Raw genomic sequence first — 72,089 nt, forward strand, 5'->3', positions numbered from 1 at the left:
CAAGATTTCATAATATGACTCTTGTACACTCAGTGCCCCAATATGGAGACAGTGAAAGGGCCAAACCCTCACCATTGCTTTTAGTATCTTCTCATGCCCTCCCACGAAGGCATCAATGAACAAGGGAACAAAGAGGTCTCTTGGGAGTTCTTCCAAGGCATGGATAGCCGCAGGCTCATTACTTAGCAGACTTTTTGCAGCAAGCTCTAGCAGTGTGGCTACGGCCTTTTGGTCCATCTTTGTGAAGGTGCTTCAGGGTGAGGAATATTTAGAAATCTTGAGAAGATATCTATAGTCTTATCTGCCTCCAAGATTAGATATGAACGAGATGGTTATTGAATAAATATATAGTGAATCAGACAGCCAACTCAGGTGACCTCTACTAAAGAAACAGAACAAAAACAGACTTCTATGTGTGTCTAAGTACATATGTGCATGCATACACACACACACACACACACACACACATATATATATATTTGCATAAGATAAAAGGCCATTAGAAATCAGAGGTAAGTTAGCAGAACACAATGTTAACCACCCAGCTGCCTTCTTCCCAATATTTCCTGCCCAAAGGATATAAACCAGTAAGAAGGAAAATGTAAATGTGAATAAAAGCCATATCCTTATCATTACTTTAAAATGGAAAATTCCAGAGGTACCTGGGTGGCTCAGTCAGCTAAGTGTCTGACTCTTGATTTTGGCTCAGGTCATGATCTCAGGGTTGTGAGATTGAGCCCTGCATTAGGCTCTACAATGCTCATGGAGCCTGCTTAAGATGCTCCCTCTTCCTCTTCCTCTGCCCTTGCCCCACTTGTGCTCACTTTCTCTCTCTCTCTCTCTCTTTCTAAAAAAATAAAATGGAAAGTGCAAAACTTCAAAATAATTTTAAGTTAAAAAAAAAAACTCATAAAATCCCAGCATACAATCTGTTACACTCCCATCATTAGGCTTCGTGGCAAGCAAAGACAGAACAAGAAAAGCTTCAAAAGATACAGAAGAAGAAAGATGGTGAGGAGCTTAAAGCTGATCTAAAACTATAAAAGAATGACAAAGCACAAAACAAGACTGAAAAAGATACCCTGGAAGATGAGAGCAGGGAACCAAGGGAAGGGACTCCAAAATATGAGCATGTAAAGGAGAAGGAATATTTAAAGGTTCAGTCTTTGAAAGACATAACTTCTAGAAAAGGCAAAAAGGAAGGGAGAAGCACCCTTTAGCAACTAGGTATGACAAGGGAAATAAACAAAAGAGGAAGAGGAAGGATCTTGCCACACAGTCCAATCACCAAAGAACCACAAAACCAGTGCATTCATAACTCCCTCCATTACCAAAATAAACATACAAAATAAGTAAAGGATCTGGACTTTGCTACAATGACAGAAAAAGACATCATTAAACTAAGACTCTTGTGAGTTTTTCAACATACAGGAACTTAGGAAATTCCCCACCCCTCAGTCTTTCCTGAGGAATCTACTAGAGCAGAGCTCTGCAAATTGTAGCCAGATTATGCCAAATATAGTCCACTGCCTGATTTTGTAACTAAAGTTTTATTGGAACAAAGTTGTGATCAACCATTTATGTATTACTTATGGATGTATTTGCACTACAATGGCAAAGCTGTTAAAACAGAGACACTATGGCCCACAAGCTTAAAATATTTACCAAGTGTCGCTTTACAGAAAGTCTTTACAGAAAGTAATCTTCGAAAAGATGAACTGAGAATGTGAGCTTACATGTGATGACAGGGAAAATGTCACCAAAATATCTGATTTTAACATCTAACACTAAAATCAAGATAGGGGAAAAGAAGAAAGGCTAATGTACAAATGCTTCATGTTGTGAAAAGAAAAACAGAAATCATGTGACTAAAAATGAGCATAAGGAGAGAAATAGAAGAGAATAGGGTAATTTTTTCCATAATGCAGCAGGTGGGTATTAAATGATACCAGTGGGGGGATGAAGAATGGACAAGATAGTAAACTGTTAAGAAAACAGGTGGTTAAGGATATTTTTTAAAAGTATTAAACATGACAAAGAATATGTCTTGATGATAAAAGCCAAGATGCACAATAAAGATATAACACTTAGGAACATTTATTTACCAAGTAACACAGCAACCACTGTTATAAAGCAAAAGGGAAAGGAGACAGATTTTAAAAAACAGTAATAATAGGGGATTTAAGAAACCAGTCTCAGTACAAGAAAGATCAAGTGGTATAAGAAAAGAATGCAGATGTAGAAAATATAAACAACATAATCAATAAGGTAAACCACATAGTGCACACACACACACACACACACAGAGAGAGAGAGAGACAAGGAATACAGAATACATTTTCTTCAAATCTTTCTATTAAAAATTGATAATTATTTCAGAGAAACAACATCATTAACTTCCGTAAAGTAGAATTATTACAATCTAATCACAATACAACAAAAGTTAAGCTTACTAACAAAACAGAAAGCAGAAAGAGCTTTCTACCTGTAAAAGCTTTTATAAGCTTCTATTTAAAAATCCTTAAGTTAAAAGGAGATACAAATCTTGGTAGAAGGAAGATGGGAGTGGAGTAGGAAGACTCTATGCTTGCCTCATCCCATGAACACAACTAGATAACTATCAAATCATCCTGAATACACCAGAAATCGACCAGAATATTGACATAACAAATGTTACAACTAAATGGAGAGTAAAGGTCACATCAAAGAAGACAAAAAGTATGAAGATGGTGTTTAAGGAGAAATGGATCATGGGTCCTGCAGAGTGCAGGGAGACATGGCACAGAGAAGGGCAAGAGACAGAGGAGCACACAGGGGAACAGAAAAGGAAAATGTTTCCCCAAAGTCATGGACTTGGAAAATGAGAGGCTCTGAATTATGAGTTCTTACAACCAGAGGGGCTTAAAGCCTAGAGTTTTAAAGGTCAGTGAGCTTGGCTGGGATAAAGCCTGTAGGACACTGTGCTACTCGGGAGAGAAGGAATGCAAACCCAGGGGCAGACAATGTAGAAATAGCAATCCAAAGAGCATCTGAGGCACACAGTGGGGAGATAATTTACTCTTCTCAGAGTGCAATTTTGAGAGGCAGCATTCACAGAGACACTTCTCTGGAATAAAGGAGCTGACCATTTCCCTCCCCTGCTGCTCAGCATAAACACAGAGCCACTTATCAGAAGCAGTGTACTGCTGACACTGGCTGCCTAACTTGCTAACACCAAGCCCCACCTCCCTGCACTCCCATGGAACTATCTATCCATCCCAGTCATACTTGTCTCAGTCCCACTGTGGAAGGCTCCTACCCCAGAAGACCAGCACAAACCACTGCCTAAACCACATCTCCTGACCAAAATGTTCTGCAGGCTTCAGCTCTGGTAGAAGAGGTGTCCAGTCTCATTTCATAAGCAGACCAGAGGATATCTAATTAAAACTTGCCCCATTCAAGGCCAGGGACCAAACACTTCCCACAGAAAGCAAGGAGAGACTCTGTAGATGATAAGCCTGAAGAACAGAGCAGCCAAAACACAACAGTAGAGCACATGCAGCACACACCAGAGACTACCTAAAGCACCAGGCCCTGGGCACTACATGACTGCATAGGGCCATTACTTTTAGGAGCAGGAGACATAACTAGCCTTTCTAACACAAAAAAGAAGGTAGAGACTTAGGCAAAATGCAAAGATGGAGGATTTCATCCCCAATGAAGAACAAGATATAGTCATGGCTAGATATCCAAGCAAAACAGGTACAAGTAATATGTTAAATGAATAATTTAAAGCAACAATTATAAGGATATTCAATGGGATTGAGAAAAGAATGAAAAACTTCAGGGAAGTCCTTACTGCATAGATAAAAGCGTTAAAAAACAATCAGAGATGAAAAACAAAATAACAGAGTTAAAACTCACTTGATGCGATTAACAAAAGAATGGAAGAAACAGAAGAACGAATAAGCAATATAAAAGATAAAATAATGGAAAACAGTGAAGCTGAAAAAAGAGAAAGAATTATGAAACATAAGAACAGACTTAGAGAACTCAGTGACTCAATCAAAAGTAATAATTTTTGTATTATAGGAGTCCCAGAGGAAGAAAGAGAAAAGGAGGCAGAAGTATTATTTGAGGAAATAATAGCTGAAAACAGCCTTAATCTGGGGAAGGAAACAGGCTTCCAGATCCAGAAAGCACAGAGAACTCCCATCAAGATCATGAAAGCAAGCCAACACCAAGACATATTATAATTAAAATTTCAAAATACAGTGATAAAGAAAAAAAATCTTAAAAGCAACATGAAAAAGGCCTTAACTTACAAGGGAAAACTTATAAGGCTAGCTGGAGATTTTACAAAAGAAATCTGGCAAGCCAGAAGAGAGAGGCACAATATATTCAATGTGATAAACAGCAAAAATCTGTGGCCAAGAACATTCTACCCAGCAAGGCTATCATTCAGAATAGAAAGAGAGATAAAGAGTTTCCCAGACAAAAATTAAAGGAGTTCGTGGCCACTAAACCAGCCCTGCAAGAAATATTAAAGGTGACACTTTGAGTGGAAAAGAGAGTCCAAAATTGACAAAGACGAGAAAGGATCAGAGAAAATGTCCAGAAACAATGACAAAATAAGTAATAAAATGGTACTTAATACATATCTATCAATAACTACTTTGAATGTAAATGGAACAACCACTCCAATGAAAAGACAGAGGATGTTAGAATGGATTAAAAAAAATGAGGCATCTATATGCTGCCTACAAGAGACTCATTTTATACCTAAAGACACCTGCAGATTGAAAATGAGGGAATGGAGAAATATTTGTCATGCAAATGGACATCAAAAGAAAGCTTGAGCAGCAATAGTTACGTTGGATAAACCAGACTTTAAAACAACGACAGTAACAAGAAATACAAAGGAGAAAATCTAACAAGAAGATAAACAATTGTAAATATTTGTGCACATGGAAGCACCCAAATATATAAAACAATTAATAATAAACATAAAGGAACTAATCAATAATAATACAATAATAGTGGGGGACTTTAACACCCCATTTACATCAAAGGATAGATCACCTAAACAGAAAATCAACAAGAAAACAATGGCTTTGAATGACACTCTGGATCAAATGGATTCAAAAGAGATATTCAGAACATCCCATCCTAAAACAGCAAAAATTTCAAGTACATATGGAAGATTCTCTAGAATAGATCACATATTAATTCACAAAATGGGCCTGAACAAATACAAAAATTTTGAAGTCATACTATGCACCTCTTCTGACCACAATACTATGAAATTTGAAGTCAACTACAAAAAAAAAAAAAAACCTGGAAAGACCACAAATGCATGGAGGTTAAACAACATGCCACTAAGCAATGAATGGGTCAACCAGGAAATAAAAGAAGAAATTAAAAAATACATGGAAACAAACAAAAATGAAAACACAACAGTCCAAAATCTTTGGCATGCAGCAAAGGTGGTCCTAAGAAGGAAGTTTAGTGCAACACAAGCCTACCTCAAGAAGAAAGAAAAATCTCAAATAAAAAACCTAATCTAGGGGCGCCTGGGTGGCTCAGTGGGTTAAAGCCTCTGCCTTCGGCTCAGGTCATGATCCCAGGGTTCTGGGATCGAGCCCCGCGTCAGGCTCTTTGCTCAGTGGGGAGCCTGCTTCCTCCAATCTCTCTCTCTGCCTGCCTCTCTGCCTACTTGTAATCTCTGTCTGTCACATAAATAAATAAAAATCTTTAAAAAAAAAAAACCTAATCTAATACTTAAAGGAGCTGGAAAATGCACAACAGATGAAACCCAAGCCAGAAGAAGGAAATAATAATGATTAGAACAGAAATAAATGAAATGTAATCTAAAAAAAACAATAGAACAGATCAATGAAAGTAGGAGCTGGTTCTTCGAAAAAATTAATGCAATTGATAAACTTTAGCTAGATTTTTCACAAAGAGAATGAACCCAAATAAACAAAAATCACAACTGAAGAGGAGAAATGACAACCAATACCAAAGAAATATAATTATAAGATAATATTATGGAAAAACTGTATGCCAACAAAATGGACAACCTAAAAATGGATAAAGTCCTAGAAACATATAAATTACTAAAACTGAAACAGGAAGAAACACAAAACTTGAACAGACTGATAACCAGCAAAGAAACTGAACCAGTAACAAAAAACTCCCTATGAACAAAATTTTGTCCAGGAACACATGGTGAATTCTATCAAACATTTAAAGAAGAGTTAATATTATTCACCTCAAATGATCCCCCCCCCAAAATAAAACCCACAGAAAAAGAAGGAAAGCTTCCAGAATCATTCTATGATGTTAGCATTCCCCTGATACCAAAATCAAATAAACACTCCACAAAAAAGAAAACTACAGGTCAATATCCCTGATGGCAAAAAAGCAAAAAGTCTCAACAAGATACTAGCAAACAAAATTCAGCAGTATATTAAAAATAATTCACCATGATCAAGTCAGATTTATTCCTGCTTGTAAGTGTGGTTTAATATTTACAAATCAGTCAATGTAATACATCACATTAATAAAGAAAAGAACCATATTATCATTTCAATAGATGTAGGAAAAGTATTTGACAAATTACAACATCCATTCATGATAAAAATTATTAATAAAGTAGGTTTAGAGGGAAAATACCTCAACATTATAAAGGCCATATATAGGAAAAACCCACAACTAATATCACCCTAAATGAGGAAAAACTGAGAGCTTTTCCTGTATGGTCAGGAACAAGGCAGGGATGTCCACTCTCACCACTTTTATTTAACATAGTACTGAAAGTCATAGCCACACCAGACTACAAAAAGAAATAAAAGGCATCCAAATTGGCAACTAAAACTTCTAATATTTCCACATGACATGATACTATATATACAAAACCTGAAAGATTCCACCCAAAAACTCCTTGAACGGATAAATGAATTCAGGAAAAATACAGGATACAAAATCAACATACAGAAATTTGTTCCATTTCTATATACTAAAAATGAAGCAGCAGAAAGAGAAATTAAGGAATCAATCCCATTGAAAATTGTACCAAAACCCATGAGATACCTAGGAATAAACCTAACCAAAGAGGTTAGGACCTGTACTCAGAAAGTATAAAACACTAATGAAAGAAATTAAAGATGACAAAAAGAAATGGAAAGACCTTTTATGCTTATGGATTAAAAGAACAAATATTGTTAAAATGTCTATATTACCAAAGCATTCTACACATTTAATACAATTACTGAATACCAACAACTTTTTTTCGCAGAGCTAGAATAAATAATCCTAAAATTTGTATGGAACAAAAGACCCTAAATAGCCAAAGCAATCCTAACAGGAAAAAAAAAAAAAGCTGGTATTATCACATCATATCACATCACCATCATTATATTAGAAAGCTATAGTGATCAAAACAGTATGGTACTGGCAAAAAAGAGATGCATAGGTTAATGGGACAGAATCTAAAATCCAGAAGTAAATCCATAACCATATGATCAATAAATCTTCAACAAAGTAGAAAATATGCAAAGGAAAAAAGACAGTCTCTTCAACAAATGGTGTTGGGAAAGCTGGACAGCATCATGCAAAAGAATGAAAATGAACCACTTTCTTATACCATACACAAAAATAAATTCAAAATGGATTAAAGAACTAAATGTGAGACCTGAAACCATAAAATTCATAGAGGAGATCTTAGGCAATAACTTCTTTGACATCGGCCAAAGCAACTTCTTTCTAGATATATCTCCTGAGGCAAGGGAAACAAAAGCAAAAATAAACTCTTGGAAATTCATCAAAACAACTGAGTAAACAAACAAACAAAAACGAGGGAAGAAATAATAAGTATTAAAGCAGAAATGAATGAAATGCAAAATTTAAAAAATCAAAATTCTGCTTTTTAAGACAGAGAAACCACTAGCTGGCTTGATGAAGGAAGAGAGGGCACAAACATACAAAATAATAAATAACAAAAGAAAAATAACCATTGAAACAGAAAAAGAAAATACACTATTTGTAAACCTCTATGCAAATATATTTGAAATTCTACATGAAACAGATAATTTCCTAGAGAAATAGAAATGGCCAAAATTCTGACTTTAGTGTTACAAAGGTTAAATTAGGCAATTTTCATAGAAGTAGAGAAATTTACTAAGAAATTACCCCTAGGGGGTACCTGGGTGGCTTGGTCAGTAAGCAACCAACTTGATTTCCACTCAGGTCATGATCTCAGGGTCATTAGACCAAGTCCTGCTTAAAATTCTCTCTCCCTCTCCCTCTGTCACTCCCTCCTAAACCCTCCCCCCCAAAAAGAAAGAAAGAAAGAAAGAAAGAAAGAAAGAAAGAAAGAAATTATTCAAGAGCATTTAAAAGGAATGAACATTCCTTACCACCTTTTATGAAGCAAGTATGACATTGACAATTAACATGTAGATACAAAAATAATACAATATTAGCAAACATCCAACAATACATTTAGAAACCAATAAACTGTTACAAAGTGGGATTTATTTCATTAATACAAGGTTGGTTCTATATTAGGAATTTCATTTATATCATTCACCATAGTAATATAGTTAAGGACAAATACCATGTGATTATCATCATATATACTAAACAAACCTGTGGGGAAATTCAACACCCATTCATGTTTTTAAAAGGGGGGGAAAAAACCTCAAGAAAATAGGAATCAGGTAATTTTTTCTTAACATGATAAAAGATCTTCAATGAATTCTTTTTTTTTTTAAAGATTTTATTTACTTATTTGACAGACAAGTATGCAGAGAGGCAGGCAGAGACAGAGAGAGGAGGAAGCAGGCTCCCCCTGAGCGGAGAGCCCGATGTGGGGCTCGATCCCAGGACCCTGGGACCACGACCTGAGCCGAAGGCAGAGGCTTTAACTCACTGAGCCACCCAGGTGCCCCTCTTCAATGAATTCTTAATGCTAATATTTTATTTAATGTGGTACCACTAGAGGTTTTCCATTAAGGTCAAGAACAAGGAAAGTATGCCCACCACTTCATTCCTATTCAATCTTGTACTACATATATTAGCTGACTAGAGAAATCAATTATATTAAGAACAGATAACAAAGGTATTATGCTAACTCCAGATAATTATGCTAATACAGATAACAAGAGTATATTATGCTTATGAATTAAGTCAATCAGAGAAAGACAATTATCATTGTCTTTCATATGGTTTCACTCATATGTGGAATATAAGGAATAGGGCAGAGAACAATAGGGGAAGGGAGGGAAAACTGAGTGGGAAGAAACCAAAAAGGGAGACAAACCATGAGAGACTCTTGATTCCAGGGAAACAGACTGAGGGTGGTGGAAAGGGAGGTGGGTGGGTAGGAGGATGGGGTCACTGGGGGATGGGCATTAAGGTGGTCACATGATGTGATGAGTACTGCATGTTATATGCAACTGATGAATCACTGAACATTACATCAAGAACTAATGATGTACTATGTGTTTGCTAATTGAATTTAAATTTTAAAAAATTTTAAAAGAACGGATAACAAGAAGTAAAGCCATTCAAATATGCAGATAATATAGCACACCTATAAAAACAAAAAGTCCTATAGAAACAAGATAAGTTAATGTAAGCAATAAAGAAATCAATAAGATAGCAGGATGTAAAGTTAACATACAAAAATTAGTAGTCTTTATACATACAAACATACACACGTGCACATGCAATCCAGCTGGAGGACACATTTTTAGAAAACATCTTATATGCAATAGCAACAAAAAAGATTAAATGCATAGGAATAAACTTAATAGGAACATCTATATAAGGACATCTTTAAGTGTTTATTTAAATTTCAGTTAGTTAAAATGCAGTGTAATATTAGCTTCATGTGTACAATATAGTGATTTAACACTTCCATACATCTTATGCTAATCACAAGTGCACTCTTTATTGCCCATTATCTATTTAACCCATCCCCCAACAAACCTATCTTATGATAACTATCAGTTTGTACTCTATAGTTAAGAGTCTATTTCTTGGTTAGTCTGTCTGTCTATCTCTCTCTCTCTCTCTCTCTTTTTATATAAAGCACTCCTGAAGGATACAGGGAAACTTGAATAAATGAAAATATGTTCACTGTCTTTGGATAAAATAACTCAACATTAAAAAAATTCAATTCTCCCTGTTAATGTATAAATGTAATAGAATCTCAAAAATACCAGCAAACACTTTTATTGCAGTTAAACAAGTTGATAATAAAATTCATATATTTAAAAAATGCAAGAATAACTAGGATATAAGTGAAAGAGAAAAACCTATGAGAGGGGGTAATGATACCAGCCATTAAAGCATACTATAAAACCTGTGTAATGACAATGTTGTGGTACTGGCACATAAACAGATGACAGCCCCATAAAATAGAATAGAAAACCCCCCAAAATGCCCAGGAACATGTGGAGATTTTAGAATATGATAAAAGGGCATGTAAAATCACTGAGGCAAAGATGGACATTTAATAAATGGTGTTAGAACAACTGAGACATTTGGGAAAAATAAAAGATCCATATCACACATCATATACAAAAACAAGTGATAAAATCAGCCAGGATGTGGGAGGAGCCCTACTTCAAATACAAACAACAGATTAATCTAACTATATTACAAATGAATATCTTAACCTCACTGAGGAGATGAGGAAGGAAGAACATAGCTAAACTAAGAAACTTGGGAAAACAGTATTTTGATTGAATCCCCTGAAGCTAAAGACAAAAAGAACTGTTCATAAATACATATTAGCAAATATATTTCTTTTTTTTTAAGATTTTTATTTATTTGACAGAGATCACAAGTATGCAAAGAGGCAGGCAGAGAGAGAGGGGAAAGCAGGCTCCCTGCCAAGCAGAGAGCCCAATGCGGGGCTCGATCCCAGGGCCTGAGCCGAAGGCAGAGGATTTAACCCATTGAGCCACCCAGGCACCCCTAGCAGATCTATTTCTAACAGGTGTATTGTTTAACATTTCTTCAATTACTTTTTAAAAAAAGATTTCATTTATTCATTTGAGAGACAGAGAGAGCTAAAGCAGAGTGAGCAGCAGGAAGAGGGAGAAGCAGTCTCCCCACTGAGCAGGGAGCCCAATGTGGTACTCGATCCCAGGACCCTGGGATCATGACTTGAGCTGAAGGCAGATGCCTAACCAACTGAGCCGCCCAGGTGGCCCTCCCCAGCTACTTTATACCTACACCAGGAATGAACAAATGAGTAAATATTGTAGATAATGAGAGCTAGGTCAGAGAAAGTAGTTATAAATAAAGCTAGAATGGATTGAAATCAGAATTATCAGTCTGAGCTCCTGAATTTTAATATCTATACATATAGGTAGGTACAGAAATGAATACAGCTATATCTGTAAGTAAGGGCATATACATACCATATATTTCCTACCTTTGTTGATGGAGAGGACCTAGCAACAATGAAACCCTAGTAGCAATGAACACACTTTGAGGTATTGGTTTCCAAATGTCATTCTACAGGAAAGAAAATGGGGATCCTTAAAGAAAGAGCTTGATTCCAGGACTGTGGTGAGAAAAAAAAAACACAAGATGAATATGAACATTTTATTATGCCAGTAAAGAAAGAAGTACACAAAAAAGGATAGGGTCATTTTGAAGGAACACAGAACCAACCAAATATAGTTCCCAATGAGTAAAGCTGGAATGATTTGAAGAATAAAATAATCATATAATTTGATTATAACTCATGTGCAACATAGTGACTCATGAGTCAATATTGATATAAATTATTTGAATCAATATTTTGAAATATGTTATAATTTCTATAAATAATTTAAAACATAAAAATAAATGGAGGAGAAAAAAATGGCTTTTCAGGAGAATTCCAATAAATGTAGTAGGAGTGAGGAAAATAGAAAGTCACCATTGGGTAGTAACTGTTGTAAGCAAGATCCTTAGATTCTAAAAGTAATGAGTAAAAGCCTCAGAAGAAACAGTAACTTTATATTCAAAGTATTTCTTACACAGTATTCCTACACTATATTTCCCATTACAAATGGGAAAAACATCATTACAATAGAGCAACATAACTGCCATCACCTTAATCAAGTGATCAAGATAAATATGATTAGTAATACCACATATGGACATCATGTACCCCATGACATGATGCACAGAAAGGGAACAAAATTGCATGTGCAGTACAGTGTATAACACCTAAAGTTAAGTCTCAATCATACGTATGCCTTGACATCTGGGGGAAACCCAGAGGGCCTCAAATGACCTAAACAATGCTCCCTTCCCTATTGTGCTCCCACAAATAAGGCCCCCTTGACAAAGAACCCTCCTTATCATGGAAACTAGGTACAATACCTGCTTATCCCTGATAATGGGCATAGTTCTGCACCAGAATTATTCAAACAAACCAATCATAACTTTCCATGTAAACCAAGGGTCACTTCATCCTCTTGTAACTACAAAACTGCCCCCTCCAGTTCCAACTACAAAACTGCCCCCTCCAGCTCCAATTGTTCACCCTCTTCCAGAGCATAACCTGTAAGGCTCTACTTGGCATGTAGTGTCTTCTTCCCCAAGACGATGAGTAAATGTTACTAATAACCTGCTATGAATTCATCTGTTCAGTGTCCAGCATCATGTGCTCAGCCAGTCCCATAACAATAGAGTGGAAAAATCTCTCCATTATTAATGGGGTGGAGGAAAAGAGAATAAAACAGGTATTCTTGCCAAAAATGTGTAACTTCAATCTAATCATAAGAAAACATCAGACCAATCCAAATTGACAGATATTCATAAAATACTTTACCAGTATCTTCAAAATGTCAGGGCTGTGAAAGACCCAGAAAGACTAATAAACTGTCAGCCTCAAGGAGACTAAGGTGAAATGGCAACCAAATGAAGTGTGGTATCTTGAATGGGATCCTGGAATAGAAAAAGGACATTATCCATCAACAGATGAATGGATAAAGAAGATGTGGTATATATATATATATCTATATAGATATATATCTATATAGATATATAGATATATATCTCTCTATATATATCTATACACACACACACACACACACACACAATGGAATGTTATGCAGCCATCAAAAAAGAAATCGTGCCATTTGCAACGATGTGGATGGAACTAGAGGCTATTATGCTATGCTAAGTAAGTCAATCAGAGAAAGACAATTATGATATGATCTCACTGATATGATGAATTTGACAAACAAGACAGAGGATCATAAGGGAAGGGAGAGAAAAATGAAACAAGACTGAAACCAGAGGGAGACAAAACATAAGAGACTCTTAGTCTCAGGAAAAACACTGAGGGTTGCTGGAGGGGTGGAGGTGGGAGGGATGGGGTGGCTGGGTGATGGACACTGGGGAGGGTATGTGCTATGGTGAGTGCTGTGAATTGTGTAAGACTGATGAATCACAGACCTGTACCCCTGAAACAAATAATACATTATATATTAATAAAAACAAAAAAATTTAAATAAAAAATAATAAAATGGGAATGGACTAAAAAAAAGAAAAGGACATTAGTGGGACAATTGGTAAAATGCAAATAAAGTATGTATATTTGTTAATAGTACTGCATTAGTGTTAATTTCATAGTTTTATAATTTTTCTAAGGTTATATAAGACACTAACATTAGGGAAATCTGGGTGAAAACTTTCTATGCTATTTTTTGCAACCTTTCTGTAAGTCTAAAACTATTTCAAAATTAAAAAGAGATAAAATCAAGTGTTAAAAGAAGAGTTATTCTGTAAACAACACTGTTCAACAACAGTCTAATCAATTGAAATATGGTTAGGAGGATAATTAAAAAGATGGACAAATGCTCATATCACATCATCCACTAAAAATGAATTTAAAAAAATGAATTCAAACTGCTTTAGGGAGTCCATTATAAGAAATGAAACTGCAGTCATCTCCAAGATGTAAATGAATATTTATTTGTTCTTTAGATGAGAAAAGCATTTTTAAGTATAAAAGAAATGAAATGCAATAGACAGAAATATATATAATTCACTATTTGCAATTTAAAGTCTGGGATATCAAAACTAACTGCAAGCAAAATTAAGATGCAAAGGAGAATTATAATTTTTTTGAAGAAGAGAAAAAAAAGAGAAAGGCTGTTAGGAGGTTTTAAAGAGAGAACATGGTATGATTAGCCATACAGTTAAAATGAATCATACCTTAGGATGGGGTATGCACAAGAGGGTGGAGGGGAAAGTAGACCTCTGAGTAATCCAACTGGATTGTCTTTGCCCTTTTTCTTTTATTAATCCCTAAACATTGACCCTGGATAAATTAGGCCACTATAGGTGTAATTTATAGAAAGGATACTGCTGAAATTTCCCTAATTGGAAGAAGAGTTGGAAAAAACTTGGGTGCAATCCAGGACCTCAGCAACAGGAGCCTTTACTTTCTCCCAGGAACTTGCTAAAAACAAGAGACAGGTTTCCTAATTCTCGGCGTCTTAATGGTTCCTTTCCAAAGTCAAACTGGCTGGGAGAGGACTTCCATTGGCAGAATTTAGGCCACGTGATCCCCGTGATTCAATCAGTTTTGTACTGGAAGGCGGGACCAGACTTCTGACCCGCCCCGAGAAATGGAGTTCAGTTCCCCTCCACAAAAGTGAGAGTTATGATTATGTGTTCAGTCCACCTGTTTGAATCTGCGTGGGTGGAAAGCAAGACACAATGTGTCTGCACCTGGTCAGAGTTTCTACCAGGCCAGATCTCAAACCTAGAGAACCAATGTCCAGATTTATTGGCAATACGGCAGTGGGTGTTAATTTAAAAATTAACACTTGATGACAAAAAGCTATCAGATATTAGCGTCCCCGGTATTCTGATACATTAAACAAGTCAAGTTCCCACCAAAGATGGGGAAAATGTGTTCTGACCCCTACGCAGTGAAGCCATTATCGCATTTACATTGACACATGACAAAAGCAGCACAAAAGAGAAAACTTCCACCCAATAAAAGTCCTATCAATTACAAGAATAGTTAATATTTTTTAAGTTTCTCTCACCCCACACTCCTAATTCCACTTTTTCCCTTTTTGTTTCTTTTTCTTTTCCACATTATTTACCACGTTTTGGAATACAATATATTTTATTCATATGCTCTTTTTTTTAATCACCCATCTCCTGCGGTGGAACAATATAAATTCCAGGAGAGCATAAATCTTTGTTTATTGTTCATTAATGTATCCTAAGTGCCTATAGTAGTTCCTAGATCAATGGATAGTTGAATATTTGTTGAATGTATAAGTAACATTTTCTCCAGCCACATTAGCCTCTTTTTCCTTCCTCTAACACTAACTCACTAGGCATGCTTCCATGCCTTTCTATGTGCTTTCCTGTAACAACCTGCCTTCAGATATCCCTATAACCACCTCCTTACTTAATTCATATTTCAGGTCACCTTATAAGACAAATCTTACTTCATGACACTGAGCATGTAATCATAGTTTCGTGTTTGCTTGTTTTTGCTTTGCTTTAGTTTTTTGCTTTTTCTGCTCTTTTTTTTTTTAGATTTTATTTATTTATTTGACAGGCAGAGATCACAAGTAGGTAGAGAGGCAGGCAGAGAGAGAGGGGAAGCAGGCTCCCTGCTGAGCAGAGAGCCCAATGTGGGGCTTGATCCAGGGACCCTGAGATCATGACCTGAGCCGAAGGCAGAGACTTTAACCCACTGAGCCACCCAGGCACCCCTCTGCTCTTTTTTAAAAACAATTCTTTTATCCTAATGGCAAGTAAAGAAGTAGATGGGCCATGATTGTTTTAATTTTTGCAGAACAATGTCATCTTTTTTTTTTAAATATTTTTTATTTATTTGACAGACAGAGATCACAAGTAGGCAGAGAGGCAGGCAGAGAGAGAGGGGGAAGCAGGCTCCCCGCTGAGCAGAGAGCCCGATGTGGGGCTCGATCCCAGGACCCTGAGACCATGACCTGAGCTGAAGGCAGAGGCCCAACCCACTGAGCCACCCAGGCACCCCAATGTCATCTTTCAATATAGGGGATAATGGCATGAGATATCTTAAGATCGGATCCCTGGTCTTATGGTTTTAGTACCTAGCAGCTTCATGACATTGGACAGATATATTAACTCTTCCAAGATTTCATTATTCATCCTTAAAATGAAAATAGCAACAGATGTGACCTCCTAAGGCTGTTGGGGGTGGGGTGTTGGTGTTCATTCAAATAACACTTAATAATTAGCATTGATTGTAAGTTATCAGAACTGAGGGTCAGGAAATCTGGGGTTCTTCCCAGTCTCTATTTCTTAAAGCTATTTTGTGATTTCCAAGAAGTCACATCTTAAGCCACACTGTGCTTTAGATTGTACTTCTGTCAAAAGGAATAATCCCTGTCAATATTATTTACCATAAGTGGTTTAAGATATAAATTTTTAATTCATCATGAACATCATTAACTTTTTTAAAGGGGGATGGACAGTTGAAATGCTTAGGGTGTCCAGAAAAAAAATCCTAGAAAAACACAGAAATAATGAGAAAACGTGTTATTCCTCCCTTAAAGGGCAGGACATTTTTCCAGCCTAATGTCAAATATTGCACAGAGAATCCTGAACAGAAAACAATTGAGAAGTCAGATTGGAGTCCCACTTGTACTGAGGAGAAACCCCCCAGGGTCTTAGTGCAGAACAGAACAGTAGATACTTTTCAAGAGCAGAATTTTAAGGTAATTTTTAAAAAAATTTTTCTCATATCACCTAAACAATGTTTGAAAACATCCCCCTCATATTTTTAATTTGCAAAGGATATAATTTCTGGTATATTGCATATTTTATATGTGCTTTAAAATCCTCTTTCTAAATCTTGGTGCCACAAACATAGTTCAGTCAATTAATGGAAAATGTTCAGTATGTTACTCAATTGGAAAATTAGTCTGATCAGGATTTACTCTTTATAAGAAAAACTATGATTTAATTTTTCAGTTTCAGTAAATGTATAAATGACTATGTATGGTATTTTTCTTCTGAATCCTAAATCTAATACTGGTAGGTCTATAGTAAGATAGCTAAATACAGGAAACCCACTTTGCCGCCTCAAAACTATGATTCAGATCTATGCAATTTCAATAAGCAATATACTAGATATTTTTTCCCCTGGATGAGTGCAGCATAGATTCAGGAAGAATTAGATAAATGTCTTCCTTTTGTAAAAAAAAAAAATTTAAGATATTTTTAAGATTTTATTCTGAGATGATTGTAGATTCACATGCAGCTGTAAAAAATAATGCTTAGAAATCCAAGGTACACTTTATCCGATTTTTCCCAGTGATAATATATTACAAAATTATAGTATACTATCAGAACCAGGATACTGACATTGATAATACCCACTGATCTCATTTAGGTTGTTTCAGTTTTACTTCAGTGTGTGTGTGTGTGTGTGTACTTACTTCTATGCAGCTTTATCACGTGTAGGTCCATGTTTCCACCACAGCAGACAAAATTCTAAACAAGTCCAACATCACAACAATCTCCCTAGTATTACCATTTTGCAATTACACCTATCTTCCTTCTAGAATGACTCTCCATACCAAACCACTGGAAACTACTAAACTGTCTTCATTTCTAAATTTTTGTCATTTCAAAAATCTTATATAAATGGAATCATAAAATACATAAGTTTTAGAATTGGCTTTTTTTAAAAACCCATAATTCCCTGGAGATCTATCAAAGTTTTTGCAGGTGTCAAGAATTTATTACTTTTTGGGCAGCAGGTGGCTCAGTCATTAAAGTGTCTGCCTTGGGTCATGATCTCAGGGTCCTGGGATTGGGCCCCGCATTGGGCTCCCTGCTTGGCAGGAAGCCTGCTTCTCCCTCTCCCACTCCCCCTGCTTATGTTCCCTTTTTCACTATGTCTTTCTGTGTCAAGTAAATAAATAGATATCTTTTTTTTTAAAGACTTTATTTATTTATTTGACAGAGAGAGATCACAAGTAGACGGAGAGGCAGGCAGAGAGAGAGAGAGAGGGAAGCAGGCTTCTTGCTGAGCAGAGAGCCCGATGTGGGACTCGATCCCAGGACCCTGAGATCATGACCTGAGCCGAAGGCAGCGGCTTAACCCACTGAGCCACCCAGGCGCCCAAATAAATAGATATCTTTTAAAAAAGAGTTTACTTTTTAATTTTGAGTAGTGATCCATGATGTGGATATACCACAGTTTGTTTCATACATTCAAGGATTCATCATTGGGTTTTTCCAGTCATTGACTTACAAGTAAGCTTGCTGTGAACAATTGTGTAGATGTTTCTGTGTGAAATTAAACTTTTTATTCTCTGGCCTAAAAGCCCACAAGTGAGATTTCTGGCTTGTATGTTAAATTCATATTTAGTTTTAAGGAAAGTGCCATATTGTCTTATAAAGTGGCTAAACCTATTTTACATCCCCTCCAGAAATGTATAAGCAATCTAGCTTCCCTCCATATCCTTTCCAGGATTTGGTATTACCATTTTTTTTTATTCTAGTTGTTCTAATATGTGTGTAGCAATATTCTCACTGAAGTCTTAATTTGCATTTCTAATGATTAATGATGACTAATGATGTTGAAGATATTTTACTGTGCTTATTTGCCATCTGTATATCCCCTTTGGTGAAATTTTTGCTGTCTTTTGCGCTTTTTCTTCTTGGATTCCTTGGTTGTTGATTGTTGAGCTCTATGAGTTATTTTTATTTTCTAGATAGTACTTTTTTGTTGGATACATGGCTTTCAAATTTTTCTCCTGTCTGTAGCTTGTATTTTCATTCCTTCATAGCATCTCCCACAAAGAAAAGTTTTTGATTTAGATGAGGTCTAATTTATTGATTTTTTAAAATGGATTGTGCTTTTGATTGTCAAATCAGAGAACTTTGCCTAGGTCTAGATCCATTTTCCCCAGTGATATTTTCTGAAATTATTATAATTTTACACTTTACATTTAAGTCTGTGACATATTAAGTTAATTGTTAGTTCTATGTTCTGTTCTACTGATATATGTGTCTATACCTCTTCTAATGCCAAATTATCTTAATTGCTGTAACTATATAGTAAGATTAACATCACATGAAATGATTCTTTTTACTTTCTTATTCCTTATCAATTATGTTTTAGCTATTCTAGTGTTTTGTATTTCCATATAAATTTTATCTTTTTATTTTTAGATTTTATTTATTCATTTGACAGAGAGAGATAGAGCAAGAGAGGCAACAGCAGTAGGGGGAGTGGGAGACAGAGAACCAGGCTTCCTGCCAAGGTGGGAGTCTGATGCAGGGCTCCATTCCAGGATCCTGGGATCAGGACCTGAGCCTAAGGCAGACGCTTAACGACTGAGCCACCCAGGCACCCTTTCCGTATAAAGTTTAGAATAAGATTCTCTACATCTGTATTGTATGGGTGGAGGTTCCTTTGATTTGTCCGGCATACCTGACCACCCCAACATGCACATATACAAACAAGCTAAAGAATATTGTTTGTGAGATTTGTGTTGCATAAGTGACTTCAGGAGCCTAACTAGTTGACATTAGCTGACCTCCAGGTAAGAACTGGCCCTTTTGGTCTGGAGGCCAAGAGTTATAAATCTCACCTTACACCCCCTCCTGCTCCAGGCTGGGCTGCACAGCCCCTGCCCCGCCACTGGAAAGGAATCCGGGAAGGGAGGCATGCACACATAACCAGGCTGCTTGAATACATTAAGACATGATAACATAGGAATGTAGCTCACTCCAAACTGCATGTAGGCAAACAAATGTTTAACTTCAGACCCCATCATTTGCCCTATAAATACATGGGGATGGTCAAATAGAAGTCTTACCTGAGGGGAAGATGCTCTGCCCAGGCCTCTCAATTGGGATTCCAACTGGCTGCCTTCACTGGGCTTCCCCAGCTAGGAAGATTGGATGTTGTAAGTGCCCGCTCCAGAGGAGAAACTGATAAACTTTTCCTCCAGTTTAGAGACTGGTGCCCTGGCTTTGATAACAAGGTTCAAGACTGAAAGCCTGTGAAACCTTCAAAATGTAAAAGGAACATTGCGTTTCTTTTGTTTAATGAATGCCATTCCTGAGTGAACAGGAGAGAATGAAAAGACTCTTTGAATATTGCAGAAACCTCCTATGCTAATGATTAAAGCTACGAAGTATCCATTCTCAATCACCTTTTTGCAATAATATTTTTTTTCCTGCGAATATGGAATATGTCATTGTGTCTGAATTTGCATTTGACCTTAGGTTCTGGAGCTGAAGCTGCAAGCTCTTGGTGTGTCTGTAAATAAAGTCTTTCCTCCTAAGTATGTGAGGGCATATGTTTTTTATGTTTGGAAAGTTTAATAAATTTGATAATTTTCTTAAAATTAGTTCAAACCCTAGTCTTCTTGAATTATTGATTCTAAAAAATGCTTAAATACAATAATTCCCAGAGGAAAGAAAAACTGCTACTTTAAAAATTTAAGCAGATTTTGGAGCGCCTGGGTGGCTCAGTGGGTTAAAGCCTCTGCTTTCAGCTCAGGTCATGATCCCAGGGTCCTGGGATCAATCCCCTATGGACTCTGAAAAACAATCTGAGGGTTTTGAAGGGGCGGGGGGGGGGGTGGTGGGAGGTTGAGGGAACCAGGTGGTGGGTATTAAGGAGGGCACGGATTGCAAGGAGCACTGGGTGTGGTGCAAAAACAATGAATACTGTTACGCTGAAAAGAAATAAAGAATTAAAAAAAAAAAAGACCCTGGGATTGAGCCCCGCATTGTGCTCTCTGCTCAGCAGGGAGCCTGCTTCCCTCTCTCTGACCGCCTCTCTGCCTACTTGTGATCTCTGTCAAATAAATAAATAAAAATCTTTAAAAAAATAAAAATAAAAAAATAAAAAATTTAAGCAGATTTTAAAAATCTGCTACTTTAAAAATGTGCCGGCCTTTCAGGAAGACAGACAAAAAGAAAACCAATTTCTCAAAGAAACTAGATCTTAGAATCATTTTTAGTAATAATCCATATTTACATGAACTCTTAAGCAAATAAGACTAGTTTGATAACCAGTCTGCTTATATACAGATACATTTCTTCATTCTGATTATAATATGGAATTTAATAAAAGTACGTATTTTGTTTTCTGGAAGAGTTGGTTTTGTTTTCTCATGCAGAATTTAATTTATCTAAACTTCCTAAATACCTATACTGGTTTCTTGTTTTTTTTTTAAAGATTTTATTTATTTATTTGACAGACAGAGATCACAAGTAGGCAGAGAGGCAGGCAGAGAGAGAACTGGAAGCAGGCTCCCTGCTGAGCAGAGAGCCCAACGCAGGGCTTGATCCCAGGACCCTGGGATCATGACCCAAGCAGAAGGCAGAGGCCTTAACCCACTGAGCCACCCAGGCGCCCCTATACTGGTTTTATTAAATATACAAGTTAATATCACAACCACATAATCCTATATAGTAAAGCTATCTCTCAAAAGTGAAGGCAACATAAAAGCATTTCCAGATAAAGAAAACTGAGGAAATTTATTTTTAGCAGGCCATTCTTATAAGAAATACTGGAAGAATTTCTTCAGGATCAAAGCAAGTGACACCAAATAGTAATTCAAATGCAAACAAAAAATAGAGACTAGTATGCTAAGCAAAATAAGTCAGTCAAAGAAAGACAAACCATTTCACTCATATGTGGAATTTTAAGAAACAAAATAAATGAGCACAGGGAAAAATATAAGACAGAGAGGCAAACCGAGAAACAGACTCTAGACTATAGCTACCATAGGGAAGGTGTGTGAGGGAATGGGTTAAATAGGTAATGGGCAATAAGGAGTGCATTTGTGATAAGGATAAGGTGTTGTATGGAAATATTGAATCACTGTATCATATACCTGAAACTAATATTACGCTGTATATTAACTAACTGAAATTTAAATGAAAACTTAAAGAATAATGGTAAAGATAATAGTGTAATTATAAAAGACAATATAAATTCATATTTTTCTCCTTTCTCTTTGACTGAAAAGCAATTGTATTAAATAATATGTATATATGACTGGACCTATAACATATAAAAATGTAATATACTTGTGATATGTTACCAATAATAATTCAAAAGTGTTGGGTGGAAACAAAGCTGTACTGGGCTAAAGAAATGACTACAGATGGTGAAGTATTAATGATAATAAATAATAATTATAATAATTAATATTATGTAATATTAATAGATGTAGTATGTACAATAATAATATGACAAAAAGGGGAGGAGAAAGGGAATAGAGCTATATAGGAGTAATGTTTCTATATATCACTGGAATTTAGCTAATACAAATATGCATCTGATAAGATATAATGTATATGGTAAGCCCTACAGCAACAACTATATAGAGAGAGTAAAAAAAATAGAGAAGCATTAATACTTCACTAGAAAATAGTCACTTGATGCAAAAGAAAGGAGTAATGAAGGAATAAAAGAACCAAAAAAAAAACCCATGAGACATAAAAAATAAAAAATATAAATAATTTAGTCTTTATAGTTACATGCAATATAACCACATTAAACCCACCAATTAAGAGACAGACATTGACAGAATGGATAATTATGATCCAACTATATGCTGTATACAAGCTCACTTTAGATTAAAAGACACAACTAGGATGAAAATAAAAGGATAGAAAATGTATCACATGCAAACAGTAACTGAAAGAGAGCTGAATTGGCTATATTAATATAAAGACACATTCCACATAAACAGAAAAACTGTTCAAGATAAAAAAGGACATTATCTATTTTTCAAAACATATATATGTACAAAGCAATCAGTTCATTTAGAAGATATAACAATTATAAATATATACAATTAAATTCCAGAGTATGAAGGTATAGGAAGTGAACACTGACACAACTGAAGGGAGAAATAAGAATACAATAGTATTGGAGATTTTAATATCCAGTTTTCAATAATAGAACAACCCCCCCCAAAAGAAACAACCAGGCAGTGGCAGGGTCATAAATCACAGACAGTCGCCAGTCATGCAGGGCCCGTGCCAATGCAATACCACCCAGGAGGGTGCATGTTGGCAGCTGCCTTGGCTGCCATCGCCCCAGCAGAGGCAGGACCTCTGTGCACCTATGGTGTGAGGCTTGGGAAGGAGCACGGAGATCAATTCGTGGTGCCACCTCGAAGTCGGCTACCTTCACTTCCAGGTGCCCAGCAAGGTTGGAGTTCTCAGGCTACTACAGAAAGAGAATAGAGAAACTAGGAGCATTTTCTTTAAATCGTCCTTTGACTTCAAAGAGTTACTGTGGCCTTTGGAACTAGCATGACAGATACAGAGCATCTAGCAAAATAATGGCAGCTGCTTACTTTGACCCAAACTTGAATCACACATTGAATTTGAGTACCAGTATTCACCTGGATACTGGAGCGGAATGTTCCCCTGAGGCAATGGAGCAATTTTTGAAGGTCTTTTATTATTTTGAAAACAGCAGTGAACCAGCCACTTGGGCCAGTATTATCAGGCATGGAGATGCTACTGACATCCAGGCATCTTCCAGAAGACAGCAGACAGTCACAAAGTAAAGCACATGCCTGCTATGGATTTTGCCTCAGTCACCTGTGGTCAGAAGAGGTTCACTGGCTCCATTTGGATATGGTTGTCTCTAATGTGAGGGAGAAGTACGAACTTGCACATCCACCAGAGAAGTGGAAGTAAGATTACGTACCTACTTTGGTATAACTCACACTTGATTTATTTTGCATATCCTCACACATAAGAGGATAAATGGCTTTGCTTAATTTTCATACTGATTATGACTCCTGTATAAATAAAATTGGCTGGTAATGATTAACCAGTGATATCTTCTGAATAAATAAAGAAAAACAACTAGGCAGAAATCAACATAGAAAAAGAAGACTTGAACAATACTAATTAGTGTTGAGCCAATTAGCCTTAATAGACATTTACAGAACACACCATTCAACAACAGAATGTACATTCTTCTCGAGTGAATGTTGGGAATATTCTCCAGGATAGACTTTATGTTAGACCATGAAACAAACCTCAAAAAATTCCAAAGTATAGAAATAATTGAGTGTAGTTCTTTGGTCACGAAAGGATGAAATTAGAAATCAATAACAGAAAAATAAATTTGGGAAGCTCATAAATATGTGGAAATCAAACAACACACTTGAGTACCCAATGAATCAAAGAAAAAATAAAAAGGGAAATCAGAATACATTGAGATAAATGAAGATGATGACACAACATACCAAAAGTTATGAGATGCAGATAAAGCAGTGCTTAGATGGAAATTTATTGTTGTAAATGCTATTATTAAAAAGAAAGATTTAAAACCAGTGATTTAAACTTTCCCCTTAGGATACTAGAGAAAGAAGAGCAAACTGAACATAATGCAGCCAAAAAAGAAGGAAATAATAAAGACTGGAGTGGAAATTAATGATATCAAATACAAAGGAAACAATAAAGAAGATGAATGAAACCAAAAGCTGGTTCTTTGAAAAGATTAACAAAATTGGCAAACTTTTATTTTTTTATTTTTTTAATCTACAAGAAATTTATTTTTAATTTAATTTTTTTTTCAGTGTTCCAAGATTCATTGGCAAACTTTTAGATAGATTGATCAAGAAGGAAGAGATAAAATTCAAACTACTAGAATTAGATATAAAAGTTGGGACATTACTATGATTTTAATAAAAATAAAAAGGATTATAAAAGAATACTGTGAACAATTTTATGCTAATAAATTAGATAATTTACATGGAATGAACAAATTACTAGAGAGACATGAACTATAGAAATTATTCCAGAAGAGAGACAACCTAAATAGACATATGTAATAAGTGAAGAAATTGAATTAGTGAAAAAGAAATACTACCCACAAACAAAACCCCAGGTCCAAATGACTTCAGAACTGAATCATACCAAATATTTAAAGGATAGTCAGTACTTCACAAACTCTTAAAAAAACATGAAAAGAGAACAGTTCCCAAATCATTTAAAAAGGGGAGTATTGGCCTGATATCAAAACCAGACAATGACATCACAAGAAAACTAAAGATCAATAATTCTTATGAATATGAATATAAAATTTATGAACAAAATACAAACAGAATCTAGCAAACTAAAAAAGAGTTATACACCCTTACCAAGTGGGATTTATCTCAAGAATGCAAGGCTGGCTTAACACCCCAAGATTAATTAATGTAATACATTATAAAAATAGAATAATAAATAAAAACCACATGACTATCTCCCTAGACACAGGACAAAAATATTTGACAAAATCCAAGATTACTCATTATATAAAAAAATATTCAACAAACTAGGAATGGAAGGGAAAAACTTCCTCAGTTTTTTTCCTGAAAAGCCCAGAACTAAAACACACTAATGGTGAAATATTAGATGTGTTCCTTACAAGATTACAAAAATTACAAAGATTTTTTTTTTCTCAGTACCGCTGAGCAACATTGCATCAGAGGTTTCCAGGGTGACTAGGCAAGAAAAAGAAAGGTATCCTTGGAATTGAATTGGAAAGGAAGAAGTAAAACTATATCCACAGGTAATATGAACTTCTATGTAGAAAATCCTAAGGAATCCACTATTAGAATTAATAATGACTCCAGCAAAATTGGAGGACATAAGAATAAAATGTGAAAATCAATTGTCCTTTTACACACTTGCAATGAACAATCTAAAACAAAACTAAGAATATAATCCCATTTACAATGGCACCTCCAAACTGAAAGTGAGAGGGTGGAAAAACATTTATCATGCTAATGGACATCAAAAGAAATCTGGAGGGGTGCCTGGGTGGCTCAGTGGGTTAAGGCCTCTGCCTTCGGCTCAGGTCATGATCCCATGGTCCTGGGATCGAGCCCCACATCGGACTCTCTGCTTGGCAGGGAGCCTGCTTCCCTCACTCTCTGCCTGTGATCTCTGTCTGTCAAATTAATAAATAAAATCTTTTTTTTTTTTTTTAAAGAAAGAGGGCGCCTGGGTGGCTCAGTGGGTTAAGCCGCTGCCTTCCGCTCAGGTCATGATCCCAGGTCCTGGGTTCGAGCCCCGCATCGGGCTTTCTGCTCAGCAGGGAGCCTGCTTCCTCCTCTCTCTCTGCCTGCCTCTCTGCTTACTTGTGATTTCTCTCTGTCAAATAAATAAATAAAATCTTTAAAAAAATAAAATAAATAAAATAAAATAAAATAATAAAAAAAAGAAAGAAATCAGGAGTAGCCATACTTATACCAGACAAACTAGATTTTATTTATTTATTTACTTACTTACTTACTTATTTATTTTTAAAGATTTTATTCATCCATTTGACACAGAGAGAGCGAGGGAGAGAGAGAGACAGAGAGACAGAGAGCAAGCACAAGGAGGGGGAACGGCAGGCAGAAGAGAAGCAGGCTCCCCATTGAGCAAGGAGCCTGATGTGGGGCTCAATCCTGGGACTCTGGGATCATGACCTGAGCCAAAGGTGGCCACTTAACCAATTGAGCCACCTCGGTACCCCCAGACAAACTAGATTTTAAACCAAAGACTGTAATAAGAGATGAAGAAGGACACTATATCATAATAAAGGTGTCTATCGAATAAGAAGTTCTAACAACTATAAATATTTATGCTCCCAACTTGGGAACCCCCAAATATATAAGCTTATTAATAACAAACTTAAAGAAATTCATTGATAATAATATAGTAATAGAAGGTCACTTTAAGGGGTGCCTGGGTGGCTCAGTGGGTTAAAGCCTTGGCCTTCGGCTCAGGTCATGATCTCAGGGTCCTGGGATCGAGCCCCACATCGGGCTCTCTGCTCAGCAGGGAGCCTGCTTCCCCCTCTCTCTCTGCCTGCCTTTCTGCCTACTTGTGATCTCTGTCTGTCAAATAAATAAATAAAATCTTTAAAAATAATAAAATAAATAAAATTAATTTTTTTTTAAAAAGGTGACTTTAACACCTAACTCACATCAATGGAAAAAATCATCTAAGCAGAAGTTCAGCAAGGAAACATTGGCTTTGAATGACAGTGGACCAGATGGACTTAACAGATATATTCAGAGAATTTCATCCTAAAGCAGAAGAATATACATTCTACTCAAGTGCATGTAGAGCATTCTCCAGAATAAATAACTGGGTTACAAATCAGCCCTCAACCAGTACAAAAAGATTGAGATCATACCATGCCTATTTTCAGATCACAATGCTATGAAACTTGAAGTCAACCACAATAAAAAAATCAGAAAGACTTCAAATACATGGAGGTTAAAGAACATCCTACTAAAGAGTGAATGGGTTAAGCAGGAAATTAAATAAGAAAATTTAAAAATACATAGGCAAACAAAAATGAAAACACAACAGTCCAGGGATGCCTGGGTGGCTCATACGGGCCTTCCTCAAGAAGCAAGAAAGGTCTCAAATACACAACCTAACCTTACACCTAAAGCAGCTGGGGAAAGAATGGCAACTGATACCTAAAACCTGCAGAAAGAGACATAATTAAGATCAGAGCAGAAATTATATAGAAATTTTTTTAAAAAAACACTAGAACAGATCAATGAAACTAGGAGCTGGTTCTTTGAAAGAATTAATAAGATTGATAACCCTCTAGCCAGACTTACCCAAAAAAAAAAAGAGAAAAAAAAACGAAATAAATAAAATCATGAATAAAAGAGGAGAAATTACAACCAACACTGCAGAAATATAAATTATTGTAAGAGAAAGTTATGAGCAGTTACATGCCAACAAATTAGGCAATCCAGAAGAAATGGATAAATTTCCAGAAGCATATAAACTAACAAAACTGAAACAGGAAGAAAGAAAAAATTTAAACAGACCCATAAAATGCAAAGAAATTCAATCAGTCATCAAAAATCTTCCAACAAACAAGATTCCAGGGCCAGATGGCTCCCAGGGGAGATCTACCAACAGTAAAAATAATAATAATAATAATAATAATAATAATAATAATGCTGATTCTTCCAAAACTGTTTCAAAAAAATAGAAAAGGAAGGAAAACTTCCAAACTCATTCCATGAGGCCAGCATCACCTTCATCCCAAAACCAGACAAAGACTCCACTAAGAAGAGAGTTAAAGACCAATATCCCTAATAAACATGGATGCAAAAATTCACAAGATACTTAGCTAATCAAACCCAATGGTACATTAAAAGGACAATTCACCATGATCAAGTGGTATTTATTCCTGGGCTTCAGGGGTGGTTCAATATCTGCAAAACAATCAACATGATACACCACATTAATCAAAGAAAGGATAAGAACAATATGATCATCTCAATAGATGCAGAAAAAGCATTTGAAAAAGTAAGGCATCCTTTCTTGATAAAAAAAAAAAAAAACCCTCAAGTAGGGATAGGAAGAACATACCTTAACATCATAAAGGCCATATATGAAAAACCTACAGCTAATATCATCCTCAATGAGGAAAAACTGAGAGCTTTTCCCCTAAGGTCAGGAATACGACAGGGATATCCACTCTCACCACTGTTGTTCAACATAGTCCTGGAAGTCCTAGCCTCAGCAATCAGACAACAAAAAGACATAAAAAGACATCCAAAAGGGGAAAGAAAAAGTCAAATTTCACTCTTCACAGAAGACATGATACTCTATGTAGAAAACCTGAAAGACTCCACCAAAAAAAAATTGCTAGAACCGATTCATGAATTCATCAAAATGACAGGATATAAAATCAATGTACAGAAATATGCTGCATTTCTATACACCAATAATGAAGCAGCAGAAATAAATCAAGGAATTGATCCCATTTACAACTGCACTAAAACTCATAAGAAACCCAGGAATAAACCCAACCAAAGAGGTAAAAGATTTGTATGCTGAAAACTATAGAACACTTATGAAAGAAATAGAAGAAGACACAAAGAAATGGAAAAAATTCTATGCTCATGGATTGGGGGGAAAATTGTTAAAATGTCTATACTACCCAAAACAATCTACACATTCAATGCAATCCATGTTGAAAAAGAAAAGCAAAATGGAAGGCTTCACAATCCCAGACTTCAAGCTGCATTAGAAAGCTGTACTCATCATGACAGTATGGTACTGACACAAAAACAGACACATAGATCAATGGAACAGAATAGAACACCCAGAAATGGACACCCAACTCTATAGTCAACTAATCCTTCACGGAGCAGGAAAGAATATCCAATGGAAAAAATGACAGTCTCTTCAACAAATTGTTGTGGAGAAACTGGACAGCAATATGTAGAAGAGTGAAACCAGAACACTTTCTTACACTATACACAAAAATAACTTCAAAATGGATGAAAGACCTATTCATGAGACAGGAAACCATCAAAATCCTAGAGAAGAAAACAGGTAGTAACCTCTTTGACCTTGGCCACAGCAACTTCTTACTTGATACATCTCCAGAAGCAAGGGAAATGAAAACAAAAATGAACTATTGAGAATTCATCAAGATAAAAATCTTCTGCACAGTGAAGGAAAGAATCAACAGAACTAAAAGGCAACTGATGGAAAGGGAGAAGATATTTATAAATGACATACCTGATAAAGTGCTAGTATCCAAAATCTATAAAGAACTTCTCAAACTCAACACCCAAAAAACCCCAAATAATCCAGTTAATAAATGAGCAAAAGACATGAACAGACACTTTTCCAAAGAAGAAATCCAGATGGCTAACAGACACATGTAAAGATGCCCACCATCATTCATGATTGAGGAAATACAAATCAAAACCACAATGAGATACTACCTCACATCTGTTAGAATGGCTAAAATTAACTGCTGGTGGGAATGCGAACTGGTGCAGCCACTTTGGAAAACAGTATGGAGGTTCCTCAAAAAGTTAAAAATAGAACTACCTTAGGACACAGCAATTGTACTATGTATATTTATCTAAAGGATACAAAAATACTGATTTGAAGGGGTACATGTACCCCTATGTTTATAACAGCATGATCAACAATAGCTTAATTATAGAAAGAGCCCAAATGTCCATCAACCAATGAATGGATAACAAAGAAGTGTTACACACACACACACACACACACACACACACACAGAGAAATATTACTCAGCCATTAAAAAGAATGAAATCTTGCTCTTTGCAACAAGGTGGATGGGACTAGAGCGTTTTATGGTATGTGAGATGTCAGTCAGAGAAAGACAATACCATATGATTTCACTCAAATCAGATGAACATAGGGGAAGGAAAGAAAATTAAAATAAGATAAAAACAGAGAGGGAGGCAAACCATAAGAGACTCTTAACTATTGAGAACAAACTGAGGGTTGCTGGAGTGGGGGTGGGTGGGGGGATGTGCTAAATGGACGATGGGCGTTAAGGAGGGCACTTGTTGAGATGAGCCCTGGGTGTTATATGTAAGTGATGAATTAATAAATTCTACTCCTGAAACCAATCTTACACTATATGTTAGCTAACTTGAATTTAAATTAAAAAATAAGAAAACAAAAAACTAAAAGTAAGACAAAAAAAGGGGGAAAAAAAACAAAAAGAAGGGTACACTAAACCAAAAACTAACGGATAGAAAGACATAACAAATATTGTATCCGAGATAAACAAATTTAAAAAAGAAATGAACAAAATAGTGACTATAAATCTTTCTTGACAAGAATTCCAACGTGAATTACCATATGACCCAGCAATACTAGTCCTAGATATATGCCAGAAAAAATTTTTTGAAAACAGGTGTTCAACAAGAATATGTAAACAGATTTTCTTAGCAGCACTATTCCCAATAGCCAGCAGATAGAAATGATCCAAATGTCCATCAGCTGCTACATAGATAAGGAAAATGTGGCATATCTATACAATGTAAGGAGGAATGAAGTGCAAATATATGCTATAACATGGGTGAATATTGAAAACATTATGTTAAGCAAAAGAAACCACAGACAATAGGTCATGAATCACATGACTTCATTTATATGAAATATCAAGAATATGAAAATCTGTAAGGACAGAATGCAGATTAATGGTTGCCAGAGGTTGTGGGGAGGGAGAACTGGGGATTGATTATTTAATATACATGGAGTTTTCTCTTGGGTTGTGAAAATTTTCTGAAACTAGATAGAGGTGATGGTTAGAAAACACTGTAAATGTACGAACTGCCACTGAGTCAATGCACTTTCAAATGGTCAAAATGTTGAATTTTATGTTAGGTAACTTTTACCTCAATTTAAAAAGAAATATGATTTAGATAGTGTGACAGAGGGAATTCAAAACTGCTCCCAAACCCCACCACAAAGAAGATTACATGCCCCTGGTTATTCAATCAAATGCTAATCAAGGTACTTCTGTGATTCAATTTTGTACATGGAATTGAAGTCCCAAATGAGTTGACCTTAAAATGTTGATATTATCTGGGTGGATTTGACTTACTCACACCTGCCATTCAAAAGTAGACAATTTTCTCCAGCTGGTTGCAGAAGTAGCAGAGAAATTCAAGTATGCAAGGGATTTAAAGTAAGTGTAGTTTTTTTCCTGCTGGGAATTAGGGGACCATGTGAATAAATATGAGAACCTCTAGTTGCTAAGAGCTGTTCCAGGGTATATACTAGTAAGAAAACTGGGATCCCAGTCTTAAATTCCCAAGGAACTGAATTCTGTCAGTATCAACAATGCGCTTGAAAGCAGATTTTTTTCCTCTAGGTTTGCCACTAGATGAGGACACAGCAAGCCAACACCTTGATTTTAGCCTTGTGATTGTCTGAGAAGAGAACCTAGCCATGCTGTGCCTGATTTCTGACCTCTAGAAACTAAGATAGTAAATTTTGTTGTATATGCCTCTAAGTTTGTGGTAATTTGTTAACAGCAATAGGAAACTAATAAACGTTTTACTGTTTTTACCGACATGGAAATATTTCCAAATATACTGTTAAGTTGAAAAAACTTAAGTCCCAGAAGAGTATATATGGTTCAATTACAATATGTGCATATATATATATATATGATGTGTTATTTTTAATAACATTTTAATAAAGAAAACAGCTTTCCTAATGTGTCTAAGATTAGAAAAGCCATTTGAATCATCTTTATTTCTACTATAGAAGGGAGATTTATCTTAAACCGTTCTTACTAATATTATCAAGAAAAACTGAGATTTAGTAACATTTCAGTACAAAGCTTTGTTTAACAAAGCTTACTAAGCCTAAAAAGGGATGTGTTATATCAGCGGATAGAATTTTTAAAACAATAACTTTCCCACCAATTACTGTGTGACTCATGCTATATTACAATATTTCAAATATTTCAAAACATTTTAAATAACAATAGAAGAAATAATTTTATGACCGTGAAATTTTTGCGACTTTTAGCATTAGAAAAAATTTGTATTCATTTTTTTAAAAAACAGTTGAGTGGTGAACAAAAGGTTCTTTTTCAGAGTAAATGGGAAAAATGTAGTGACTCTAAAACTTCATTCTTCTTCAAACTTTCATCTTTCTGTTAAGCATAACTCTGTACCAACCTTAAAGGAGAAACTCACATTTATGATGTAATTCTTCCCAGATTGAATAAAGTTTTTCTTTACATAAGTATATGCATAGAAAATTATTTCCAATAATATACATCAAACTGGATTGTTTAGTTTTTGGAAAACAATTATTAAATTTTAAAAATATGTTTTTAGGGGCGCCTGGGTGGCTCAGTGGGTTAAAGCCTCTGCCTTCAGCTCAGGTCATGATCCCAGGGTCCTGGGATTGAGCCCCACATCAGCTCTCTGCTCAGCGGGGAGCCTGCTTCCCTTCCTCTCTCTCTGCCTGCCTCTCTGCCTGCCTGTGATCTCTGTCTTTCAAATAAATAAATAAAATCTTAAAAAAATATATGTTTTTAGAAAGAACAGACAAGGAAGAAATGGAAATTACAGATCAATGAGGGAGTGTGTGCCAATTTCAGGGTTTAGCAAAATTGTTTGCTTTTACGTAAAAGTTGGAGAAATATATTCAGTTTGAAACTTTTCCAATCAACCTAAAATCTTGTTAAGTGTTACTCTTGCCAGAAGCTAAATAATATCCTAAATATTAAAGAACAATTTTTTATACTCAGATTGTACTTTATTTTGAACCGTACACAGAAAGAAAGCTCTACTGTGCCTTTGGAACAAATGTTAAAGAACAATTTTAAGTATTACTTCATCCTTGCTTGAGCTAAGAAAGTATTCCTATACATATATGCATACAAAATAAACTTTCTGAAAAATATATGGCAAACTCATTCACTTTCTACATTACATATAACCATATTACTGTATTTTTTAAAAAGCACAATCATTAAGGAAAATAAAGATATTTAAGAATAGATGTTGAACTATGCTAAGAATTAAATAAAATAAAACAGCAAATTAAAGAAATAATTTTAAAAACTCATTAAAGGGTTCCCAAACTTGCCTGATCTTATAAATTATCTGGGGTACTTCATAAAATACAAACTGTCATGGCATATTCCAGATGTACTAAATTAAAACCTCCAGAAGACAAACCTTTGTATCCAGATATCATCTAAGACACCACCCAAGAAAGGGTAGATTTGGAAAATCCTGGTAGATCAGGATTAACAAAAAAAAAATTTTAAACCTGAAAATGATAAACAGAATAAATATAAAATTTTGGTGTTCAAGTGAAGGAAGTGCAAAGGAGCCATGCACAAAGATATTTCCTGAATCTGTGCTTGTAACAGAAAAAAAGGGAAAAAATCTAAATGTGCATCAATAGGAAAACAAAAAATGAACAAGACATACAATGGAATACTGTACTGCTGTTAAAAAACCTACATCTACCTATTCAACATAGATGAATCTCAAAAACATCATTTGTCACAAAAGCAAGTTATGTGCTTGTATATGTACACATATATATGTATTTACATGCATATACACACATTTAAAATACATTAAAATGTCTGTATGTGTCTGTATGTATATAAACATGTATTTATATATATTTTCAAACTATATATAGTGTAAAAGCATGGATGAATGCTTCATTCTCTCAAACTTGTTTTGCATGATTCAATATTTCCTAAATTAATATGATTGATTACAACCTGTGTTGGTGGAGTGAACAGATAATATTTTTGAGGGCAATCTGCATGTATACATTATTGAAACAAGGCCAAAAACTGTAAATATATTGAAATAATGCCAATATGAATAAACTGGAAGTTTGTGAAATAAATTAAGATGATTTGAACACTCTTGAAACATCAAAAACAGGTAAAGTGCTTTAATTGTTACTAACCTGAAAAAATAGTATACTATTACATTAAAATAGAAGCATAAATTAACTATATGAATATAATAGTGAATAGAGAACATTTAGTAAGATCATATACTAAAATATGTATCTTAATGTTACAAGTTTATATATATTTCAAATTTTATATAAGAAACCTCCAAAGTCAAAGAAAAACTAATTTTTAAGAAAATTTTATATGCAATTAATCGAACTAAAGAATTTTAAATGATCATTTAGTCTTCAACTGACTCAAATGATTCAGAAAAAAAAAATAATGTGTCCTACATGGAGAGAAAATAATAAAGCAAATGTAGTAAAACGTTAACAAGTAGGGAATACAGTGAAGGCCTTGTGGGGCTTTGAAATTATTTCATTATAATGTTCTTTAAAAAAAAACACATAATAATGGAAGGTTTTTTTTTAAATTTAGTTTTGGTTCTTTTTGCCTATGACACGATTCCCAAACCTACCTGATTTTAAGAATTGTGGGGCACCTGGGTGGCTCAGTCAGTTGAGTATCTGATTTCAGCTCAGGTGGTCTCGGGGTCATAGAATTGACCCCCAATTCAGGCTCCACACTCAGTGGGCAATCTGCATGGGATTCTCTTTCTCTCTATCCCTCTGCCCCTCCCCCAACCCCTGCATGCTTGCAATCTCTCTCTCACTCTGAGATGAATAAATAAATCTTTAAAAAAAAGAATTGTGTATGGAACTTAAATACAGAGTCCCAGAGCTGGCTCCAATTTATGGAAAAAGAATCTTCAGGGTAAAGTCTAGGAATCATAATCTCAGTATCTGTTAGGACGTAGCAGGTTTAGAAAACATTACCTAATGGTAATTTTTTTTTTTTACTTGAGTATACTTGACACACAATGTTACTTTAATTTCAGGTGTGGAATATAATGATCCAACTTCTCTATATGTTATGCTATGTTCACCACAAGTCAAATAAAATAAATGAATAACATAACATAATACAAAATTATTAAAAAACAAAAACAAAAATCAAATAAAATTTTAAAAATACAATAAACCAGATAATACTCAGTGTTGGTATACTCATGAGAAAAAAAGGAATGCTCATATGTTATAGATGCCAAATTGAGACAATATTTTTCAAGGCTGATTTCCATGACAATTAAAAGTATCCATAGTCATTTCAATGACAGTCCTAGGAATTTAATTTAATACATATTAGTATTTTAAAAAAACTATGTACAAAGAAGCTCAGTCGACATTGTTTGTCATAGAGAAAATTACAAATAGCCCAAGTACATATAAATATTGGAATGTATGTGTGTGTATTATCTTTATTTTAAAGGAAAATATTTGGACGATTTAGAGTAAAATGTGAGTAGTATATTTCTTGAGACAGGAATAAAGCTGATATATTGTATATATGTGTATATATACTCACCGTTTCACCTCATGGAAAGACCTCAAGAGACCCTTTAAAAGAGGAACCATCAGTTTAAGTTTATAATTTAAAGTCCTTAATAGGAGGTGCTGTTGAAGGGTCTATATTTACAGGGTGATCCCACCCGCAGGAGAAAGAGGTTGTCAAGATTTTACAACTCGAAATCCTATTTTTTAACTGAAAATAATTGTACTGTCTAATTATAACAACCAAAAATGGAATGCATGCTAATGGGAAACAAAAATAATCACCCTTCCCCCCCCCAAAAAAAAAACCCAGAAAGGGAAATAAAGTAAAAGTTTTTTTTGTTTTGTTTTGTTTTTTTAATGTCACTTTCTATGTGTTTTCCAGAATTCCTTGCCTCGCTGTTAACGGGTAATTTGGGTTTTACTTGCTGGGGAGTGGAGGGGAGAGAAGTGGGCATTTAATGGTTTAGAAGATAACGAAGTAATTATTTAAAGGCTCCAGCAGATATCTGGGGAAAGGCAAATATACACTACAAAATATTTCACCCATTTGGTCTTAAAGATTGCTAAACAGGAAAAAATAGGGATGGGTTTTAGTGGCGAGAAGGCAGGGATGAAGAAAAAGATGGCCCCGCCTACGCTCCCGCCCCCACCCTCTTGCCGCAATGCAGGTGGGAACCATAATTGGGTATCTGAGCTCACAGTGACGTGGCCCTTACGAGACCTAGAGCTGACGCGTGGATCCGTGTCTCCTCCTAGTTGCAGTCTGGTAGTCGTTTGTGGCTGTGCGCTGTCTCGCTATTGCCTTGAAGGCAGGCGAGCCTGTAGCCCAGGGAAGAAGGAGGAAGTCGTAGAAGCTGACCCTGATCCGCGTCAGGTTAGTGGGCGCTGACTGGATGGCAGAGGGTTAAAACCAGAGCGGGTTCAAGACTGGATTCTCTCTACCCCTTACCCAGTACCCATTTATATGGTTCAAGAAATGGAGGGCTTGGTGGGAGGAGATCCAGAGGGGCCAAGGGTTGGGAATGGGTATCAGTTAGGATGTCCTAGGAGTGGAGATGTGCTGGGCGATCCGGCATCCGGAAGGGAAGGGTCCGAGAAGGGGACAGCGAGGAGACAGCCTGATTCTTCCAGGACGACGGGAGAGGGTCGCGGACTCCGCCGCGGGTCTATGCCTCGGTTCTGGAATCTGTTCTCCACCGTCCGTCCATTTTGGAGCCGGAAATGGTGGGCTGCGGCAAACTGTGGCAAGGGTGGCGGGGGCGGGAGGGGAGCGGGGCGGAGATGATGGTTGCTGCAGAGGATAGGGACAGAGATTAGGTTCGGGAAACACTTTCCTTCTGCGGAGGACGCATCGAGCGGAAGCTTTTTGACTGAGATACAGTCGGGGAGCAAGAAACTGTTTCTGACCGCTGCAGGTCAGTGTGAGCGTAGGCGCCGCTTGCAGACACTGGGGTAAGCAAGACAAAGCGCTGAGACTTCAGCGGGTCCAGGTTTGCAATGCCCACGCTACCTCTTCGCCCTTCGTCCATTTTGGTGCATAAAATGGTGCAGTAAAAGGAGGGTGAATTCCAGAAAGTCTAGTGGGTCCCAACCACACTGAATTTCTTAATAAATAAACCACGTCACCATCTGGCAAGGTGTTTGACTCCCCCGCCCAGCAAGTTGTCCATTTGCTTTCGAGAAATGGTAATTAGGTGACGGGAAGGATGAGACGGGGTAAAGGGGCTAAAGAAGAGGTGAAACTGGTTTGATTTTTTTTTTATTACAATGCCTGTTTCTGGAGAGCGGTGTTAGTACATCAAAGGGCAGGAAATGAAGCCGTGATAGAGGAGAGAGGAGAAAGAGAAGGTGGCAACATTTGATTAATGGAGGCCTGAACCAACATCGAACTTGGTGCCTGCCCCTGATACTGGTCTTTTAATCAAATTATCAGTCCTGGTCATTGTCGCATTTCTGTCTGCAGGTCTTTAGGTCGGTTGGTGCAGCAGATTTCAAAGCTAAGAGAGGAAGACTGCTTCTGATCCCTGCAGGTAGGGGGCTGCTTAGGAACCTCTGGTGTAGGGTTATCAGGGGTTAAGACGGAATCTGGAGGACTCACTGCCCTTCCTGTCCGAGTTAAGTGCAGGAGGTTCGAGGAGTGGCCTAAGGAAAAATTTACGGGGAAAATGGTGGACTTTGGAGGAGGGCTGGGTGTGGGGCGTCCCCTAGAGGGCGCAAGAAGTCGCTCAAATGGGAAAACCTTTTCTGACAGAGCTCTGAATCCTGTTGTTACAAAGCATCCCATCCTTCTTCTTGCTTTTTATCTCCTAGGAAGAATAAGCAGGAAAAAAATCTCAAAATGGAAAATATCCCCCAGGAAAGCAAAGGAGACGAGCAGGCTCTGGTGCAGAATGAAAACGAAGCTCACCCTTTGGGAGGTGGTGAAGACCAGGAGCCTGGAGGAAATATTAGAGCGGGCTGGGCCCCACCTGCCCATGATGTTAGAGAGGATATGCCCAATAGGCTTGTCAATAACCTTGACATGATAGATGGAGATGCAGATGATATGGAACGGTTCATGGAGGAGATGAGAGAGCTAAGGAGGAAAATTAGGGAGCTTCAGTTGAGGTACAGTTTACGTATTCTTATAGGTGATCCCCCTCACCATGACCATCATGATGAGTTTTGCCTTATGCCTTGAATGCCGAGGTTAATAATAATAAACCCCCTGCTTCCCAAAGTTGAATTTTCTTGATGTACCTTTTGCTGTGAACATGTGGTGTTCTGTCATTTTTCTGATTGAAAATTTCATTTTGACTTTGGAAGTTTTTCTGTTAGCAGGGGAGTTTCATCAACTTGCATGGAAAGATGTTTATTACATACTGTGAAGGTAATAAAGCAGTTTAAAAAGCAGTCTATAAATATACTATCTCATTTAAAAGCATGCATATTATATATATGTATCAGAATGTTTTTTTCTTATTTTCTTTAATTTTTCTTGATTGCCTGCTTTTTCTCATTTTTCCAAAATGAATACATATGTATTATATGTGTCAGAAAAGAAGTAAGAGGACAAAAACTTGCCAGTTGGCTTATAAAGGGAATGGAGAAAAAATTACTTGAGACATAATTTAAAGACACATAAATATTATATTATGTCTTATAATAAGATCTCTTATTTAGAAGCACAAACCTCGTCATTATTACAGATACATTTCTTTACAGTCAGCCTATTAATCTATAAATGAAGATAACAGATGCACCCTTCAGGTGCTCTTCATATTTAGAGAAGGGCCCATGAAGTAAGTTTACCATCAAGTCTAATTGAATGCCAAGTGGGTGACACCTTTAAAAAAGAAAGATTTTATTCTTTTATTTGAGAAAGCATGTGCACAATTGCGGGGCGGGGGGGTGGAGAGGCAGAGGGACAAGCAGACTCCTCGCTGAGTGGAGAGCCAAATACAGGGCTCCATCCCAGGACCTCCAGATCATGACCTGAGCTGAAGTCAGATGCCCCTGCATAACACCTTTCTTATACCTATGCCACTGGTCCCCACCACTGCTGATGTGCTGGAGTCTTAAAAGTGACAAAGACCTACTGATTTCTCTTGAACATTCAGTGGTCTGAATTCCCATTTTGCCCTTTCAGAAATGTGGAGAATGCCCTTTCCTTCTTTGCAGTTATACTTAATCCAGGTGGGTACTTCCCTAGTGCTGCTTAGGAACCCAAATAGCCCTTTATGGTTTTTCTTGGACTTTCTTCCTTATCCCTTCCCCTAGATAAATCTGAGTGACACTCATTATAGTGTGTTCAAAATTGGACTACCCTTTCCATCCTCTGATGAATATGGCCGATTTCCTTGACTCTCCATTTTCTGTGCAGACACTACTACAGGTTTCATTCTGCACATACATAGGTGTGGGGTGGCTTTATGTCCATAACATCCTAACCCTAGAATCCCCAGTAGTCTACTCATACTAACCTACATGGATCCAAAGGAATTTTCCTCTTTGCTTTGATTTTGGCTGTGCTCAACAAACCTAAAATCACAGAGCAATGGGAAACTGGCTGAGACTGGAGACCTAGTAGGTGGACCCTTGTTTTAGAGTATTTTCCATCACCCAGTAATCAGTGGTCCCTAAGTAGACTGTGCCTTTCATAGTAAATATATTGCCCAATTTGTCCTGGTACCCTTGGTTTATAGCGTAGAGACTGGTAAGTTGCAGGGTACAACAGTTAAGGATAGGTGAGTCAAGAGTCCTGCAATCCGGGCTCAGGTTTGCCTCTGATCATTTATGGGCAAGTAATTTTTTTTTTCCCCTACAGATTGTAGCTTGCAATTGAAAAAGGAACACAACAGAAAAATCATTATGCAACAATTTCAACACATGGACTTACTGTAATGTTACATAAGTCAGTCTTTATCAACATGTGCTGTAAAGACCAACTGCATCATAATCACCTGAAGAACTGGCTAAAATTTCAGACAACTAGGTTTAACTCCACACCCACTAAATCCTGCAAGTTCATCAGACATCTCTGGACTTAGATAAAGTGAAGATCCCCAGCTTTAGTTCAGGTTTGGGCACTCCCCTCCTCATGTACATATGAAAGTACTTTTTAAGTGCCTTTGCCGCTGCCTGATGGTGCACGGGAGAAGAATGAGGCACAAACAAGTCAGAGTCAGCTGCAAGAGAGAGGAAGCAGGGGTCGACAGTAGAAAAGACTCACCCTGAACAACTCCTCAGTCCCATATTTACTAGATATTAGTAATCAACAAAGGAGCCAAAGAAGGCTATACATTAATCATATGCTTTGTAGATAAACAAGAAGGAATAGGAGTTATACATTGATTATAAGTCTTACAGACAAGCAAGAAAAAAAGCAGGATATGTCTGGTCAAGCAATATAAAGTTCATAGTTGAGCAAGCACATTCAAAGGGATCATCAGATTAGCCACAGGTGGTCTCTAGAGTAGGGGAGATAACAGAAAAAGTGAAGCAAGCAGCATTCTGCCCTGAGCCAGCCAGGCATCCCCAGCTGCTCGGATTTAAGGAAGTATATCATCCTCTCCCCCAGAGGCCTGTTGCCCGTACATGTTTTTCTTAAGGCTATATCTAAGCATGCTTGGTAACTAGTGTAATTTCTCATGGGTTATATATTAAGTAATACCTTGTTCTGAGGAACATTTACAACCTTAATTAACCCATATATATATCAGGCTTTATGTTCCCACTAGACTGTGCCTTTTTTTTTAAGGATTTTATTTATTTATTTGACAGAGATCACAAGTAGGCAGAGAGGCAGGCAGAGAGAGAGGAGGAAGCAGGCTCCCCGCTGAGCAGAGAGCCTGATGCGGGGCTCCATCCCAGGACACTGGGATCATGAGCTGAGCTGAAGGCAGAGGCTTTAACCCACTGAGCAACCCAGGCGCCCCGACTGTGCCCTTTTTAAAGAGACAACTGTCTTTCTCAACCTTGGCAGCAGGTTTGAATTACCTGAGATTTTGAAGTGGAACTCAGGATCCACCCCCAATCAGTTGAATCAGACTCACTGGAAATGAGACCAAGGGATCATTACATTGTAAAAACAGTGATTCTGATGTACATGTAGAATTTAGAACGAGTATAATTTGTGACATAAGTATCTCTGGTTTATTTCTCTGCACTACCCCTGATTGACTATGTGACCCTTAGCAATTCATTTCACTTATCTAGCATATAGATCTTGTGAAATACATATCAAAGAGGAAGAATTATACCTCAAAATCAATACATGAGATCCTTTTAAAATAGTATATGTGAGGGCACCTGGGTGTCTGTTGGTTAAGACTGCCTTCGGCTCAGGTCCTGATCTCAGGGTCCTGGGATGGAGCCCTGCATCAAGTCCTGCATCAGGATCCCTACTCAGCAGGGAGTCTGCTTCTCCTTCTGCTCCTCCCTCTATGTGCACTCTCTCTCTGTCTCAGATAAATAAATAAAATATTAAAAAAATAATATATGTGAGTGTTTCTTTAAATTTGCTAGTGTATCAAATGCTTCAGGATCACATGTGGAGCTTGTTTAAAATACAGAATCCTGGCCTGTTACCCAAGACTACTCTTTAGTAATGGTGCCTAGGTAACTGCAATGTTAACAAACTCCTGAGTGATTCTGTTGCACACTAGAGTTTGAGAATTACCTGTGCATACATTTGTATCTCAACTATATTAAGGACAAACCAATAAAATAACTAAAAGAGAATATAGATATATGTTAGTCTATATTCAGGGAAAAGAGAATAGAGGAGAAGGCCTATCTGAGCATTAGAAAAATAAAAGATGAAACCATAAAGGGAAAAATTGATATTTACTATGTAAAAAATATTAAACCTTATGCAAAATATAGCACTACTGTGAATAAAAGTTAAAGAGGAGGGTTCACATGTCTTAAGATGATTTCCTCAACTGAAGACTATGTAATGCTTTTCTCTCATTCCAATGTAGGATATAAACAATAAAATTGTTACAGAACCTGGTCTGGGTCCTGATGGAAGAACCAAGTGGCACTCGAAAACTTTGGAGGATCACACGTTTATTTAACACCTGCGGGCTCAGAGGAGAATGATCTCCAAAGGTCTGAGCCCCGAGCACAGACAAAGAGGATAATTTATATGCTTCTATTTTCCCATACTTGGTACTTCTGGCATGCACAGGAAGCAGGACAGAAAGAAGAACCCGGAAGAGCCCCGGGGCAGGAGCTAGGACTCTTTTGCTGACTCAGTTGGCCATCTTAGAACACAGATTTTTCCCTTATCAAAATGAATAAAAATTTCATTCCTCTTGCCAATTTAAAACCTTGGTTGTGAGAGTCCATCCTAGCCATTTTGAATTGATCCCATTACTAGGGAGTGTTTATCTGCTTGTTTCAGGGGAAAGGTGGAAAGTTGAAAATAAGAATAAATACTCATTTGTATCAGTTTCCTGTAGCTGCTGTAAACAAACAAACAAAACTACCACAATACAAATTTATTCTCTCACAGGTCTGGAGGTGTGGCAGGTGTCACAGGTGTGGGCAGGGTAATGCTCCCACTGGAAGCTCTTCAGAAGAATCCATTAATTGCAGTGCAACTGTTACCAAAGCTACAATAAGCAAAATAGTGTAGTATTGACATAATGACAGACATAGAGGACAATGAGATCAAATACACATCTCAAAAATAAACCCACACATGCATAGTCAAAAGATTGTCAACAAGGGTGCCAAGAACATTCAATGGGGAAAGGATATACTTTTCAACAAGTGGTGGTGGGAACACTACATATTCATATACAAAAGAATAAGGCTGGACCCTTAACTTCACCATATACAAATATTATCTCAAAATGAGTGAAAAACATAAACCTAGGAGCTAAAACCTTAACTCTTAGATGAAACCATGGTAAAAGCTTCATGATCATGGATTTCTCCCTTTTGAAAGGAGAATATATATTGCATGCCTATCCACCATCATATCTGGAAGCACTTAAATTCTTTAGTTTCACAGGCTCACAGCTAAAGAGGATTTTTGCCTCAGGATGAATCATATTTCTAGTCTCACCAAGACTTAATTTAGATAGATGAGACTTTGGAGTTGATGCTGGAATAGATTAAGATTTGGGGGGCTGTTGGAATGGGATAAATGTATTTTATATTTTGTATATGAGAAGGATGAGTATTGGGGGGCCAGAGGGTGGATTATTAGGTACTGAATTGTGTCCCCTCCAAATTCATAGGTTGAGGCTTTAACCCCCAATGTGACTATATGTGGAGATAGGGTCTTTAAGGAGTTGTATAAGGTTAAGTAAAGTCTTAAGTGTGGGCCCCCAATCAAATAAGTATTCTCCTGAGAAAAGGAAGAGACACCAAGAGGATTTGCTCAAAAAAAAAAAGGGCCATATGAAGATGTAGCAAGAAGGTAGCCATCTGCAAACCAAGAAAAGAGGCCTCAAGAGAAACCAAACCTGCTGACAACTTGATCTTGGAATTTTAACCTCCATAACTATGAGAAATTAATTTCTGTTAAGTCACCCAATCTGTGGTATTTCATATGGCAGAATCAGAAGACCAAGACAGGATATAACACAAATTGGTGACCAGAGACTGGGTAGATAAAGGAGGGAAACTACTTAGTGAGTAAGCAGTTTTACTTTGGGGTGATAGAAATGTTTTGGAACTAATTAGAAGTGGTGGCTACACAACATTGTGAATGCACTAAATACTACTAAATTGTTCACTTTGAAATGGTTCGTGTTTATAATTTTTATTGTAGAAAAATATACATAATGCCATATCTATATTTTAATCATTGTTAAGTGTACAATTTAGTAGCATTAAGTACATTCACATTGTTGTGGAATATAATCACTGCTATCCATTTCCAGCAATTTTTCATCATTTCAAACTGAAACTCTATACCCGTTAAACAAAAACTTCTCATTCTCCATCTCCCACTGCCCCGGTAACCATTATTCTACTTTATGTCTGTATAAATTTGACTCTTGTAGGACTCTTATGTAAGTGGAATAATACAGAATTCGTCTTTTTGTGTCTGGCTTATTTAACTTAACATAATATTTTCAAGGTTCACCTGTATTATAGTGTGTAACAGAATTTTATTCCTTCTTAAGGCTGAATCATATTTTATTGAATGTATATATTGCATATTATTTGTCCATTTATTTCCCAAGCAACACTTGGGTTGCTTCTCCCTTATGACTATTGTGACTAATGTTGCTATGAGCATGGGAGTGCAAATATCTATTTAAGCCTCTGCTCTCAGTTATTTTGGGTATATACCCAGAAGTGAATTGCTGGAACATATGATAATGATATGTTTTGTTTTGTTTTGTTTTGAGCAAAGAGCATGTTGGTGCAGCTGCACCAGTTTACATTCCCATCAGCAGAGTACAAGTGTTCCAATTTTCCCCACGTCCTCACTAACACATTGTTTTCTGAGTTTTTTTTTTTTTTTATAATAGCCATCTTAATGGGTGTGAAGTCATATCTCACAGTTGTTTGGATTAGCATTTCTCTAATAGCGATGCTGAGCATCTTTTTGTATGCTTTGGCCATTTGCTTATCTTCTATGAAGAGATGTCTATTCAAGTTCTTGGCCCATTTTTTAGTTGGGTTCTTTTTGTTGCTGAGTTGTAGGAGACCTTTATATAGTCTCCTTAAATAGACATATGATTTGTAAATATTTTCCCCAATCCTGTAGGTTGCTTTTTAGCTTTCTTGATAGTGATCTTTGATGCACAAAATGGTATTTTGATGAATTCCAATTGTATTAGTTTGGGTTACTGTAACAAAATGCATTAGACTTGGTGCATTAAACAACAAACATTTTATTCCTGCCATTCTGGAGGCTGAGATGTCTAAGATCAAGGGTTCTGGAAAATTCAGTGTCAGCTGAGGTCCCTCTTCCTGGTTTGCAGATGTCCACCTTCTTGCTGATCCTTTCATATTGGAAAGAGAGAGAAATCTAGTCTCTTCCTCTTTTTATAAGGACAGTGGTCCCATTTAAAGGTTTCACCCTTATGGCCTCTTTTAAATCTAATTATATGCCAAAGATCTCATATCCAAATACCATCACATTGGGGATTAGGGCTTCAAAAATATAAATTTCAGGAGGACACAAACATTCAGACCATAGTAGTCCAAACTTGGCCCCCAGTATTCATGTCCTTTTCACATGCATAATACAATTCATTCCATCCCAACAGCCTTAGAAGCTTTAACTCATTTCACAGAAACTCTAAAGTCAAAGGTCCAAAATCTCTTCTAAATATTATCTAAATGAGATATCGGTGAGATTCTAGGTATAATTCATCCTGAACCAAAATTACTTTCCAGCTACAAACCTATGAAACCAAATAAGTTATGTACTTCCAAAATATAATAGTGGGGCAGGTATAAGGTAGACATTTCCATTCAAAAGGGAGAAACAGGAAAGAAGAAAGGGGTGATGGGTCCCAAGCAAGTCAAAAACCTAGCAAGACAAATCCCATTAGATCTTAAGGCATGAGAATAATCTTTGGTTCAGTGTTCTGCCCTTCAGGCCCTCTGAAGTGGCAACATCATTCCAGTAGCTCCTAGAGTTGCTGTCTCTGCTATAGCTCTGTGGTAACCCTTCCTACATATCAGCTGAGTTCAGGGTCCCTACCCACATATTAGCTCTGATAGGTGAGGAACAAATCCCCAGTAGTCTGCAGGGGGGAGCTGTGTTCCTTGGTTCTGGACCACCCATGGCTTCGGTTAGAGACTATCTGACCTATCAACACTGAAGATGGTGATCTTGATAATCTCTGAATTATATTCATGACCATTCTTTACTTTTCTTGAATAGTGCAAGTTCATAGCAGAATAGGTTTATTAACCTGTTCTGAAGAATCAAAGAAATTGAAAAGCTTCCTTCATTCTACAACATCTTTGTCATCTTCAGTTCAGATCGGCAGTGTTTCTGCTGGAGTGGCTGATTAAGATTGTGGTTCACACCCATACTAATCTCCTTATCAAATTATTATTCCACCGTACTCTTAGAACTTCCTTTCTTAAATTTTTGCAATTTTGGTGGGCCAAGGATTTTCCAAATCCTTAAGCTCTGGTTCCTTTTAGCTTAAAAATTCCTTCTTCAATCCCTTCTTTCTTTTTACATTGTATGATAAGCAGTCAGTAGGAACCAAGATGATCCTCCCACAGTTTTCCTAGAAATATCCTCAGCTAAAAATGCATTTTTGTTGCTTGCAAGTACTACCTTCTACAAAACACTCAAATATGAATACAATTCAGCCAAATTATTTGCCACCTAATAACAAGGGTAGCCTTTTCTCCATTGTCCAATAATATGTTCCACATTCTGAGACCTCACAGAATGGTGTTTACCATCCATATCACTACCAACATTCTATACATGGTTATGTATTACTTTCTAAGAAGATGAAAACTTTATTTCCAGTACTCTTCTTTCCTTTCTGAGCCCTTACCACAATCGAGTTTAACAATTCTCTCAGGGCAACAATGGCTTTTTCTAGCATGCTTCAATATGTGAATTTTGGTGGGACACAAACATTCAGTCCGTAGCACTGATTTACTTATTTTCTTTTTGTTGCCTATGCTTTGAGTATCATATTCAAGAAATCATTGTCATATCCAATGACATGAAGTTTTTTCCACCTTTTTCTTCCAGAATTTTCAGTTTTAGTTCTTAGGTTGAAATCTTTGATCCATTTGAGTTAACTTTTTGCAAGTGGTGTAAGGTAGGTGCCCAACTTCTTTCTTTTGCATGTGGATATCCAGTTTTCTGGATATCCACACTATTTATTGAAAATATAGTATTTTCCCCATTGAACAGAAAATAATGGGAATGAGAAATTCACTTGAGCTGGCTGAAGAAGGAATCATTAAACTTAAAAATAGGTAAATAAAGATTTCAAGTCTGAAAAATGAAACAAAAATTAATGAGAGTATATTGATACACAGAACCTTGGGAAACTATCAAGTACACCAACATAGACATAACAGGAATCACAGAAAGAGATGAGGAAAAGTAAGCAACGAGGAAATACATTTGAAAATACAATAACCAAAACTTCTCAAATTTGATGAAAAACACTGATCTACAGTGGTCTTCTAATCAGAAATCATGGAAATCAGAAGACAGTGGGAATTCATCTTCAGAATGCAGAAGATGGGGTGCCTGGGTGGCTCAGTGGGTTAAGCCGCTGCCTTCGGCTCAGGTCATGATTTCAGGGTCCTGGGATCGAGCCCTGCATTGGGCTCTCTGCTCAGCGGGGAGCCTGCTTCCTCCTCTCTCTCTGCCTGCCTCTCTGCCTGCTTGTGATCTCTCTCTGTCAAATAAATAAATAAAAAATCTTTAAAAAAAAAAAAGAATGCAGAAGAAAATCAATATTAACCAAGATTTCTTAACCAACAAATTCTCCCTTAAAAATTAAGTATTAATTAAGACATTTTCAGAAAACAAATATTGAGAGAATTTTTAAACATTTTTGCTGTCCTATAAGAAATATTAAACAGAGTCCTTAAGGCTCAAATCAAAGGGCACTAGATGGTAACTTGAAGCCACATTAAGAAATAAAGACCACTGGCCAGGTAACTAAAATAGGTAAATATAAAAGACAAAGTGGTTGGCTAAATAATGGCCTCCCCACTGATACTCATATCCAAACCTTGAAACCTATAAATATTGCCTTATATGGCAAAAATAGACTTTGCAGGTGGGATTAAGTTAAAGATCTCAAGATGGAGAGATCATACTGGATTTTCTGGGTGGGGCCCAAGTGCAATCACACCTGTTCTTATCAAAGAAAAACAGAAGGAAATTTGACATTGAAGAGGAAGAAAGCAATGTGATGATGGAAGCAGAGACATTTGAATATGCTATGCTGGTGGTTTTGGAGATGGAGACTGTGGACATAAATCAAGAAATGCAGTTCTAGAAGTTGGAGAAGGCAAAGAAATGGATGCTCTCCTAAAGTTTCCACAGGCAGAATTACCCTGTTAAGACCTTGATTAAACCCCATAAGATTATTTCAAATTTGTAACTTCCAGGGGCATCTGGGTGGCTCAGTGGGTTAAGCCACTGCCTTTGGCTCAGGTCACGATCTCAGGGTCCTGGGATCGAGTCCCGCATCAGGCTCTCTGCTCAGTAGGGAGCCTGCTTCCCCCTGCCACCCCGCCTGCTGCTCTGCCTACCTGTGATCTCTCTCTCTCTGTCAAATAAAGAAATAAAAATCTTTAAAAGACATTATAACTTCCAGCATTGTAAGAGAATAAACTTTTGTTGTTTAAGCCATGAACTTTGTGATACTTTGTTACAGCAACAATAAAAAATTAATACAGAGAGTATACATGTATGTTTGTGACTCTTATTTGATTTAAAGGAAAACTACATAAAAACAATAATTATAAAACAGTGTTTATGGGTATACAATGGCTAAATGTGTAGTTTCTATGACAATAATAGCACAAAAGAGGAAGGAGGGAATGAAGATATATTAGAACAAACTTTTTAATAGTATTGAAGTTAAGTTAGAATTGGCAAAATTAGATTGTCTTAAGATGTTAATTTTAATCCCTAGGGCAACCACTAAGAAAATAATTTTTTAAATCTTCTTAAAAAACAACAAGAGAATTAAAATGGCATACTAAAAATGTCTTTTAAAAAGAATGCAATAGTGGAGAAATAAAGGAGCAAAAAAGATAATAGGCATATAGAAAACAAATAATAAAATGGCAGATGTAAATCCTACCTTACCCATGATTACATTAAATACAAATTAATCCAACTCCATACTATCTACAAGAGAAAGACTTTTAGATTCAAAGAAATAAACAGAATGAAAGTTAAAAGATGGAAAAATATATACCATGAGAAGGGTATTTTAATATCAGGCAAAATAGACTTTGGGACAAAAATGTTATCAGAGAACAAGAAAGGTATTTCATAATGACAAGGTCAACCCATCAAGAATATATTAAAACATATGTAAACATACATAAATGTCAAAATACACGAAGCAAAAACTGCCAGAAAAAAAAAGGGAAGAAACAGACAATTTGATTATAGTAACTAGAGACTTCAAAATGACACTTTAAAAACTTGATGGAACAAGTAGGAAGAATATCAATAAGAAAATAAGACAGTTGGGCACTTGGGTGGCTCAGTCGGTTAAGCATCTGCCTTCAGCTCAGGTCATTATCCCAGGGTCCTGGGATTGTCCCACATTGGGCTCCCTGCTCAGACGGGAGTCAGCTTCTCCCTCTGCCCCTCCCCCTCCACCCCATACTCGTGCTCGCTCACTCTCTCTTGAGAAGTAAATAAATAAAATCTTTTTTAAAAAAAGAAAAGACAGTTGAATAAAATCAAACCAGCTAGAATAACAGACATCTATAAAATACTCCAAGCAGCTTCAAAATACATATTCTATCCAACTTTCTCTTGGATAGACCATATAGTAGGCAATAATAAAATACCATATATAAATTTATAAGGATTGAAATCATACAAATAATATTTTCTGACAATAATGGAATTAAGTTAGTAATTGAAAGCATAAGGAAATCTGAAAAATCTACAAACATGTATAAATTAAACAGTGTATTTTCATTTAGTCAGAAGAAATCATGAGAGAAATTAGAAACTACTTTGAGATGAATAAAAATGAAAACACAACAAACCGTAACTTTTGGGATATAGTTAAGCAGTGCTTTGAGGGACTATTATAGATGTAAATCCTTATATTAAGAAGATGAAAATCTCGAATCAATAATTTAAATTCTCACCTTAAAGCACTAGAAAAAATTGCTTAAAACAAAAAAAAAATCATAAGGAAGGAAATAGTAAAGATTAGAGTGGAAATAAATGAAATAGAGAATAGTAAAACAATGGAGAATATCACTAAAACCAAAAGTTGGTTCTTTGAAAATACAAGGGAAAAAAACCTGACAATGCTATAACTAGACCTACCAAGAAAAAAAAGGATAAGGATTCAAATTATTAAAATCAGGAATGAAAGAGGGGACATGACTCTTAACTCCAAAGGTTTACAAAGAATTATACAGTAATACCATGAACAGCTGTGTGACAGTAAGACAAGATAAATGAAAGGGACAAATTCCAATAAAGACACAAACTACCAACACTAACAAATAGAAATAGAAAGAAAAGTAAATTTACTGAAAATGGCAATGGAATTCTGAGACTTGATCCCTCTCCTAAAAGCAACTAATAAACTGGCAAAAAGTATCAGAATCAACTTCTGTAGAACTCCGGAATCTACTAAAATAAAAATTATAACAATCAGGGGAAATTTAGTGAAATTTCTACTACTCCTCTGTGGTAAGAAATTTTAAATTGTTTACCTACCATCCACCATGCCCCAGATTTTCAACAGTCTGTACATGGCAGCTTAATATCCTGATTTAGATTGCTAGCGCCTGAGGGAAGAATTCAGATTCTATTCTTATAGAATTGTGGTTGTGAGTCTTAGTCTACCTGGCAGTTCTCTCAAGGACCAGCACAAAAACTTCCATTTGTCACATGAGACAGAGCATTCCTTGGACTGGGACTGGGGCAGCTTCCTGGGTAACTTTTGCCAAAAGCATTTAAGGTCATAGGTATTGAGCAAAGCAGCCTGGGGCAAGGAACAACATTTAGAATAAAAAATAGACAGAAGGGTTTGAAGAGGTGGGGGGGTTGAAGGTTGGGGGAACCAGGTGGTGGGTATTAGAGAGGGCACGGATTGCATGGAGCACTGGGTGTGGTACAAAAACAATGAATACTGTTATGCTGAAAATAAATTTAAAAAATGATTTAAAAAATAGACAGACTGACAAGTATAAGTATGAGAAGCTGGGGAAAAGACATACATGGAAAACAAGCACTTTTAAAAACTTTATATAAAAGAAATAAAATACTATATGTCCATACCAAGATTGGACACATGCTCAGCAAAGGCCAGAGAAGACCCTAAATGTTCACCTTGGGCTGGTCTTAAGGTCTGAAAAAGCAGAAAGTAAAGCATTAAAAATATCTCAACTTGGAGCTCATCTGCAAAGACTGGGAAAGCATTTTTCTTCTGTTGGTTCTAGACATTTAAAGTAACTCTGTCCAAATACCAGTTGATTACTGAGCTAATCTGGCACAGATTTCAGTGACCTCACATGACAAAGAATACAGAATTTACAAAAAGTACTTTTAAAAGTCAACAAACAAAGAAACAACCAACAACAAAGAACAACAACAAAACCTGGAAAGTGAGAGGATCTAATTTACAGAATTGACATTTTCTAATATACAAAATGTCCAAATTCCAGCACAGATTGTAAGGTATATGAAGAAACAAGAAATTATGGTCTATTTCTAGGAAAGGAAAAAATTATTAGACTGAGTATAAAAAAGTTCATGTATTAGACAAACTAGAAAAAAGTTTCAGATCAACTTTCTTAAATATGCTCAAAGAGCTAAAGGAAGCCATGGACAAAGGACTAAGGAAATGAGGGAAAAAATGCCTCAGCAAATACAAACTATCAGCAGAGAGATAGAATATAGAGATAGAAATTATAAAAAGGAACAAAATAGAAATTCTGGAGTGAAAATAACTGAAGTAAAAAGCTCACTAGAGGGGTTTGACAGCATATTTGATCATGTAGAAGAAAGAATCAGTTACTCTGAAGATAGATGAATTGAGATTATCCAGTCTGAGGAACAAAAAGTAAAAAGAATGAGGAAAAATTAACAAAACCTAAAAGAAACAGGAGAAACAATGAAGCATATTTAAAATATGCATGATAGGAATCTCAGAAGGAGAAAAGAGATAGAAACAAGAAGACGGAATTTTTGAACAAATAAAAGCTAAAAATTATTCATAAGGGGATACACTAATCTATGTATTCAAGAAGTTCAGTTATTTCCAATTAGGATAAACATGATCCAAATCAAGACATATTATAGTCACATTGTCAAAACCAAGTATATGCTGTTACACTGTAACAACTATAGTTTTGGCAATTTTCTAGTTTTTGAGTTGGGTGGTGATTTCACAGTATGAAAGAGGAAAGGGAAGGGAAGGGGAATAAAGGGGAGGAAAGGAAAGAAAAGAGGGACAAAAGGTAGATGCTAAGACTGTGTAGTAGACAAAGGATTATGATAAATCAGTTCATCTATGACACGTTTTTAAAAATACTTTAATGCTTTCTTTTTTAGCTGTCTGACATTCTACATGAGAACCGATCCAATATTGGAGCGCAAGTTTCAAGTGTGAAGAGAAGTGAACAGAGAAGGTGAGAAGGAAGTAGCAGAAAAAAGGTTGGGGTGTAAGGATTTTGAGGTCCCTCAGGGACATTCAAGCAGTGGTATCCAATAGACAGTTGGCAAAGAGGGTCTGGGGCTAAGGGGAGGGAACAGCCTGGAGATGGAGCTTTGAGAATCATCTGTGCTTGGGGGAAATGAACAGAAATCATTCAGGGAGAGAGAACATGGGTACAGAGAAGAGGTCCAGGAACACAGCTGCTCAAGGTGGCAGTGCCGCTTCCTGGCGGTAGGTACTACTGTCTGGGCTCTGGAGTCAGGCAGAGCCGGTCTTGAAAGCAGCCTGTGGGACTCAGGTGTTGAGCGCTCCTGGCAAAGTCGGGTACCGTCCCTGTGATCAGCGGTCACACCTGGCAATGACGTATACCGCAGAGGGATGCAGTGCGAGGGCCTGAGATGGCGCCAGGTAAAGCACCTGCGGTCTGGAAGCCTCCAGGCTCCTGCTCTCTCCTTGATTCCCCCTTTGCCACGCCGCCCCCCACCGTGTGTGGTTGCTTGGTGCCTTGGGGATGGGGGGATGGGGGCGGGGTGGGGGACCGAGCTCGGTGACGCGGCGCTCACGTGACTGGCTGGGCGCCGACGTGGGCAGCAGCCCCCGCGCCCGCCCGTTCGCCGGCCCTGCGGTCGCGTCCCTGCGCCCTTCGCTCCCGTCGCCCGCGCGGAACCAGCTCCCTGAGCTGCCCGGGCGGCGGGCGAGGGGTGAGCGGGCTTCGGCGAGCCCGAGGAGGCGCAGGCCTGCCCCGGGCCCCGCAGGTCAGTGTGAAGGTGGGCGCTGCCGGCGGCCCCGGTCAGAGGTGGAGGTGGATGGGAGTAGGATCCCGGAGCAGCGCCGAGTGGGATGGGGGTCCAGGAGGTCGGTGAGGAGGGGGGATGCAGCGTGGACGTGGGCAGGTGGGGAGGGAGCACCCCACCGCCGCCTCCTCGACGCCCCTCCTCCGCGCCCTCCATCCATTTTTGGACCTGAAATGCGGGGAGGTGCCCCCGCAGTGCGACAGTGAAATGTAGACATATTCTAGAAATAACTCTCTCTCACACTCTGTACCTAACAGGAAATACTGACCTCCGCGGAAAAGGGGAGAGGGTGGGCGGCATGCCTGCAGCGGAGGAGGACACAGACACCCAAACCATTTGGAAAGCATCCTGGTCTGGAGTCTGAGGCCTGAAAATTAATGGCGGCTGGGATGTGGGGGAGATAGGAGAGGGAAATGTTGCTTGAACAGGACTCAGATTCAGGAAAGAAACTTAAGTAGGCTGAGTGCACAGGCCCTCTCCTGTCTCCTGTCTGTCTGCAGGTCTGTGTGTCTGTCCCCAGCACTCTGCAAGGCTAGAAAAGGAGGAGGAACCTGTCCAGAATCTCTGCAGGTTAGTAAAAGGGGGAGACCATTGGACAGGAACGGGGGGAGGGTGTGGAGGGCACAGTTTGGGCAGAATTTGAGGACCCCATTGCATATCCTCCATACCACATATATTGTGCCCACCCCACCACGCTGAAGGATGGTATAGAAGGTGGTAGGGGCTGCCAGAGAAATGGTTGGCTCTCACATGTGGGATGAATTGTGGGGTAAGGGGTGGGCTGAAGACACACTTGGAGGGCTTGGGAAGTCAGAGGAACCCAGCCAAGGGGAAGAATGCCAGTAATATCAGCATCTGCCTTCCACCTCCAAGTCCTCAGTCTCCCTTGTCTCCTTTGTTTTTTCTTCCCCTTCCCATCCCACCCCTCCCCCCACCCCTGCCCCAGGACAAGGAAAAGAAGGGAAAATTCAACATGGAAAAACTCTACAATGAAAATGAAGGAAAGCTGGAAATTGAGGGAAAGCCTGAAGATGAAGTAGAGCCTGAAGATGAAGGAAAATCAGATGAGGAAGAAAAGCTGGAAATGGAAGGGAAGCCAGGGCATGAGGGAAAGCTCCAGAATAAGGGACAACCAGATAATGGGGGACAACCAGAAGATGAAGGAAAGCAAGAAAAGCAGGGCATGTCCAACAATGAGGGAAAACCACACGGTGAGGGCAAGCCAGAATCCCTGGCAAAGGCTGAGAGTGAACCACGGGCTGCCGAAAAGCGCCCAGCTGAAGATTACGTGCCCAGGAAAGCAAAAAGAAAAACAGACAGGGGGACAGATGATTCCCCCAAGGACTATCAGGAGGACTTACAGGAAAGGCACTTGGGCAGTGAGGAGATGGTGAGAGAATGTGGAGATATGTCAAGGGCTCAGGAAGAGCTAAGAAAAAAACAGAAAATGGGTGGTTTTCACTGGATGCAAAGAGATGTACAAGATCCATTTGCCCCAAGGGGGCAGCGGGGTGTCAGGGGCGTGAGGGGCGGAGGTAGGGGACAAAGAGGCTTACATGATATCCCATATCTTTAATGCCTTTGGCCTTCAATTTTGTTTTCTCTGATGAGAATATTGCTGATGCTGCTTTCCCTGGTAAGCATTTGCCAGGCTATGTGCTTTAACCTTAAGCTGATATTTTGTTTTAGGTGTCACTCTTGTTACCAGCAGCCTTTTGATCCAGCTATAATGCTCTCTGCCATTCAGTAGAGAATTTTCATCCATGTGCATGGAAAAGATGTTCATGGTACATTGCAAAAATAATAAAGATCAAATAATTTCAGAACCACATATGCAGTATCAGCCCATTTTTGTAAAAATATAATACTTGCATAATGCATTTCTGCACAGAGAAAACTCTGAAAGTGTGTTACACTAAAAAGTGGGCAGTGGTTTTTCCTGCATGATAGCCAGAATAGGTCTCACCCATACTCAGAAATGAGTTCAATCACCTCATAGTTAGGTACTTCCATGGCATTCTTCTGCAGGCGTGCCCAACCGCATATCTTCCCCTAGTTGTAACCATGTCCACAAGCACTGCTGCTCCTTCTGGGTCCTGTACCATCCTATGGCTTCCACCATGGTGTGATTCTTTTTTGGTCACTCATCTCTTTTTCCTAAATATATGAATTATGTTTGTCATAATTTAAAAATAACTAAAAGCTGAAAAGAATACATGGTAAGTGATTTAACTGTTCTGTGAGTTTAAGAGGGCAGTGAAGACAAAATTCCTGTTGTCAGAACATGAAAAAATAGGTAAAACTCACATTTTCTAGGACTAATAGCTAGAGGAATCAACCTGACAGTTATAACACACCTACTGCTGTAAGGGTCAATGTTGTTATCTGTAAAATGGGGATATTACTTGCTTTATGGACCTGCCAAGTGGATCAAATGAGGTATTGAGTTATGTGAGCTCTGTTGTAACCCAACCTCTATCAGATACTTGTGTGGGGGGTGGTGGGGGGGTGGTATGGCTCCCACACTATTCCCATGCAGCAGCAGGTATATGAATGGAATTCAGACACTTGGAGCAGGACTGAAGGAGGTCTCATCTGTGCCCAGTAACAAGTCTAGGCAGCTAGAAGATGAATGCCATTGTCTCCTGGATATGTCCATGTCTGCTGGGCACTGTGCCCTTGCTCCTGGGTTCTGTACTTATTACTGATACTATCTAATGATCTGGGGGCCTTAAGGTGCCAAAGTCCTATCAATTTCTCTAGAGCCAATGCCCACCCATCCTTGACCCTTATAGAAGTGTGAACAAAGCTCTTTTCTCACTTGAGTTATAGTTATTCAGTTACCTGTGAGTATCCCACTAGTGTTACTTGCAAAATGATAATTTATGTGTATTTTTTCAGTTTGTGCATTTTTGCATACATGAATATCCTCATCAAATTCAGATATTACAGGCTAGAGGAGGAAAAAATATCTGTGATAAAGCTGTGCTGGGTGACTCACTTGGTTAAGTGTCTGACTTTGGCTCAGGTCATGATCTCAAGATCCTGGAATAGAAACCCATGTTGAGTTCAGGGCTCAGTGGGAAGTCTGTTTGTCCCTCTGCCTCTCCCCCAACTTATGCTCTTTCTCCCTCAAATAAATAAATAAATAAAATCTTTTTTTTTAAGTTGCACTATTCTTATAGGTTAATATCTGCAAACTCTCTCCTAGGTGGAGTTCTCTCCCAGGAAACTTGTCAGACCCCACTTTAGCAGTTCAGTCAACACTTAAACATATCTGATTTTTAGATCTTTATTAGTGAACATGTGGTGCATGGAGCAGCTCATCAGTATCACTTGAGAGTTAATTAGAAATGCAGAATCTCAGGCCCTACCTCAGAACTACTGAGTTAGGATCATTTTAACAAGATTCTCAGATGATTCCTGTGCACATTTAAGTTTGAGAACAAGTGGCTTAGATGGAGACTCTTTTCAGGTTCTCCACTCCCACCTTCCCATCAAATATGTACCTGAAAATATAAATATATGTACCATATAAGATACACACTCTCCCATGAATTAATAGGTCTTGAAATTAATTCAGTGGATCAAGACTTGCAAATTGTTAAGGAAATAAGATAAAATAAAGGCAAATAGAAAATATCACATTGCAGGTATGGTGAATATTATATGACATTTGTATTTCAGATGTTTGTGTGTGTGTGTGTGTGTGTAACATAAGTTGTGATACAAAAATATATTTCTCACTGTGGGCTGTGGTTTTAAAAAACTGAGAAACACTTTATTGGATTCTTTGCATCTCAAAACATATCCAGTCCATTTTATATTTGTATATCTAGTGCCCAACACAGTACCCGACAAATAGTAGGTATTTAATAAAAGCATAAATAATAAGGACTAATTTGGGAACCTTAAGTTGTTCCCAAATTTTAGCCCTTATCTACATAATTAACTTTGGGAAAATAATTTTAATTGTCTAACAGGTTTTACCAGCACCAAGGAGAACTCCTTGGCTGGAGTGGAACTTCTCAACCCCAGGAAGACAGGCTCTGTAAAGTGAAACTAAACAACTGTGATATCTGTGCTGTAAAAAGTTCCAGTGGAAGACTGTATGTCACAGGAGCACAGTGTCATAAAGGAACAGTATGCTTGCCAGGGTGGGAAGCCAGGATAAGGAGCTGCCATGTAGGGATAACAGTTGATTTACCTGCAGGTGATCTTTCTCCGGTTAGCCTGTGGGAATCAGGACCTTAGATTTTAGAGACAATGTATATCATACTGGCTTTGTGGTTGGACTCCATATGGTTTCCAATTTTAAGTGATACCCAGGGAAAGGAAAAGTACTACAGCAGGTCCGGGCTATAGTGCTAGTTTCTCTGACACTTCAGTCTCATGACCCTGAAGACCCAATTTTATTATATCCTTGCTATACAGAGTCTATGTAACCTTAAAAATCCCCAATAATAGAATTAAAAAACATACTCCTAGGGTTTTTGAACAAACCATGCCCTCTTCTTTCAGCAGTTAGTATCCATTTGAGAAGGTGCTCACTTGGGCTTGCTACAAAACCCTGGTAGAGACTTAACACTTGGCCATGAAGTATTTAAATTTCTGTATGAATGAGACACCCATTATGAGCTTATTTCTATTTACTCTGTTAAATAGTAAAGTTTTGTGTGAGTACTGGCAAATGGATTAAAAAACTGGACTTGGGTACATCAAAGTGGCACAAGTAAATTACGTCATACTTATTCCTGCTATTTCATTGTCTCTATCTCTCCACCATTATGTATGGCCTCATAACCAGTTAGAAGAAAGGTAAAACAATCATCAAGTTTGTCAATGTATCTTCTTGGTATGTTGACAATAGATGTAAATGGATGTCTAAGGAATGACTTGGAAAAACACTGGGCAAGAAACATGCTGCCAGGGGCGCCTGGGTGGCTCAGTGGGTTAAAGCCTCTGCCTTTCATTCGGGTCATGATCCCGGGGTCCTGGGATCAAGCCCCACATTGGGCTCTCTGCTCAATGGGGGGCTTGCTTCCCTTCCTCTCTCTGCCTGCCTCTCTGCCTATCTGTGATCTCTGTCTGTCAAAAAAAAAAAAAAAAAAAAAAAAAAGAAACATGCTGCCAGTAAGTAGAATGCTATGTGGTTAATATGGGTCTTTGAACTTTTTTTTTTAAGATTTTATTTATTTATTTGACAGAGAGATCACAAGCAGGCAGAGAGGCAGGCAGAGAGAGAGGAGGAAGCAGGCTCCCTGCTGAGCAGAGAGCCCGATGCGGGGCTCGATCCCAGGACTCTGAGATCATGACCTGAGCCGAAGGCAGCGGCTTAACCCACTGAGCCACCCAGGCGCCCAGTATGGGTCTTTGTATACAACTCTTCATAGATGTAGGTATGGATCTATTCTGACCCATATGCAATGATGAAAAGGTTGATCAAGGATTTTGGAAAGAATTAAATTGGAAAATTATTAACAGTGCAGATTTTGTGTCCCATGATATAATAATTTACTATTGCACAACAAATTACCACACACTGAGGTTAACCAAACATTCATTTATTAGTTCACACATCTGTAGACCAGAGGTCTTGCACTGCATGATTATGCTTTCTGTTCAGGGTCTCACAAGGCTGACATCAAGGTGTTTTCAGAATTCAGTTCCTTGCAGCTGTAGGACTGTGGTACTGCATATTTTTTACTGGCTATCAGCTGAGCTCTTTTCAGCTTATAATATCTTGCATTCTTTACCACAAGGCTCATTCCATTTTCAAGCCAGCAATAGTGCATTGACTCTTTCTCTTGCTTCTAATCTCTGACTTCTCTGTACCTGACTGTAGACCACTATTTAAAGGGATAATGTGGGGTGCCTGGGTGGAATCATATGACCCTTGATTTTGGCTCAGGTCATGATCTCAGGATTGTGAGATTAAGTCTAGCATTGCTCTCTGCACTGGGCATGAAGACTGCTCAAGATTTTCTCTCTCCCTCCCCTTCCCTCTCTCCCTCTCTAAAAAAAAGCAGGGTGGATGGTGTGATTAGGTCAGGGCCACCTAGATAATTTTCTCATGTTAAAGTCAACTGATTTAAGACTCTAATTCTATCTACAGATGGCTTCACAGAAACACGTGGATTAGTGTTTGATTAAATAACTGGAAGAAGGTATGTATGTAATGCCAGTTGGCAATGTGGTAGGCAATCTTAAAATTCTGCTCCACAGTCCACCTTCTGATTCCTGAAGATTCATTTCCTTCCCAAATGCAAAACATATTCACCTCCCAAGGTTAACATATTCACCTTCCCCCAAGGTTCACAAGAACTCCATCTCATTACAGCATTAGCTCAAAAGTCAAAATCTCATCATCTAAATCATCTAAACCAGATGTGTATGAGGATCCTAAGCATTATCCACTAAGTACAGTTCCTGAAGATATTCCTCTCCATCTGAAACTCCATGGGTCCATACATTAAGTGTAATGGTAACCAAGTTAGATACTATGACTGGGATCCAAAACATTGCCTTCCTATTACAAAGGCTGACCTGGCTACTACCTATTACCAGATGTCCAAAACTCCGACAGCAGGGGACAATGCTGACCCATATATTTGGCAACATTTCCTGGTGCAACCAACTAGCTGCCAAGTGGTAAACTGATTACTGGAGCCCTTCTTTCCCAGAGGAGTAAAAATATTTTTTCTTATAGTAATAGACATGCATATCAGATAAGGAATTGCCATTACTGTCCAAACACTTCTGTCAGCATAAGCATGTCTTAGTCACCTGAATAGTGCCACACACAAAATCACCAAAATCATATTCAACCAAGGAATTAACTTTGCTACAAAATACAAAAAGAAATGGGCTAAATCTCACAGAATTTACTAATCTCTGACTTCTCTTATTGTGAAGATTTGGTAATAATTCTTTTGTGAATGTTTGTAGAATTCAGCAGTGAAGCCATCTGCCCCTGGGCTTTTATTTGTGGGTATTTTTTATGACTAATGCAATCTCTTCCCTGTTATAACTCTAGTTGTATAATCTATTTCTTCTTTTTTGTGGACATATAAATGACATACAATGTTATATTAGTTTCAAATGAATAACATACTAACTTGACACTTGCATATATGGCAAAATGATCACTACATTAAATCTACTTACTAACCGTTACCACACAAGGTTAATATAATATTATTAACTATACTCCCCATGGCTTATTTATTTTATAACTGGAAACGTTACTTATTGATCCCTTTCACCCATTCCTCCCAATCCTGCTCCTCTCAGTCAAATACTAGTCTATTCCCTGTAGCCATCTGTAGATAGAATTAGAGTCTTAAATCAGTTGACTTTAACATGAGAAAATTATCTAGGTGGCCCTGACCTAATCACACCATGTATGAGTCTGGGTTCTGTTTGTTTTGCTTTTTAGACACCACATATCTGTAAATCACAGACCATGTATGAGTCTGGGTTCTGTTTGTTTTGCTTTTTAGACACCACATATCTGTAAAGCCATGTGGTAATTGTCTTTCTGTTTGACTTACTTCATTAGCGTAATACCTTCAAGTTTCATCCATGTTGTCACAAATGACAATAGTTTACTTTTTATGGTTGACTAGCATTCCTCTGTGTGTGTGTGTGTGTGTGTGTGTGTGTGTATAACCCACCTTCTTTATCCATTCATTCATTGATGGACACTTAGTTTGTTTCCATATCTTGGCTATTGTAAATAATGCTGAAATGAACATGGGGCAAATGTATCTTTTTGATTAGTGTTTTTGTTTTCTTTGGACAGATACCCAATAATGGGGTTTCTGGATCACAAGGTAGTTTCTAATCTTTTGAGAAACTTCAGTTCTGTTTTCCATAGTGGCTGCACCACTCTAGTTCTTTAAATGTTTGGTAGAATTCCCCTGGGAAGCCATCTGACCCCGGACTCTTGTTTATTGGGAGAGTTTTGATTACTGCTTCAATTTCCTTGCTTGTTATGGGTCTGTTCAAGTTTTCTATTTCTTCCTGTTTCAGTTTTGGTAGTTTATACCTCTCTAGGAATGCATCCATTTCTTCCAAATTGCCTAATTTGTTGACATATAGTTGCTCATAATATGCTCTTATAATTGTTTGCATTTCTTGGTATTGGTTGTGATCTCTCCTTTTTCATTCATGATTTTATTTGTGTCCTTTCTGTCTTCTTTCTGATAAGTCTGCTTGGGGTTTATAGGTCTTAGTGATTCTTTCAAAAAACCAGATCTTCTAGGATTCTGGTGGATTCCTGCCTCATGTTGAGGTCTTTTATCCATTTTGAGTTTATCTTTGTGTATGGTGTGAGAGAATGGTCGAGTTTCATTCTTCTAAACATAGCTGTCCAATTTGCCCAGCACCATTTATTGAAGAGACTGTCTTTTTTCCACTGGATATTTTTTCCTGCTTTGTTGAAGATTATTTGACCATAGAGTCGAGGGTCCATATCTCTGCTCTCTACTCTGTTCCACTGATCTATGTGTCTGTTTTTGTGCCAGTACCATGCTGTCTTGGTGATCACAGCTTTGTAGTAAAGCTTAAAATCAGGCAACATGATGCCCCCAGTTCTGTTTTTCTTTTTCAACATTTCCTTAGCAATTCGGGGTCTTTTCTGATTCCATACAAATTTTAGGATTATTTGTTCCAGCTCTTTGAAATTGCCAGTGGAATTTTGATCAGAATGGCATTGAAAGTATAGATTGCTCTAGGCAGTATAGACATTTTAACAATGTTTATTCTTCCAATCCAAGAGCATGGAATGGTCTTCCATCTTTTTGTGTCTTTGTGTCTTCTTCAATCTCTTTCATGAGTGTTCTGTAGTTCCTCGAGTACAGATCCTTTACCTCTTTGGTTAGGTTTATTCCCACGTATCTTATGGTTCTTGGTGCTATAGTAAATGGAATTGATTCTCTAATTTCCCTTTCTGTATTTTCATCATTAGTGTATAAGAAAGCAACTGATTTCTGTACAATGATTTTGTATCCTGCCACATTAGTGAATTGCTGAATGAGTTCTAGTAGTTTGAGGGTGGAATCTTTTGGGTTTTCCATATAAAGTATGATGTCATCTGTAAAGAGAGAAAGTTTGACTTCTTCATTGTCAATTTGAATACCTTTTATTTCTCTTTGTTGTCTGATTGCTGTTGCTAGGACTTCATCAGCCACAGCAACTTCTTTCAAGATATGTCTCCAAAGGCAAAGGAAACTAAAGCGAAAATGAATTTTTAGGACTTCATTAAGATCAAAAGCTTCTGCACAGCAAAGGAAACAGTCAACAAAACAAAAAGGCAACCCACGGAATGGGAGAAGATATTTGCAAATGACAATACAGACAAAGGGCTGATACCCAGGATCTATAAAGAACTCCTCAAACTCAACACACACAAAACAGATAATCATGTCAAAAAATGGACAAAAGACCTGAATAGATACTTCTCCAATGAAGACATACAAATGGCTAACAGACACGTGAAAAAATGTTCATCATCACTAGCCATCAGGGAAATTCAAATCAAAACCACATTGAGATACCACTTTACACAAGTTAGAATGGCCAAAATTAACAAGACAGTAAACAAAATGTGTTGGAGAGTATATGGAGAAAGGGGAACCCTCTTACACTGTTGGTGGGAATGCAAGTTGGTGCAGCCACTTTGGAAAACAGTGTGGAAATTCCTCAAGAAATTAAAAATAGAGCTATCCTATGACCCTGCAACTGCACTACTGGGTATTTACCCCAAAGATACAGACATAGTGAAAAGAAGGACCATCTGTACCCCAATGTTCATAGCAGCAATGGCCACAGTCGCCAAACTGTGGAAAGAACCAAGATGCTCTTCAGCAGACAAATGAATAAAGAAGATATGGTCCATATATACAAAGGAATATTATGCCTCTATCAGAAAGGATGAATACCCAACATTTGTATCAACATGGTCAGCCATGGAAGAGATTATGCTGAGTGAAATAAGTCAAGCATAGAGAGTCAATTATCATATGGTTTCACTTATTTGTGGAGCATAAGAAATAACACGGAGGACATGGGGAGATGGAGAGGAACAGGGAGTTGGGAGAAATTGGAAGGGAAGATAAACCATGAGAGACTGTGGACTCTGAAAAACAATCTGATGGTTTTGGAGGGGCAGGAGGTGGGAGGTTGGGTGAGCCTGGTGGTGGGTATTATGGAGAGCATGTATTGCATGGAGCACTGGTTGTGGTACATAAACAATGATTTCTAGAACACTGAAAAGAAAGAAAACAAATTTTAAAAAAGAAAAACAGAGAAAACTAATACAGAAATTCTCTGGGAATGTATGGGATCAGAATCTTATAGAGAATTTGTGAAGTGGAGACACCTCAGAATATATCCCTCAGGAAGATTAACATTTAGAAAACTGTTTATGAGCATCCCTGCTGTTCTGTTATTATTTTAAAAAAATACCAAAAAATTTAAAAAAAAACAGCTGTTTGATTCATTGATCTGTTCTACTGTTCTTTTGGTGTCTATTTCATTGATTTCTGCACTGATCTTTATTATTTCTTGTCTCCTGCTTGTTTTAGGCATTATTTACTGTTTTCTCTCCAGCTCCTTTAGGTGTATGGTTCAGATGTGTATTTGATACTTTTCTTGTTTCTTGAAAAAGGCCTCTTAGGACAAACTTTGCTGCATCCTAAAGGTTTTGAACAGTTGTGTTTTCATTCTCATTAGTTTCCATGAATTTTTAAAATTCTTCTTTAATTTCCCGGTTGACCCATTTGTTCTTTAATAGGATGCTCTTTAACCTCCAAGTGTTGGAGTTCCTTCCAAATTTCCTCTTCTTATTGAGCTCAAGTTTCAAAGTATTATGGCTTGAAAATATACAGGGAATAATCCCAATCTTTTGTACTGGTTGATACCTGATTTGTGACCCACCTGTGATCTATTTTGGAGAATGTTCCATGTGCACTTGAGAAAAATGTGTATTCTGTTGCTTTAAGATGGAATTCTCTGTATATATCTATGAAGTCTATCTGGTTCAATGTGTCATTATTTCCTTATTAAGCCTTTATTTCCTTGTTAATCTGCTCAGATGGTCTGTCCATTGCTCTGAGTTGGATATAAAGTCCCCTACTATTATTGTATTATTATCAATGTGGTTTTTTTTTTAAGATTTTATTTATTTATTTGTCAGAGAGAGAGAGGGAGAGAGAGCAAGCACAGGCAGACAGAATGGCAGGCAGAGGCAGAGGGAGAAGCAGGCTCCCTGATGAGCAAGGAGCCCGATATGGGACTCGATCCCAGGACGCTGGGATCATGACCTGAGCCGAAGGCAGCTGCTTAACCAACTGAGCCACCCAGGCGTCCCCAATGTGTTTCTTTAGTACTGTTTTTAATTGGTTTATATATTTGACTGATCCCAAGTTAGGAGCATAAATATTTATAATTGTTAGATCTTGCTCAGTGAGTGGTTCCCTGATTGTGTGTACACCCACACCACTCCTCCCAAAGGAAAGAGGAAGGTCTTGCCACAGTGATGCTGTTTGCTGGGCCACAGCTTGGAGAGTGGTTACCTGATCATGTCATGGTTCACAGTTTATGGCAACACCAAGCTGAGATCCCACACCCAGCCTTGCTGATTATAGCTGGTGTCCCCACTCCAATGCTTGGGAACTCTGACTCACTCAGGCACCCCTGTTCTTTCTCTGACACCAGGGATCCTGAGACCACACTGTACCACTTGGGATTCTGCCCCACTTCATATCCCTGAGCACTTTCAGGCAGGGACATCCCTCACTGAAGCAGACTTTTGAAAGTTTTGATTTTGTGCTCCAGTGTTATATCACTTTCTGGTAGCAGGTTAACAGCAGATCCCTCCTCACCTGGGGTTTATCTTCCAATACATCCCCTCAGATTCACTTCTCCTCAACTCCTACCATGTGAAAAGTAGTCACTTTTCTATTTGTAGAATTATAGAAATTCCTTTCTTATATCTCAGATTGAATTCATAGGGGTTCAGAATGATTTGATAGATATCTAGCTCAATTCAAAGGACCAGATGAAATGAGGTTCCCCTACTCTTCCACCATCTTCCCTCCTTCAGCTTGTTACAGTTTTGGGTTTTCTTTTTTATTCTTTTTAAAATTTTTAATAAACATATAATATATTTTTATCCCCAGGGGTACAGGTCTGTGAAACACCAGGTTTACACACTTCACAGCGCTCACCATAGCACATACCCTCCCCAATGTCCATAACCCCACACCCTCAACCCCCTCCCCCCAGCAACCCTCAGTTTGTTTTGTGAGATTAAGAGTCACTTATGGTTTGTCTCCCTCCCAATCCCATCTTGTTTCATTTACTCTTCTCCTACCCTCTTAACCCCCCATGTTGCATCTCCTCTCCCTCATATCAGGGAGATCATATGATAGTTGTCTTTCTCCGATTGACTTATTTCGCTAAGCATGATACCCTCTAGTTCCATCCACGTCATCGCAAATGGCAAGATTTCATTTCTTTTGATGGCTGCATAGTATTCCATTGTGTATATATACCACTTCTTCTTTATCCATTCGTCTGTTGACGGACATCTAGGTTCTTTCCATAGTTTGGCTATCGTAGACATTGCTGCTATAAACATTCGGGTGCACGTGCCCCTTCGGATCACTACGTTTGTATCTTTAGGGTAAATACCCAGCAGTGCAATTGCTGGGTCATAGGGTAGTTCTATTTTCAACATTTTGAGGAACCTCCATGCTGTTTTCCAGAGTGGTTGCACCAGCTTGCATTCCCACCAACAGTGTAGGAGGGTTCCCCTTTCTCCGCATCCTCGCCAGCATCTGTCATTTCCTGACTTGTTAATTTTAGCCATTCTGACTGGTGTGAGGTGATATCTCATGGTGGTTTTGATTTGTATTTCCCTGATGCCGAGTGATATGGAGCACTTTTTCATGTGTCTGTTGGCCATCTGGATGTCTTCTTTGCAGAAATATCTGTTCATGTCTTCTGCCCATTTCTTGATTGGATTATTTGTTCTTTGGGTGTTGAGTTTGCTAAGTTCTTTATAGATTTTGGACACTAGCCCTTTATCTGATATGTCGTTTGCAAATATCTTCTCCCATTCTGTCAGTTGTCTTTTGGTTTTGTTAACTGTTTCCTTTGCTGTGCAAAAGCTTTTGATCTTGATGAAATCCCAATAGTTCATTTTTGCCCTTGCTTCCCTTGCCTTTGGCGATGTTCCTAGGAAGATGTGGCTGCGGCTGAGCTCGAAGAGGTTGCTGCCTGGGTTCTCCTCAAGGATTTTGATTGATTCCTTTCTCACATTGAGGTCCTTCATCCACTTTGAGTCTTTTTTCGTGTGTGGTGTAAGCAAATGATCCAATTTCATTTTTCTGCATGTGGCTGTCCAATTTTCCCAACACCATTTATTGAAGAGGCTGTCTTTTTTCCATTGGACATTCTTTCCTGCTTTGTCGAAGATTAGTTGACCATAGAGTTGAGGGTCTATTTCTGGGCTCTCTATTCTGTTCCATTGATCTATGTGTCTGTTTGTGTGCCAGTACCATGCTGTCTTGATGATGACAGCTTTGTAATAGAGCTTGAAGTCCGGAATTGTGATGCCACCGACTTTGGCTTTCTTTTTCAATATTCCTTTGGCTATTCGAGGTCTTTTCTGGTTCCATATAAATTTTAGGATTATTTGTTCCATTTCTTTGAAAAAAGTGGATGGTATTTTGATAGGAATTGCATTAAATGTGTAGATTGCTTTAGGTAGCATAGACATTTTCACAATATTTATTCTTCCAATCCAGGAGCATGGAACATTTTTCCATTTCTTTGTGTCTTCCTCAATTTCTTTCATGAGTACTTTATAGTTTTCTGTGTATAGATTCTTAGCCTCTTTGGTTAGGTTTATTCCTAGGTATCTTATCTTATAGTTTTGGGTGCAATTGTAAATGGGATTGACTCCTTAATTTCTCTTTCTTCTGTCTTGTTGTTGGTGTAGAGAAATGCAACTGATTTCTGTGCATTGATTTTATATCCTGACACTTTACTGAATTCCTGTACAAGTTCTAGCAGTTTTGGAGTGGAGTCTTTTGGGTTTTCCACATATAGTATCATATCATCTGTGAAGAGTGATAGTTTGACTTCTTCTTTGACGATTTGGATGCCTTTAATTTCCTTTTGTTGTCTGATTGCTGAGGCTAGGACTTCTAGTACTATGTTGAATAGCAGTGGTGATAATGGACATCCCTGCCGTGTTCCTGACCTTAGCAGAAAAGCTTTCAGTTTTTCTCCATTGAGAATGATATTTGCGGTGGGTTTTTCATAGATGGCTTTGATGATATTGAGGTATGTGCCCTCTATCCCTACACTTTGAAGAGTTTTGATCAGGAAGGGATGCTGTACTTTGTCAAATGCTTTTTCAGCATCTATGGAGAGTATCATATGGTTCTTGTTCTTTCTTTTATTAATGTGTTGTATCACATTGATTGATTTGCAGATGTTGAACCAACCTTGCAGCCCTGGAATAAATCCCACATGGTCGTGGTGAATAATCCTTTTAATGTACTGTTGGATCCTATTGGCCAGTATTTTGGTGAGAATTTTCACATCTGTGTTCATCAAGGATATTGGTCTTAGTTCTCTTTTTTGATGGGATCCTTGTCTGGTTTTGGGATCAAGTTGATGCTGGCCTCATAAAATGAGTTTGGAAGTATTCCTTCCATTTCTATTTTTTGGAACAGTTTCAGGAGAATAGGAATTAGTTCTTCTTTAAATGTTTGGTAGAATTACCCCGGGAAGCCGTCTGGCCCTGGGCTTTTGTTTGTTTGGAGATTTTTGATGACTGTTTCAATCTCCTTACTGGTTATGGGTCTGTTCTGGCTTTCTATTTCTTCCTGGTTCAGTTGTGGTAGTTTATATGTCTCTAGGAATGCATCCATTTCTTCCAGATTGTCAAATTTCAAGTGCTGTTGTTAATGTCCATAACCCAGTTTCCCCATCCCCCCACCCACTCCCCTCCCCTTATACTTAAGTGTCTCTTATGGTTTGTCTTCCTCTCTGATTTCATCTTACTTTATTTTTCCCTCCCTTTTCCTATGTTCATCTGTTTTGTTTCTTAAATTCTAATAATGAGTGAAATCATATATTTGTCTTTCTCTGGTTGACTTATTTTGCTTAGCATAATACCCTCTAGTTCTATCCACATCATTGCAAATGGTGAGATTTCATTCTTTTTGATGCCTTAGTAATATTCCATTGTGTGTATATACACACACACACATATGTGTGTGTGTGTATCACATGTTTTTTAATTTAATTTTATTTTTTCAGTGTTCCAAGATTCATTGTTTATGCACCACACCCTGACATTTTCTTTATCTTTTCATCTGTCAATGGACATCTGGCCTCTTTCCATATTTTGGCTATTATGGACATTGCTAATACAAACATTGGAATGCATGTGCCCCTTTGAATTGCTATGTTTGTATCCTTTGGATAAATATCTAGTAGTGCAATTGTTGGGTCATAGGGTAGCTCTATTTTTAACTATTTGAGGGAACTTCATGCTGTTCTCCAGAGTGGCAATACCAGTTTGCATTCCCACTAAGAGTGTAAGAGGTTTCTCCTTTCTCTGCATCCTCACCAACATTTGTTGTTTCCTGACTTATTAATTTTAGCCATTCTGACTGGCATGAGGTGGCATCTTATTGAGGTTTTGATTTGTATTTCCCTGATGCCAAATAATGTTGAGCATTTTTTTCATGTATCTGTAGGTCGTTTGTATGTCTTCTTTGGAGAAATGTCTACTCATGTCTACTTCCCATTTCTTGGCTGAATTTTTTGTTTTTTTTTTTGGGTGTTGAGTTTGATGAGTCCTTTATAGGTTTTGGATACTAGCCCCTTATCTGATAAAAAATTTGAAAATATCTTCTCCCAACTAAAATGTCTTTTAGTTTTGTTGATTTTTTCCTTTGCTGTGCAGAAGCTTTTTATCTTGATGAAGTCCCAATAGTTCATTTTTACTTTTTTTCCCTTGCCTCTGGAGACATGTCTAGCAAGTAGTGCTGCAGCTGAGGTCAAAGAGGTTGTTGCCTATGTTCTCCTCTAGAATGCTGATGGATTTCTGTTTCACATTTAGGTCTTTCATCCATTTTGAGTTTATTTTTGTGTATGATGTAAAAAAGTGGTCCAGTTTCACTATTCTGCATGTGGCTGCCCAATTTTCCTAACACCATTTTTGGAAGAGACTGTCTTTTTTCCACTGGTTGTCCTTTCTGGCTTTGTCAAAGATTAGTTGACCATAGATTTGAGGGTCCATTCAGGGTTCTCTATTCTGTTCCATTGATCTATGTGTCTGTTTTGTGCCAGTATCATACTGTCTTGATGATTACAGCTTTGTAATACAGCTTAGAGCTGGAATTATGATGCTTCCCACTTTGCCTTTCTTTTCAACATTTCCTTGGCTATTTGGGGTCTTTTCTGGTTCCATACAAATTTTGGGATTGTTTGTTGCAGCTCTGTGAAAAATGATGGTATTTTGATAGGGATTGCATTGAATGTGTAGATTGCTCTAGGTGGCATAGAATTTTAACAATATTTATTCTGCCAATCCATTAGCATGGAATGTTTTTCCATTTCTTTGCGTCTTCCTTAATTTCTTTCATAAGTGTTCTACAGTTTTCAGAGTACAGATCCCTTACCTCTTTGGTTAGGTTCATTCCTAGGTATCTTATGGTTTTGGGTGCAATTGTAAATGGGATTGATTCCTTGATTTCTCTTCTTCTCTCTCATTGTTAGTGTATAGAAACGCAACTGACTTCTGTGCATTGATTTTATATCCTGCTACTTTGCTGAATTCTTGTTCTAGCAATTTTTGGTGCAGTCCTTTGGGTTTTCAACATAGATTATCATGTCATGTGCGAAGAGTGAGAGTTTGACTTTTTTGCCAATTTGGATGCCTTTTATTTCTTTTTGTTGTCTGATTGCTGAGGCTAAGATTTCCAGTACTGTGTTGAACAACAGTGGTGAGAGTGGACATCTTTGCATGTTCCTGACCTTGGGAGGAAAAGCTCTCAGTTTTTCCCTTGAGGATGATATTTGCCATGAATTTTTCATATATGACTTTTATCATATTGAGGTATATCCCCTCTATCCCTACACTGCAGAGAGGTTTTACTAAAGCTGGTTCTTTGGAAAGGTCCATAAAATTGACAAACTGTTAACCAAATTTACCAAAGCAAAAGGAGAGACTTGAATAACTAGAATCAGAAGTGAAAGAGGGAACATTACTATCAACTTTACAGAAATAAAAAAAAAGAATATAAAACAATACTAGAACAATTGTATGCCAACAAATTAGATAATTTAAATGAAATAGGAAAACTCCTAGAAGGATACAAACTTCTAAATCTAACTCAAGAAGAAAGAGAGACTTCCACAAGATGGCACTCTAGGAAGATCCTAAACTTACCTTTTCCCATGGACACATCAAATATACAGCTACATATAGATAGACCATTTTCCTCAGAAGAAGATCTGAAAGCTAGATGAATTACTTCTCCACCAAAAGGCATGATACAAAGACCATATTGAAATAGGCAGGAGAGGCAGAGAGACGTAGTCTCACCAAAAACCCTATCCCTAGTATAGTGATACACAATAGGGAGAGATATCACCAGTCCTGTATATCTCCTGCATATCTCCCACATCAGGCACCCTAACCTCTGGGATGTGCACCAGAGACAAACTCCCAAAGTGTTTGGTTTATCAAAACCAATGGGGCTGATGCCCACAGGACCCAATGGGCTATAGGAAACTAAGATTCTTCTTTTAAGGGGCTCACATGTTTGCTCATTCATCCTGAGACCCATCATAAAAGCAGAAGTTTGAAAAGCTCCTAAACTGTATGTGAAGAAGATTCATTTGCTTATCTAAAAACATCTGCTGAAGTGGCAGGGGACAGTCGAAGCACTTCGCCGAGATGGAGGCACTGGGAGATGCCATTTTTTGCACTGTCCATCTACCCTGCTAGCACAGGTGGGTAAACTCAGGTGCAGAATCCTCCTGCTACCTTGATAAGGCAGGTAGGGGTGAGCAGTTGAGGCAATATCCCACTGCTTTACTGAAGCTGGAGAGCATGGGTGATTACAACACTCCTCCTACTACCTGGCTTGTGCTAGGGAGTGAAGGCAATCATGGCATTCTTGTACTCTCAGCTTAAAGTTGGCACATGAACACAGAAAAGGCACTGTCCTGATGTACTCCTAAAGGCAAAGGCATACACAGTCAAGACATTTTCCCACTGCCTTTCTGAAGCCCGCAAACATATCCCACACCCTGTACACCCCAGCTGCCCTGATAAAGTCAAAGGGTGAATGCAATTCACACAGTGGATGCTTCTTGAATATCTTGTCCTGGTGGCCAATGGGACTGGTGTTCCTGAGCTCCATGGGAATGTAACAATCAGAAAGACAGTTCCTGGCTGGCCCCTATACCCAGGGCACAGCACAGAGAGCACACTGAAACACAACCCATACTTCCTATGAAAAAAGCCTATTTACTTAGCCTGGAGCTTAGCCTGAAGGACAGGCTTCAGGTTTGCCACACATCTAGGGACTAAGGAGGTGCTCCCAGGAAATGTAAGTAGAGAGACTCCATCTTTGCACACCCTCTTGGCCTAGTTACCACTTGATGAGACCTCCCAGAAAGGAGTCTATCAACATATCTGAAACCCTGATTTTTGCAACTCTTTCCCAAATGAAATTTCCAGATTTCCTGGTATGGAAGACAGGGGGATTATAATTAC

At 37.7% G+C, this 72,089-nt stretch overlaps 3 protein-coding genes and 1 pseudogene across 8 annotated transcripts in view; 3 read left to right on the plus strand and 1 right to left on the minus strand.

The window, feature by feature from the left end:
- Nucleotides 1-405, minus strand: part of LOC125091716 (melanoma antigen preferentially expressed in tumors-like) — a 2,949-nt gene extending 2,544 nt beyond the window's left edge. Inside the window, 1 exon segment of the mRNA XM_047715593.1 lies at nucleotides 1-405. This exon segment is cut by the window's left edge and continues 53 nt beyond it. Coding sequence (XP_047571549.1) covers nucleotides 1-237 — 237 coding nt within the window. The 5' untranslated portion in view covers nucleotides 238-405.
- Nucleotides 406-23,219: 22,814 nt separating this feature from the next.
- LOC125091718 (focal adhesion kinase 1-like) lies at nucleotides 23,220-23,706 on the plus strand (annotated as a pseudogene).
- A 12,649-nt stretch (nucleotides 23,707-36,355) lies between these two features.
- BEX5 (brain expressed X-linked 5) lies at nucleotides 36,356-38,544 on the plus strand. 3 transcript variants are annotated; one of them, XM_047715598.1, is made up of 3 exons: nucleotides 36,356-36,526; nucleotides 37,616-37,682; nucleotides 37,963-38,544. In XM_047715598.1, exon 3 carries the CDS (start codon nucleotides 37,991-37,993, stop codon nucleotides 38,330-38,332), a length of 342 nt encoding a protein of 113 aa, XP_047571554.1. In that variant the 5' UTR covers nucleotides 36,356-36,526; nucleotides 37,616-37,682; nucleotides 37,963-37,990; the 3' UTR covers nucleotides 38,333-38,544. The 3 variants fall into 3 exon arrangements, with proteins under 3 accessions (XP_047571554.1, XP_047571555.1, XP_047571556.1); XM_047715599.1 differs by lacking the exon at nucleotides 36,356-36,526 and adding an exon at nucleotides 36,946-37,067; XM_047715600.1 differs by lacking the exon at nucleotides 36,356-36,526 and adding an exon at nucleotides 37,265-37,289.
- TCEAL6 (transcription elongation factor A like 6) lies at nucleotides 36,604-55,177 on the plus strand. 4 transcript variants are annotated; one of them, XM_047715594.1, is made up of 3 exons: nucleotides 36,604-36,876; nucleotides 53,773-53,842; nucleotides 54,219-55,177. In XM_047715594.1, the coding sequence occupies exons 1-3, from the start codon at nucleotides 36,617-36,619 to the stop codon at nucleotides 54,846-54,848; spliced, it is 960 nt and encodes a 319-aa protein (XP_047571550.1). In that variant the 5' UTR covers nucleotides 36,604-36,616; the 3' UTR covers nucleotides 54,849-55,177. The 4 variants fall into 4 exon arrangements, with proteins under 4 accessions (XP_047571550.1, XP_047571553.1, XP_047571552.1 ...); XM_047715597.1 differs by lacking the exon at nucleotides 36,604-36,876 and adding an exon at nucleotides 52,640-52,886; XM_047715596.1 differs by lacking the exon at nucleotides 36,604-36,876 and adding an exon at nucleotides 53,053-53,245.
- The last annotated feature ends 16,912 nt before the right edge of the window (nucleotides 55,178-72,089 follow it).

The sequence above is a fragment of the Lutra lutra genome, chromosome X (assembly GCF_902655055.1).
Source record: "Lutra lutra chromosome X, mLutLut1.2, whole genome shotgun sequence".
In the NCBI taxonomy this organism is placed as follows: Eukaryota; Metazoa; Chordata; class Mammalia; order Carnivora; family Mustelidae; genus Lutra; species Lutra lutra.

Coding starts and splice junctions, on each gene's coding strand:
- TCEAL6 (XM_047715594.1), top strand. CDS start 36,617: ATGGTTCAAGAAATGGAGGGCTTGGTGGGAGGAGATCCAGAGGGGCCA. Junction 36,877..53,772: donor CCATTTTGGAGCCGGAAATG/GTGGGCTGCGGC, acceptor GTCTGTCTGCAG/GTCTGTGTGTCTGTCCCCAG. Junction 53,843..54,218: donor CCTGTCCAGAATCTCTGCAG/GTTAGTAAAAGG, acceptor CCCCTGCCCCAG/GACAAGGAAAAGAAGGGAAA.
- BEX5 (XM_047715598.1), top strand. CDS start 37,991: ATGGAAAATATCCCCCAGGAAAGCAAAGGAGACGAGCAGGCTCTGGTG.